We start from the raw sequence: 72089 nt of genomic DNA on the forward strand, positions 1-72089 counted from the left end.
TAACACATGCGATGTCACTATTTGATCTCCAAAATGTAATGCATAGTTATCGAATCTCGAACGACTCTCGATGCACCAATGGTTGTTGATTCGATCGGGATATATGGATGAAGGGACCGTACTGTATGCTAACCAAAATCTACTGGTTCTTGCAGGCACTATCAGTGATACCTAGGGAATCATGAGGCGATGTTTCTAGACGCTCTTACCATGATTCGTTGGGCAAGTCGGAAATTGTTGTTCCGAGTCACAAGGAGTTGTGAGCCCACGGCTAGCTGTATCCCTGAACCATTGAGGGCCACACAAGTAATGGATTACTAAACCCCGTTGAGATAGTTAAATTTAAAGAGTTAAATTTAATGAAAGAGAAGTTGGACTTCTTAAATAAAAGGAGTGGAATTTCCTAAAATGACATAGGGATGGGCATTTTTGGAAATCATTGAATTCGGATTTAGAAAAATTATCTTGACTTCAAAATATGCAGAAATGGTTTCTGTGCACATTGGTAAAATCAGTTTATCAATCGGAGTCACGATGAATTTTATATTAATTTCTATAATAACAGGCTTGGCTTGTTGGACTTAAGTTATGGATTGTGGGCCCTAAGCAGTTAGAGTCCTAATACAATTATAACTTAATCTAGTCTAGAAATTATCTATAAATACATGTGTAGTGTTCGAAAATCATAAGCTTTCAGTCTTGAAATTTTTGAATTACACACATATATTTCAAGAGGAATTTTCGAAAATCCTCTGCTCCTTTTTGAGATAATTCAGTCTGTAATTTTTGTGAAAAATTATATTCTGAAATGACAGATCAAATTTGTTTATTCTCTTCGATAAACATCTGATTGATTTCTAGTGCAATCAATCAGAGGGTTTTAGTTTTCTATTCGTGGACTTAATTCCGGAGGTTGATCGTGATAGTCATCGGTTCCCGGGATTTACAAGAAGAGCAGATTAAATTCTGTTGGAGTCCATAATCAAGCCTTTGCTTGAATAGGTAAAATATTTAACTGTGTTTATTATTTTACTTGCAACAATTTTAATCGTTGGGATTTGATACCCACGATATGGAATCGTTCCATATCGAAAAATAAAATTTTTAAACTTCCGCTGCTCCGGGTATCACATCCGTGTGATCAGAGAACGCATGTTCCAACAGCTTCGTCCTAGCATGATAAATAGCATTCTTTGCCAAATGAATAGCACTCTGACTGTCACAGTGTAATGTGCTATCCTCAAGCTTCTTACCCAATTCCTCAAGGAATGATCTCAACCAAATCATCTCCTTGCTCGCTTCTGTGACTGCAACGTACTCAGCTTCAGTAGTCGAAAGTGTAACAATCTTTTGCAACTTGGACACCCAACTTACTGCCGTACCACCCAATATGAACACATATCCAGTAGTACTCTTTCTGCCATCTAGGTCACCACCCAGGCATCGACATATCCTTGTAAGTCCTGATTAGCCCTCCTGAAGCATAGAGATAAACCAGCAGTACCTTTCAAGTATCTGAGAATCCACTTCAATGCTTCACAGTGTTGTTTTCCCGGATTGCTCATAAACCTGCTCACAACTCCCACTGCATGTGCTATGTCTGGTCTGGTGCACACCATTGCATACATGAGGCTTCCGACAGCAGAGGCATAAGGAATCTTATTCATATAAGCATGTTCCTGCTCCGTTGATGGTGATTGAGCTTTGGTTAGTTTAAAGTGACTAGCCAAAGGAGTACTCTCAGGTTTAGCTTCATCCATGTTGAATCTGCTAAGCACCTTTTTCACGTACTCTGCCTGAGATAACTTCAAGACTCCATTCACCCGATCTCTTGAGATCCTCATTCCAAGGATTTGCTTTGCAGCTCCCAAATCCTTCATTGCAAATTCTTTTGATAACTCTATCTTGAGTTTATCAATCTCCTCCAGACAAGATCTTGCTATCAACATTTCATCCACATATAGCAGTAGAATGATATAAGAACCATCAACCTTCTTCACATAACAACAGTGATCCGCCTGGCACCTCAGGAAACCGTTGTTATTCATGAATCCATCAAACTTCTTGTACCACTGTCTTGGAGATTTTTTGAGACCGTACAAGCTCTTCTGAAGTTTGCATACCATTTTCTCCTTCCCTCGTACTTCAAATCCCTGTGGCTGCTTCATATAAATTTCTCCATCCAAGTCACCATGAAAAAACGTCGTCTTTACATCCAACTGCTCCAGATGTAAGTCTTCCTTAGCCACTAGTCCAAGTACTGTTCTGATAGTGGTTAACTTAACCACTGGAGAGAAAATCTCGGTGTAATCAATGTCTTCTCTTTGTTGAAAGCCTTTTACAACAAGTCTTGCCTTGTACCGCTTGCTGCCATCAACTTCTTCTTTGATCCGGTACACCCACTTGTTGTGTAATGCCTTCTTCCCTTCCGGAAGTTCCGTCAACTTCCACGTTTGATTGGATGACAGTGAATCCGTTTTATCTTCCATGGCTAACTCCCACTTGATTGAATCATCATTTTGCATCGCTTCTTTGAAGATCTCCGGTTCACCTTTATTTGTCAGTAAAATATAATGAAGTGCAGGGGAGTACTTATCAGGTGGTCTAATTGTTCTCGAAGATCTCCTCAATTCAATCACCGGAGTTTGTGGATCAGCTTTTTGTGCTGTTTCTTCTTCCAGGTAACTATCCTCCGACTCATTCATAGGAATATCTATCAATGGCACTTCATTTGTCTTCTTAACTTCAGGACATTTATCTCCAGCTGGAATGTCTGATTTGTCCTTGTACAAAATTTTCTCATTGAAAATGACATCTCTGCTCCGAATGATCTTTCGATTTTGGTCATCCCAGAACCGATAACCAAAATCATTATCTTCATAACCAATAAAGAAACACTTTTTTGACTTTGGATCAAGTTTTGTTCTGCTGGCTGAATCGATGTGAACATATGAGAGACAACCAAACACTTTCAAAAACGAAAGGTTTACTCCTTTGCCGCTCCAGACCTCCTCTAGTATTCTGCAATCAAGTGGTACCGAAGGTCCTCTGTTGATCAGATACGCTGCAGTGTTAACTGCATCAGCCCAGAATGATTTTTGCAGTCCAGCGTGCAATCTCATGCTCTTGGCACGTTCATTCAGGTTCTGTTCATTCTTTCAGCCACACCATTCTGTTGAGGTGTACCAGGAATGGTTTTCTCCATCTTGATCTTGTTTTGTGCACAATACTTCTTGAACTCAAAATCTTCATATTCTCCTCCGTTATCAGACCGTAAGCACTTCACCTTCAAGTTGGTCTCATTCTCCACCATGACTTTCCACCTCTTAAAGGTTTCGTAAACATCAGATTTATTTTTCAAAAAATAAACCCAAACTTTTCTGCTCGAATCGTCGATGAATGTGACGTAGTATCTTGAGCCTCCAAGGGATGTCACAGGAGATGGTCCCCATACATCAGTATGAATCAACTTCAACTTTGCTGCTTTCGGTTCTCTACCGCCTTTCAAAAAACTCATCCTTTTCTGTTTTCCAAGAACAAAAATTTCACACAATTTGTGTTCGACAGTTTTTAACTCCGGTAGCTTCCCTTTGGATATTAGCATCTTCATTCCCTTCTCACTCATATGTCCAAGTCTACGGTGCCATAGACTTGAGTTAGCTCCAGCATCCACAACTGCTAACATATCTCTGCAACTGGAATCCATATACATGGTTCCAATTTTCGTTCCACGAGCAATAATCATGGCTCCTTTGCTCACTTTCCAAGAGTCATCACCAAATTTCACTTTATGGCCTTCGTCATCGAGCTGTCCTACTGAAATCAGATTTCGGGTCAATCTTAGTACATTCCTTACTTTGCTGAGTTTTCAGATAGATCTGTTTGACATTTTCAAACTGATATCACCCATACCAGCTATTTCCAAAGGTTTTCCATCAGCTAGGAAAACTTTTCCGTAATTACCAACAGTGTAATTACTGAATAGCTCACGATCGCCAGTGGTATGAAACGAAGCTCCCGAATCCATAACCCAAGAATCAACCGGGCTTTCCATGGATAGTACTAAGGCATCATGTACATTCTTAGTAACAACATTTGCATTATTCTTGGGTGATTTGCAGTCCTTTTTCATGTGACAAGTTTCACCACAGCTCCAGCACTTTAATTTCTTTTCGAATGTATTTTTGTTTTTTCCACTTCTTGATTTGGATCTGCCACGCCATCGGTTAGAACCTTTTTCGCTACTCCTTCCCCTACTTTTGTTTTCGAGATTTAGGGCAGATTTCGATGATGTTTCTTCTCCCGAATCCATCCTGCGAACTTCTTTACCAAGGATTCGATCTCTGACATCATTGAATTGTAACTTTCCTTTTCCAGCAGAATTGCTAACTGCTTCCCGCATCGGCTCCCAAACATTTGGTAAAGACAACAAAAGAATAAGTGCACGGATCTCATCATCAAACTTGATTTCCATCGATGTTAGCTGAGAAATAATCGTGTTGAATTCATTGATGTGTGCCGCCACCGAAGCACCTTCCTCCATCTTCAAGTTGAATAACTTTTTCATGAGGAACACTTTATTATTTGCTGATGGCTTCTCGTACATGTCCGACAAAATGGACATCATTTCTTCTGTGGTTTTTTCCTCCGCCACGTTGTGTGACATGTTCTTTGTTAGGGTCAATCGTATTACCCCTAACACCTGTCGATCAAGGAGCTCCCACTCATCATCCCACTCGTCATTTTCGGCCATCGCTTCTCCTGCCTTAATAAAATTTCAAAAAATCTTTTCTGATGTGGAAAATCAGACAAAGCTGCAACCACAGATCATACTCGGAATTTTAAGAAATTTTTCACTAAGGCTCCCGAACACCGTAACAGCTTTGATATCAGTTGTTATGGATTACCAAAGCGAACATGACGATAATAGAAATTGCGGAATAAAATAATCAACAAGAACACCAAAGATTTACGTGGTTCACCCAATATAGGCTACGTCCACGGAGCTGTTGCAAATCTTTATTACCGGAGAAATATTACAAGTGTATACAAAACACTATATCTCTCCACACCCAAGCCTCGAGTATTACCGAGAAAATATTTCTCTAACTCACACAAGAGATCACCGAAAAAAAATAACTCTTTTTTTTTCTCTTTATTTTCTTCTCTAATATCAATACAAAGGAGAGGAATGAGATACAATAACTGAAAGAAGATGACTCTATTTATAATGTTTCCTTCATTCTTCTTTCTTCAAACTTTCGATGTGGGATTCCTTAATATTATACTTAATGTGGGCTTCACCCCTAACAGTTCAATGTATTGTTCACCTTATGTAATCCAACTTTGAATTATGGGATTGGGCCCTTAGGGCACCAGATGTTTTGTAAAGGGGCAAGACGCTAATCGATGCAACAAACACACACGCGCGCGACCGGCCGGCCGGCTCGGCGCGGCGTGGCGAGGTCTTATGATCAATTATTCTTTTTGAATAAAATTTGGTTAAAGAAATAAATAAATAAAAAAAATTTTAGTGCGCTCGATCGGTAAGAAACTACCGACTGGGCGCAGCCCTCGTCTGTAAAATAGTAGGTTGGCCAAAAGTTGGGCGCTTGATCGGTGGAAATTTACCGACTGAGCGCAACATCGTTTGAGCGAAACAGAAAGTTGGCAAAATGTGGGGCGCTCGATCGGTTAAAAATTACTGAGCGTGCCTTCTACAGTTCGAAAACCTGCATCTCTTTCTGGGCTTTTTCTGTCATGGGTTGCATCCTTACGCCATAAAACGTGTTTTTGGAATCATAGTATATATATGACTGTTATAACGCAGAGGTACAATGAAACATCTGATAACGTATACATCATATTTCTGCAAAATCTCTCCCTCATTTTCTCAAAAGAAAATTTGAAACTTTTTTTCGTTCGCTGAAGTTCGTGATATTTGTAGTGCTGCTATATCACGATCGTTAGTCGTTGTATCTTAGGGACGATTGCCGTCAACGTTGAGCGCTGTTAACGGGCAATTTCGTCTTGCGGATAGAGAGATTCTCTCACTTCAACTAGTTGCTGTTTTTGTTGTTGTTGATGTACAATTTTTTTTCAGAATTCGGAGTACATCGAATTAACAGACTCACCAACCCCTCTCCAATTATAATAAATAAATGAATAAATAAATAAAAAGCGTGGGCAGCTAAAACAAAGATGGAGTTTTCTGAAATAAATATCTAAGATGTTTACAGCATAGTAAAAACAAAAAACAAATTAGAATCTCACAAGTTATGACTAGCAATATCAGCTTCTTTCAAGTCCCTCAAATAAGCCTAAAGTTAATAGCGTACCATCTACTTTCAATGCTCATCAAATGGTACAGAGATATTAATGTCGGGATACAGTTTCTGGTGATCGAAATTTGGCCCAGAACCGTTCCAACCCGGGGTACCAGCCGATGCAGAATTTGGGTTATCTGATAGTCCCTGAATCTGCATAGGCAGTTGTGCTGTTGGCATCGAGTAAGCATCATTCTTTGGTGCTGCTTGTGATATAGGTACCGCTGATGTAATGGTAGGCGAAGTGACCTGGACAGGAGGGGCGACTCGCTGTTCACTGTTATGCTTTGTTTTACGCATTTTCATGACATTTGGCACAAAACTTCCAACCACAACCTGATGGATTGAAGCAACTAATATGTAAATATGAATGTAATATGATTGTGTTACAAAATAAACAGAAGTTGATAAATTGTCGAGATAATGGGTGAAACGACTTTGTTTCGAGCTCTTAAAAGATAGCATCACAATATTTTACGCTTAAACCAATTACTCAGTCACAAGCAATTTGAATATCGGAAAACATGTGTTCAAAATTAATACCGAGCATGCCTATGTGCATTCTATCGAGTATCAGATTACGAACCCATAAAAGGCATTCAAGACCAACTTAATCAAAATATGAAGGGAGTACATCTGCAGATATCGAATATGTAATCTCCTGCTATACTTTTGTGTTGGTTACAATTATTTGGAATATTGAATTCATGAGAGGTAAACTAGTACAAATTTTGTACTGATTAACACGTACCTGGATTGGATTAGCTGCCATAAGTGAACCAGCCACACCGCCACCTATAACACGACCATCAGGGCTAGCCAGTGAAACACTTAATCCACCGGTCTGACTTTTCAATTTACCATTTTCGGCGATGGTGTATGAACCTGTTAGAGTCAAGATTTCGAAACGACCCTGTATGGATGGAAGTGTTAATCACAGAAAAATCAAACTGACGTTTCCTTTGTGATGCTTTCCAAATGAAAACACAAACAGAAGAGAAATTGTACTGTTGACACTTGACATGTAAGCATCATGAACAAGAAAATCACAGATTACCTTCAAGACTAACAAATCCTACAACTATGACAAAAACAAAACCAAGATTTATAAAAACTGTAGGACCGAAGCGAAATTAGACAGCAGAGAATAGACAAACGTTTGAGAAACAATGACAAGGAGCAAGAGCCACAGGACCATATCTTATACAAAAGTGACCAAAAGTTCTTGCAAAGTTAGCATACAAGTTTAAAAAGGAATGATCCGAGTCAAAATTATGGATAATAATTAATATGTAAAGACGTTTAGCACACTAGTGAAATATCCAAGACTTAGAGATCATGCCTCGTATGTCAACAGACCACCAGATGAACCAGGCTGGCGTATTGTAACGTTAGAAACAGATCCATTGGCAGAAAGAACACAAATCCCTCCAGGACCTCTCTGGGCAAACGTTAAGATCTTCCCTGCAACATCCTGCAAAATTACCAGAACTCAAGTACAATATCCATGTGAGATTCGAGAACCAAAAATAGTGTAGATATAGAGATAATTTAATATTTCCAAAAAAAAAAACCAAACTAGTTCCACAAAACAAGATAAACCGTTGGGAAGAACTTTCCACGCAAAACCCTACTAGTCATGGTTTCAATCTATAGATTGTTTGTTAGGAAACTGGACCATAGATTGAAGAGAAGAATCCAAATCTAACAGGCCATCTTATTTTCTTAAACAGTCTCTCCAACTTGATAACGATTCCACAGTTGTTTGCAAAACTGACATCGGACCATAGCGTTAGAAGCAAAAGACCAGTCCTAGGTGTGGTCCCGTTCAGGATAACTTTCAAACATTTTCAAGCATTTGGTACGCACCTCAATCCATCAGACAATATAAACCAAAATATCACATTAACAACATTGATCAAAGGATAAACCTTTCTCAGGCCAATGAATCGGCCTCAACCAGGACGCAGATGTTAGCCATTCGTCTAAGAGAGGAGCTCGAAAGAGTCTATCGTTAGCAGTGAGAGCTACTTTAAACATATTAATCATTCCGCTAAAACCCAAACATATCAGGGGATGATCCCATGTAGATATGACAAAGCTGCCATTTGTTGGCCGGGGTTTTGTTTGTTAGAGGATAGGAAAAGTACCACAATTCAATTATTTGGTGGGGAAAACATGTCGGGGAGATCCTATGCAAGTGAAGACAAAAATTGGCATTACCTCTCCTGTATACACAGTGACAACGTGCGGTGTAAAATCCCCTCCTGCCGTATTAGCGAACAACTCACCTGCACAATGGCAGAACTAGTTGAAAGACAGAATCTTGAAAGTTAACGAAAGCAACACCTCCTATAACTTACATGGTTGACTTGGTCAAAATCCCTCTTCCCCCAAACATCCCAAAAAAAAAAAAAGAGAAGAGGGGAAATGAATAAAAACTAGTTTTCTGAGATTAATATAGGTGGGTTAAACTTAATTAACCCAAAAAGTTTGAATCTTGTGGTATAATGCCTGAAAAACAAGAAGAAAAAAGCTCACCCAGTGAAGCAAGAATTTGCCAGTTCCCAGAGCCCAGAGCTTTGCCTCGCCCTCTTTTCGACCCGGAGGAGAACTCATAAGACGGCGGTGTTGATAGAGTGAATCCCGGCTGCAACGCTGGGGCCGTTGGGGATTTGATGTACGACGGCCGCAAGTTACCATTTTCGTCATACTTTCTTGGCCTACCTCTCTTCTTCTTCCCACTCGTCGTTAGTTCACCATTCCCACCACCACCCACAACACCGCCGCCGCCGAGAACCCCACTACCCGTCACTCCGCCGCCTCCTGCGACCACCCCACCACCCACTGCTACAGCAGATGTATTCATCACCCCTTCAGTTTTCTCCACTGCCATTCTCATCACTCCCGGAATCCCTCCTCCGCCAGCGCCGGCTCCATGGCCGACAAAAGCACCACCACTGGAAGGTGGCGACTCTGAATCCGAGTTACGACCCTGAGAACCAGACTCGGTGCTCTCTTTGTCTTCCATTTCCATGTCTCTTTTCTTGCTACCAGCTACAGATTTAGTGACTCAAAACAGATTCTTGTCCGCAAGAAAACAAAAACAAAACTTTTCAGAGGTTTTCGAGTGCACAAATCGCGCAAGAACTTTCAAGATCTACGACTCGTTGGGTTCAATATTTTGAGCTGTACCTTGAGTTGGGTGAATGTTTGTAAAGTTGAGTTCCCTCCATTAATGGATTTTGGAAAGAGGAACGGACTGCAAAGGAAGAGTAAAAATAATACTAATATTTGGCTTTTGTCTGGTGTTTGCAGTGGTAATTACTACAAGAAAGATAAGCGACCCCAATTGTTGATTAATTAATATCAAAATAATTCAAACATATCTATTTTTAATAAGAAAATACCATTATAGAATATATCAATTTAATTACACCAGTTTTATAAATTATAGATTGCATGCTACAATTGTGGCCCTTCTTTTAATTTATAATAATAATATAATTTTAGCCAATTAATCATTATTTCTTTTGAAGTAAAGCATACGTATCTAAAATTTATTGCGTTTGGATCTATCCTTTAAACTTAGGGTTTCAAAATATTTACATAAAACTTCGGAATTTTCAAACTATAACAAATCAAAAGCAGCCGGACAGCACTAATACGGGAATATTTCCACAATATATTTTTAAACAAAATTAGTTTTCCGTCCTACTAGGACATTTAAGCTTATGCGTGTGTGTGTTTTCATTAAAATAAAACAGTGTTTGAAAAAATAAATTTGTAAAACAATTTATTATTTTTTTCTCATATTTAATGAAAATTTAAATAAAATAAAATAATTATACAAATAGCTAATGATATTAATTTAATATGGATAAATTATTAAAAAACGTATATAAAATAACATTAAATATGAAAACTAGATTGCATAATTGAGACGTATGAAAAAATAAATATAATCTAAATGAGTGCATTGTTTTTTTTTATAAACACTCCAATTTATATATTTTGCGATCCCATGATGGGTGAAGCATAAATTCGATATCAAATAAAGCAAAAATCCCGACTATATCATAATAAAAAAATATATTTTTTAATTATTTTATATTGACAGCCAAAAAATAGTTATTACTTCTAAACCCAAACATATATATCAATAATTTAAAATGTTTGGATTTATCTTATAAATTTCACCTCAAAATTAGTTTTTTATCCTTTAATTTAAAAAATCTGATTGAAAATGATCGATATTGGACAATTGGAAATGATTTTTTTTTTTTGAGAAACTATTGAAAATGATATTGAGAGTACTATTGTTTGCCAATTTGGAAATATCATAAATACATAAAATTGGGTGTCTTTGTCAAGAGAGTCTTTGAATATAAAGCCATGAATAATATTTATTTACCTTTTTTTGTAAAAAAAAAAAAATTATTTTTAATATAATTTACTATTTTGATTAACTTTTGAAAATATCTTAAAAGAATAAAATTGTGGACTTTAGATTTTAAAAAAGTTTTATTGATACCTTGACCATGCTTTTTCTCCCTAATAAAAATATTAAATTATTATCTATTATATATAAGTATAGTTTTTGTTCAAAATACTCGAACCAACATAAAGCGATAAATTTATTTTTAAAGAAGATATGTGTTTTCTGTCCAAACCCATCCACAAATTGTATAATATTTTTAAATAAGATTTTCAAAGATAGTTGGCAGTGATTTCTTCTATATTTTATTATTAATATCCCAAGAAAGGCCGACTATTTTTATAATATCAAAATTTAATCATATAATTAAAGAAGTAAATCAATTCAAACTTTAGAGATCCATTTTCTTGATATGATATCACGTATTTGAAATGTCATTTTCTAAACAATAAATTAAAGCTCATCATCATAAGTCCCTTTCATTTTATTAATTTGGGTTAAATGTAATAATAGGTTTGAATACAACAATATTCATACAGTTTTCATCATTGAATTGACATTCGGTAAGAAGATTTTAGAAAACAATTTTGGTCAAACTTCATATAATTTTAATTTATAAATTTTAAATTATCTAAGATGTGTTTTGATTTGATTTGGTTTTATTTTTATTACGATGGAGATATAATAGGGGAAATTGGCTTTAAATCTTCATTAGCAAATTGAAGCTTTCCCTCCGTTTCTAGTTCAGAGTTTATTTGTTTCAACTCACTTACAAAAGCCTGTTATAACTTATTTGTGTAGTGACACATTCCGAAATCACTAATTAAGTTTTAAATATGCAAAATAACTTAAAAGCAATAATCAAAAAATCCAGCGGAAACTTAAATAATTCAACTTAAATCCATGGGCAGAATACAACCGGTCTAAAAGCGAATACTAAAATATTAAACAATCCTAGCGAAGATATAACTAAAATCCCATAACAATAAACCTGGAACAATATAATCCACCCTGCTGTAGCTCAACGACCGCTCCCACCGGTTCCATCCAACCTGAGTCCTGCCCCGTGGAATGGAGTGTCCAGAACAAAACCGAGGACGTGTGCATAACAAGCTCGGTACAAAATCATGAGTATACAAGTGCTATGAATGCTAATGCAAGTGAAAGGTATCGGAAACCTATAAAGAGTAATGCTCGGTCAAAGGTGACATGATATGTAGCACGCTGGGCCGTCGCATCAAGAGGTGGTTCCCATACCAAAAATCGTGGGCATAACCGGATCAAAAACCATGGTATTCATCCACAAAATATAATGGGGCTGAGCGACCTCTCTGCGGGTTATAACAATAATAAAGGCTCAACGTGTAATGCAGCATAAAATCTGTGACATAATCAATGCACATATACATATTGGCACATAAAACATGCAAACATAGAACAAGCATAGTCAACCAAGATATCTCGGATAGTACGTCTGGACATCAGAATAAGCAACCTAGTGATACTAACTCTCAAGTTCAAGCTTATAAACAAATAATCATCGTATCACTATTTATCTTCTAATAGCCTTAATTAGACAAATAGATACTCATTTAAGCTAATCTGAGTCTAGTAGTATACCTGCGTCCGTCGTTAGCGCACTGATGGTGACTGCCTCAAAACTTAATCACTACTGCACTGCAACTCCCGGAACGCCTCGCCAAAGTTCGACCCTCAGAATGATCGCCTAAAGACCCTAAAATCTAGTAGAAATCGAGAGAGAGAGAGAGAGAGAGAGAGAGAAGATGGAGTGAGCATTTGAAAATGAGCTCTCGGCCCTCTATATATAGACCATGGTCGAAACCATCGATCTCACATCGGAACATCCGATCGCACTTCAAAAATTTTGATCGTGCTTCCGAAATCTCTCGTCCGAACATGTGTCCTTTGATAACCATGGTTCGGGGGTTTAATGTTTTTAGTGTTGGATTATTCGGTTTGATTTTAGTATTTGTTTCTTGTTGATTGTCCAACTACTATGACTCATGGATTAAATGAGTAATCAGTTTGTAAGTACTCACCAAGTGATTAGTTCTAGGAATTTCCTTAGAATAATTGGGTAAGTTTTTGGTCTTGAGGATTGTTTCCTGGAATGACGAGTTTCAATAAGGGCATGATTTATACCAAGTGCTGTGGACTGTCATGGTTTTCGATTTAGATGTATGAGGAGGCACGACCATATGTTGGTGTTTGTTCTGGGAGCATTTTTCATGTTCCAGATAGGCTTACAGGGAAGGCTACCTCAGTCTTGATATGTTACGCAATCGCAGAAAGGGGTATGTTACCAGGAATAGTTTCAGGGATATCTAAATTCATCTGATTATAGTTAGTTTGGTACTAGGTTAGTACCAAGGGATTATAGTATATTCATCATCTGATTTTGTCAGAGATCCAGATTGAAGTTTCTTTTTACATTGATAATGGAGACAGAGGATTGTTACTTGACTAGAATAAGTTCATAACTAAGTATACACTACAAAATCTATAGATGATTGGACTGGACTTGTAGTGACCTGCACCGGACATGAGCGAACTATGCTCATTGAGTATGAGTTTATAAATACTATATGAACATGAATGCAAGTGTACGGGTACCAATACTTGAGGTCAAGAATTTCTTATCAAAATAGACTCGGCCCTAGTTATGTAGCACTTTGTGCCATCGCACCAGGAGGTGGATCACATACCCAAAAGTGGATATATGTGTCCTCATCAAGCATATATGTGTCCAACCATCTACTAACAAGATAGGGTAAAAACCCTACTATAGGATAATACAAGGATGCAGGATCAAGATGGTCATGCATGAACCATAATAGCGTGACATAATATATGTAGATAAAATCATGTCATATTAAAAATACAACACATAATACATGCATACTTAATCAAAGTATCTCGAACAATACTTTTACCTTAATAATTGTCCTAGATGTCCAACATCTACATTTCATCACTACAAGTCATGATAATCATGCATTACTCAAATTTCTTTAAAAGTTTTAACTAAGCTATTAAATACTCTCAAACTATTTATAGGATCTCGAGTATGCCTTCGTCCATCGTCAGCATGTTGATGTCAAATACCTCAGAACATGGGCACAACTCCGCTATGAGTGTCCTGACGCCTCGCTAAGACCCTCCCCAAGCCAAAGAAGGCTGGAAATCACCTAAATAGACTAAGAAATGAGAGGGAAAGTTGTGAATTGGCAAGCTAAAAGTGAGCCTCGGATACCCTATTTATATACAGAGTTTGGAAGCATCGAACTCCTCTTCGAAAGCTTTGAACTCGCATGAAGTCCATGTTGCAGAAAAACGCAAATATCGGAAGCTCCGATCCCTTTCTTCAGATGTTCTGATCTCCTGTGTGTCTGATCAAGTTGACACGTCGATAATATGCATGGCCTAACTGCATTCGGAAGCTCCGATCTTACTTCGGACGTTCCAATCTCTCCAAAGCTTCCAAACTCCTTTGCTCCTTTCGATCTCTTCGGATCATCCGATCACTACAAGGCTTTTGGGTTCGAACCTTCCGAACCACCCGAGCCCAAATAAGCCCATTAACCATTCTTAGACATTCTGGATCTGATTTCTTGGTCCGATTGATTAAGTTAAAATCTCTTAATTATGTTTTATTTAATCTAAACATATTTAAGCATATTAATCTTGTAAAATGGGATCGGGCTACTAAATTCTCCCCCACTTGAAAGATTTCGTCCTCGAAATCAATCTTAAGTAAGTAAACTCAATACTTGAGTAAAAACATCCTTTATTAAAACTGATGATTTTACAAGATACAACATGAAACCACAAAATACAATCAAAATAAATTCGGTTTTCATGCTCGCATACGGCTTCCTGATTTTCAAGTGGATTCCTTATTGACAATTAACTAAACACTGCTGGCCAAATCAATAATGATTTTCTTGAATTCGTAACAGATTCCCAATCCACTGTCATTTATCACAATAACCGTTATCTTGTTATTTGATATTCCTTTGATATCTAATCCATTTTATACCAACTATGGTTAGACATCGCCGTTTAGTAATATTTTTAGATAAAACAGATAGCCCTTTAAAGTACTCATTAATTATATCACTGGCTTGCACTAATATCCTTGAGTAAATCTTTTTTTTTACAAACAAATTACCACATCAAGTAGATAAAATTGGCTCAACCCCATTGTATTACTGATCTAGTCTGTTATACTCGATACTGATCTCTGTACCCCCAATGACAATCCAAAATTGACATTGTCTAAAATATATTGGCAAGCTATGCCAACGATTCCAATTCAATCATTACTAGAGGATAGAAATCAAAATTTCTCTTATCGTCAAAGGCTAAATCCTTATACCCAAAAGGATACCACTAATGTAAAAATGGTCAAGTCTCTGACACTCTCCCGTATTGTAATAACATCGTTGTCCACAATACTTGTTCCTCCAAAAACATTCAGAGTTATACTTAAGGACCAATTTCCAACCTGCTAAACACTCAAGTTGATTAATACCACTCTTGGTACTAATAATCTGGATTGAATAATTACATATGTCTCTCAGCGTACATTTTGGAATAATATTACCAAAATGTCAATCAAATGATATTGATTATCATCTCACTGATAGAAATAAACCTTCATCAATCCTGACTAACTGGTCTTGAGAAGCATAAACTGAGTCACTCGATAATTGCAAAGTCTTATAATTCTGCTTGAATCGACTCTATCTATCCAGTCACAACAATGATCTAGCACATCCAAAAGACACCCCGGGAAAACCGGTGACAATAATCCCGCCTGATCCGAAAACTATAGGTCTCAGCTATTGTCCTTTTCCCATGACTAATCACTTGATGCTATCCTGCTAGATCAAAACCTATCAATGATAATCTCAAAAAGAATGCAGAGATTCCTGAGTACTATGCTCTATATACCATTCCTTGAAACTGACATTCTATGATAAGCTCGTATCAACCCAGTAATCTAAGACTAGGTTTTATTCTATATTTTGAATAAATCATGATCAGTTTAATTCCAACAATTCTTGATCAATAGCTAAATTTATTTCTGTGAGTTTTTTTATTTTTCCCGACGACAGGTAATGACTTCAACAGTTTGTTCAAATGGGTGCAAAGTATGTACGATGAAAAGGTTATTGAAAGATCACGATGTTGCATACATGGTCTGCCGGGGTCTTTCTACAACAGATTATTTCCAAACAAGAGTCTTCACTTTGCTTATTCTTCATATAGCGTTCATTGGCTCTCTCAGGCATGCATGTTTTATACTTTGATTTTTCATCTAAATTTTTTGTGGCACAAACCATATATATATATATATATATATATATATATATATATCTTGAAAAAATATATATAATATTAAAAAATTAAAAAAATGTAGACCAAACATATATATTAGAATGATTATATTTTACTTGAGTTGATAAAATCGACTGCTGCTGCACACAACACAGGTCCCAAAAGGACTAGGTAAACAAAACAAAGAAAATATATACATGGCGACGATGAGTACTAGGGAGGTATTCGAAGCATATGGGAAGCAATATCAAAGAGATTTCTCCCAATTTCTAAGCTTGAGAGGTGAAGAGATGGTCTCCGATGGGCGCATGGTATTATTTAGCCTAGTATTATATTACTGGATTGACAACCTCTGATACCAAGCTAGGTACAAAATCGAGTCAACCTTTTTTGATAAGAAAATACTTACCTTTTCTGATAATGGTTTCCACTATCTGTGTCTAGCAACAGATTTTCCTAGAAACATATTCCGAATGAGTCACATTCATGGCTAATAAAAACAAAACTTTTTGACCTCAAAATTTCCGACCATACTGATATGTTCATCTTATTACTGACAATTTCCAGACTATAACAAACTAGGTTTAACATTGCCATGTTAACAAGAGTTGAATCTCAACTCTTCTCCTCAGGTAGAAGAAAATCTGAAATTTCTAGCATAAGCATTCTCAATAGTTTCCAGAGATCTAAGGGATTCCTAATATCAACAATCCATATGGATCTAAACATCATTTTGAGGTAACATCAACTGGCTAAGTCCCTAAGCACGAGAGGCTTACAGAACTATCATATTTACCTCAAGATCCACAATATCCCATTATCTAACTACAATTTTATACTCATCGGACTAAATGGTATCATATCCTGATATAGATCCATTGCGGCTCACTCTTATCCTAAAAGGATAATCAATTTAGGTAATCACTAATCAATTCTTGATCACTTAGAATTTACACTACTGATCAACAAATTCTGATCTTTGAGTTACCACTCCTAAAGAAGTCATCTAATCTCAAAACGCTTGAAATCGCAAAATTCCCAAATTCTGAGTTTAATTCATCTATCTCTGACGAATTCAGACGATAACCAATGACGATTACTGGCACCTATCTTGTACCAGTCTGAATATATTATCAAAGCTATTATTCTTCTATCTATCTAGGAATGAACACTTAAGTCATGCACTGAGTTTGGATTAATTTAAATCAAATAATCATTCACTATATTGGTCAATTATTCACAAGAATATATCATTCTATATTTCTGACGAAGTCAATCAATAATCTAAATGATTGCTGGGGTGAATCCGTCCATATACTAGATATATCCATCTAGTTAAATAACAAACACATAACTTATCCGTTCATAACGATCACTTGTCGAGGAATATCAATTCCCGAACTATTCTGACAGTAGAAAATCTCAAACTGTATCTCTGACGAAGTCAGACGATATCGATTACTTATTCCTTTGATATTAAATATGGTATCAACTCGTTTCTCTCCAAGAGAATTCGATTATCAAATAACTAAACACTTTTGTAACTTTTTCAAAAATCACTAGACTAAGGTAGCTTCCCCAAACACACCCTCCCTCTAAAACACAAAGGTTTCCAGAGTAATGCTGGCATAGGGTCACGCTTCCTTTTCATCTAGTTAAAAGTTCTCACAATCCACAATACTTTGCATAATCCTGCCCTGATGTAAACCCATCATCACTTGGAAACAACCTATAAAAGCCTAAACTAAATTAACTATTCTAGGGTGACTGTCCAGATCAATTCATACAAACTAGTATGAACCATGCCCCTGATAAAGCATGCCATCCCTTGTATAAACCTTAAAGTCAATAATTTACCGGCACAATCTAAGGTAAACACCCAAGACTATTGAATCGGCAACATGTATAACTCTAACCAGTTTATACAGAAAGTAATCTGTAGTTGAATACCAATCAACCACACACTGGAAAATGATTCCAAATATGAATTCATTTTAATCCCAAACCAAAATCAGTACGACTTACTACAGTCCCAAAATAACAAAACAGAACATCCAAACATAATAAGATAGCCCAAGTGCTATACAATTCTTATTACAAATCCAAGTAATCTAGATCCAAATCAAATGTCTGGAATACAAAATATCATTATTCAATACATAAACCAAAATAATTTTTACATCAAATCTTTGATACAAAACTTACAATCTGACTATATGCAAAAATCTTTCATTCCTTCTTTTGATCTTGAACGCGAGGTTCCCATCCGTCTTCAGTCAAAGGTCTCCATAGACTGTTTTCGGACCCTCTTCCTCACAAGATCTAAAAGATCTTTATAATCTACCGGATCTTTCCAATATTGTTGGGTTCTTTATCTGGTAAATGAGACAAGATCCTCATAATAATTTCTCCAACTACTAGTGGAGAGTCTTCAGGGGTGGCTTCCTTGGTCAAAGCTGAATGGGCCACAGTGTCCATGCGCTCCAACCAAACCCGAGAAGTGCCTGTAGTTCAAAACTAGATCTTCCTTTCCAGCTTAATCTTGATGGGATCCACATAAGGCGAGTCTCTAATGCAAATATTAGTGATGACGATCTTGAAAAAGCCTAAGTGTCTTGCTATTCCAATTTCTGTCAATGCTATCGTCATTGAATCTAATTCGTTATATAAAAGGATAACCCAAATGTCAATACTATACCCCAAGAATCCTATTGCATGTTCTGATACCATAAGTGTAGTGACACATACCGTGATCACCTACTAATCAAAAAAACTTAAGCAAGCAATTAAACTGTAAATAAAAATAATCAGAGAAACTACAGAATTAATTCAAAATACTGAACCGGTAGGATACAACTTGTAAATAAACTCAAATAAATACAACCGAATCGAATTAACATAATATAAGTAAGATAAAACCTAGTGGCTAACCCTGCAATCCTGCCTTGGTCATCACCTAATCTCCAAATCCCTGGGAAAACTACCTCCAACTGCCCCGTCAAATGGGGTGTCCAAGAAACACAGAAACATGGATGTGAGCGAACTACGCTCATTAAGAGAGTATGAGTTTATAACTACTATATGAGCATGAATGCAAGTGTACGGGTACCAATACTTGAGTTCAAGAATTTCTAATCAAAACAGACTCGAGCCCTAGTTATGTAGCACTCTATGCCGTCGCACCAGGAGGTGGCTCACATACCCAACAATGGATATAGGTGACCTCATCACGAATATATGTGTCCAACCATCCACTAACAAGATAGGGTAAAAATCCTACTATAGGATAATACAAGGATACATGCTCAAGATGATCATGCATGAAGCATAATAGCGTGACATAATATATGTAGATAAAATCATTCCATATAAATAATGCAACACATAATACATGCATACTAATTCAAGTTATCTCGAATAGTACTTTCGTACCTTAATAATTGTCATAGATGTCCAAGCATCTATAGTCCATCACTAAAAGTCATGATAATCATTCATTACTCAAATTGTTCTAAAAGCCCTAACTAAGCTATTCAATACTCCCAAACTATTTATAGGATCTCGAGTATACCTTCGTTTGTCTTCAGCCTGATGATGTCGACTATCCCCAGAACTTGGGCACAACTTCGCTACAACTTTTTGGACGCCTTGCTAAGACCCTCCAGCCAAACAAGGCTGGAAATCACCTAAATAGACTAAGAAATGGTAGGGAAAGTTGTGAATTGGAAAGCAAAAAGTGAGACTCGGATGCCCTATTTATAGAGAGAGTTCGGAAGCTCCGAACTCTCATGCAGTCCACGTTGTAGAAATGCAAAGATCGGAAGCTTCCAAACGAGACTAGGCGCAACGACTACGTCCTAGGCCAATCGACTATAGCTCCCAAACGTCTAACAAAAGGGCTGTTCTGCCCATCGAAACAATAGTGCTGGCTCAATATGAATGCATATGGGAACAAAAGGAACTTAACCATATAATTCATTCAAATAATCAACAAAATACAGGTTCCATAAACTAGAACCAGTATCGATGCAATATGTGATTTTAAGGGAAACTCGAGAACCAACTGTCCCGAGTATGCTATCCTGCTACGATGACTGCTTTTACCTTTCAATGCAGTAGTTCCAACTCTGGAAAAGCTACAACAAAAGATTGTATCAAAGACTATAAAATCTAAACAACAACTACGGTTCAAGGTAATTCTCTTTACCGTTCTTCGTCCAACTCTCGACGACCAAATGCTGCTAACACAAGGCTCGACAAACTCCAATGAATCTGTACGAAGATAAGAGATGATCAACAACAACGATTACTCATGAGCCAAAGCTTCAATCAATACAAAAACGATTCAAAAACCCAACACTCAAACCGACGGCATAACGGCTATAAACTTAACAAACCGGAAACGCAGACAGTAGTTCAATACTGATATAACCTCATATCAATGCCCAAAACAACAATAACAAAGCAAACCCATCAATCTCAAAATCCACATTTTCGAAAATGGCTTCCAAAAATCATAACAAATCCGAACGTCGCTCTAATTCAAAAACGACAGATAATAAACGATCAGAACTCCGCCAAGAACAATATACTAGAATCTAAATCGATTCTAACAACCTCCGAAAAACAAAACATATCCGATCGGAGAAATACTTACGGTATAACGGAGCTCTCGCTGCAGTGATCGCTAATCTGCCTTCAGAATTAATTTCTAACGGACGGATCGAGCTCGAACTGGATTTTGAAAGCTTGAAGAGGGTTTGAGGCGTCTCTAATGGTGGATATCGGTTTGGAGAGGAAGATGAAGACTTTTCCCAATCAATTCCAAGTGTAGATAATATATAAAATCCAATAATTGCGTTTTATTCCCTGAAAAATCCAATTTTTGCAAAAAAGACCCTGATCAAAATCAAGTCAGCTCGTGAACTCTGTAATCTCCTATTAACTCAAATAAACTCATTTAAGATAAAAACGGGGCGTTACACCTTGCTAATACCCTCCAGCCAAACAAGGCTGGAAATCACCTAAATAGACTAAGAAATGGCAGGGAAAGTTGTGAATTGGAAAGCTAAAAGTGAGACTCGGATGCCCTATTTATAGAGAGAGTTCGGAAGCTCCGAACTCTCATGCAGTCCACGTTGTAGAAATGCAAAGATCGGAAGCTTCGATCTCCCTCTTCGGACGTTCTGATCTCCTGCATGCCCGAGCAAATTGACACGTCGATAATATGCATGGCCTAACTACGTTCGAAAGATCCGATCATAATTTGGACGTCCGATCTCCCCAGAGCTTCCGAACTCCTTCGCTCCTTCCGATCTCTTTGGACGGTCCGATCTCTACAAGGCGTTTGGTTTCGGACCTTTCAAACCACCCGAGCCCAAATAAGCCCATTAACCATTCTTGGACATTATGAATCTGATTTCTTGGTTTGATTATTCAAATTAAAATCCATTAATTATGTTTTATTTAATCTAAATATATTTAAGTAGATTGATATTTTAAAATGGGACCAGACTACTATAGGACTAGTTTTGCTAAACAGATTCATTCTGGTGCTGGGTTAGTGCCAGTGGATACTTGCAGTTATCATCTGAATTTTTCAGAAATAGGAAAGGTAAATCTTTGGTATAATATTTATGTGATCACAACATTCTGTTGAATGTTAATTTCTTGATTAGGTCGTGATTCCATGAATTGATTAAAGAGAACTCTAAGTTCAGAGTATGTTGATCAATAGTGTTAGGTTCCAATAGGAATCAAGGACTGGAAGAGGTGGGCAAAACTTGATCGGGATTGTGAGGCTGAGCATAAGCCATATTCATTTGATAAACAATAGATGATATATTTATGTTAGTAAATGATGACTAGCAATTCTTTTGTAAAAGAATGTAAACCCTAACAATGATGGGAAGAGTTCTGGGAGCCGGTTGTGCTGTAGGACTTAGAAAGGGAATATTATCCTTGGGAGATCATTAACACATACCATTATAGTGTTTACACTCCGGAGATTTTGAGTTGCTCGTAAAGGATTTCAGGATGTGAATATCCGTATAACAAATAGATGATAAGATATTTGATAGATGGGATCTAAGTAAGATCAGATACAAGATCTAAGTTGAATTATGTTTAGAGTACTTTGTGAGTTTCACTAGCATCAGTTGTTTTTGTAGGGATTCAGATTAGTACACTGATGAGTGAGCTGAGTCTTTTGAAGACTAGCAATGTAAGATTTATTAGTTCACTCAAGGAATGATTAACTCTGTCGTGTTAGGAAGTTCTTGCAGTCTCTTCATGAGATTTGGAGCTACGGTATTGTAAGAACAAGCGTAATTGTTTTCAATGGGTTTTAGAAAGATGGAAACAATGCTCGGACATGGGATACGACAGTAGCTGAGGCCTACAGTTTTTTGGGTATGGCGGGATTATTGTAACTGACTTTCAAATTTATTTTGATGTGGTAGACCATTGACATGTTTGTTTTGACAGATTCGATTCGGGAGTAACCTAGATTGCGACATAGTTTGTAGTAGCCTGACTCCTAATTGAGCTAATATATTGCTTAAGCATGATTAAGGGATACTAATTTGAGCTTAAGGAGTTGATAATCGGATTCAGAACGATTAAAAAATGGTTTCTAAGGCTTTGAATATTTGGGACAGATCGGAAGTTCCGAACATGTTCTGAAGCTGGCATTGTTGATTGAAAGCTATGAGCAGTTCGGAAGCTCCGAACGTGAGATCGGTAATTCCGATCGTGTGACAGTCGGACAGGACATGGGCTTTGATTGGGTAATTAGACAAGGGGAAGTTTGGTAGCTCCAAACTAGGATCGATAGTTTCAAACTACTGTCGGCAGTCGAGTGGTCAAATCGAAAACATGTGGTTGGTGGAGGTCGATCGTAAGCACGATCGGAAGCTGGTAGCACTAAGTCATGTCACACCCAAATTACCCAACTCAAATCAGATAACAAAATATGAAGTAGTGTGAGTAGGGATCATTCCCATGAGGAAAGTGAAATTTAAATAGTGTTCTTAAAATACTGAAAATAATAAAAGGGGTTTTTTGGATTTTACTAACTACTATGCAAGAATTAAAATAATAAAGATCAATAAACTAACGAGACTTGATATCGGTCGACTACAACCTTGAAATTATTCATTCGATCATCGATTCCCTAAAAATAATTAATCCACATTGAATATTCATCATTGGAAATTTAATTCATGTTTCACCTTAATTTTAGTTAACTAGACATTAGCGTTCTAAGTTAGCCCTTATCCCATAAATTAACCCAATACCAGCGATTAGATTTAAATCCACGGCAGCATTCAAATGAGTAAAAATGATGAATCTAGACAACACAAATACCAGCGATTGTATTTAATCTAGTTAATTGTTGTTCCTACAATTTAACAAATTCACGAGCGGAAAATATTAATCATAGTTGATTCAAAAATCAGATGATTCAAATAATTACGTATTTGAATTCAAATTTAGCAATAGATTGTATAGCAAAATCCTAGAGTGATCCATCATAAAATCTCACATACAAGCATGGCAATAAATCAAAACAACTTTTGATACGCAATTTTGAATTAAACAATAGAAAACTGAATCTCACATATAAAATAACTCAAGGGTTCGTCTTCCTCAACCAAGTACTAAAACTTAGCCAACAATATTCATGAATTCTACAAAAAAATTCATGAAAGAAAAATTAAATCTAAGAAAAGATAGAAGAAACCTAGCCACCAACGTGTTTCTCACGTTCCAAGCCGTCTAAGTCTGATCAAATCCCCCCTAATTTTTGAGTTATAGGAGTATTTAAAGACTAGAGTACTAAAAAAATAAGTTTCCTAATTTAAAAGGATTTATCGGAAAAGTCCGTCGTGATCGAGCGCGCGAGTTCAGAGGATCGAGCGCCCCAAATTATGTCAAATTTCTGTCCAGCTTTTCTTTCTGCTCCCGCTCGATCGGTTGAATTGGAGGGATCGAACGCACAGCTTTTTTTTCCAGCGAGCAGTGATTTTGAAATATTCATATCCTGAGATCTAGCCGTCGGATTGAGATGAAATTTGGACAGCTGCTTTAAAACATCTGGAACTTCATTCTGAACAGTGGAGATAGAATTTAGATTTCCCAAAAATCAAAAATTATTTTTTGACCATTGCTGCTTCGTAATTCTTCTCTTATCTCGGCTCTTTCCTTCCATCTTTAGCTCCATTTATTCTCTTTTCCTATATCAAATCACATACAATGATTAGGAACTATAACATGAATTTATCCAATCAAAATGCACCTAATCATCACAATTTAATCCAAGTAAACATAGGAAAATATCGACATATCAAACTCTCCCATACTTAAACCTTGCTTGCCCTCGAGCAACACAAAACCAAAAATAAGTTCGAACTCATAATCCATAAACAAAATAACCATGATCTTCACATTTGTGCCTCAGAAATAAACTCAATGCATGATCAAGAAGAGCGCTAAAATGCTAACAACGGAACAAGTTCAATATCAAGACATTTCAACTCGAGATATATCCCCAAACGTGTGTGTGTGTGTATGGTCATTAGCAGTGTCATGCACACTTCACAGATTCATTCAATGTAAAACCCCACAATATCTCAAGTTGCACACGAATAAATCAAATTAAACCATTGAGAAGTTTTATAGTCTTTTCACTTGTTCGAGTAATTGCAACCGATTATCCTCAACTCCGTACATTCTCCTCCATATTTAGCTCTTGAAATTTATAGGACTAGAATTTCAATCCTCATTACAATGCCTCCCCTCACCTTACTAACTCCATTATTTTCTTTTTCTTTTTCTTTTCGATTAAGCTCAAAAGGGAGGTTGATAGGCTAGCAACTTCCTAAGACTATCACAAAGCTCACACGACCTTCACTATGTCATATACAATTCACAAGCCATGACTCATGCGTGCTTAAAAAATATTCAACAACCATATCAAAGTCTAATTTTCATTGGATATAAAAGTGTTCCAAAGTTAGCAAATCATATATTTTCAAAAGCATGCACGTCATCAATTAGATATCATCATGGGCTAGTGATTTTCAATAGTTAAATTCATCACAAACTATGAGTTCTAAATTTTTTTTTAAAAAAAAATCGGCTAAATTCTCTCTATGACTGGCTAAGTCCTCTCCCCCATACTTAAAATCTTACATTGTCCCCAATGTAAGTAAAAATGCAAAACAAAAATAAATAAAAACTAAGAATGAAAGAAAATACTCCCCTTGGGTTGCCTCCCAAGCAGCGCCTCTGTTTACAGTCGTCGGCCCGACTGCAAGCTTCAGTTGCTCATGGTGGTTCGTATCTATTTTTTCTAACCACCTTCACCCACTTACGCTGTTTTGCAATAATTTTTGGTCTTTGCTTCTTCTGCTTCGATTTCCTGGGTATCTGCATCCTTGCATATTGTTGGTATTTTTATTTGAATTACGACAGAAACCTGTTCTCCCAATTCAACTCTCTAACATCCCTTCAGTTTTTGTTTTCTCTCTCGGTGCTTATTGAATTATTTTATTCCCCTTCATTTTGGATTCCTCCACCTCTTCCTTCTTTACCGTGTTTGTACCTCCTACTCATGGACCTTAAACTCTCTTCCACTCCTCAAGGTGATTGCACTCACATTCTCCTTTGGATTCACCACTGTCTGTGAAGGTAGGCTGCTAGAATTTTGTGCCTCCAACCTATTTATTGTTGTTTCCAACTGCCCCACCTGAGTGTTCAAGTGTTGGATACTTGCTTGAGTTTCCTGTTGAAAAGTTACAGTATTAGTAGCAAGATCCTTAACAATGTTTTCTAGAAACTCACCAGGCGTTGGAACTTGAGGACGCTGTGGCTGTGGAGTATAAGGTGGCCTATAAGCTTGATGGTGCGGTGGTGCTTGAGGCCCAGGTTGATTTGCCTGCGAGTTTTTGTATATTAAATTTGGATGATCCTTCCAACCAAGATTGTATGTGTTGGAATACGGATCATAGTTGCGCTGTGGTGGTCCAGGAAATCCTCCTGCTGCATTGACTTGCTCAGCAGATCCCTCTTGAAGAGTGGGACACATGTTAGTTGCATGTCCCACTTTAGCACAAACTCCACATTCTATTACAGTTTTTCCATTCCCTACTGCCATTTGACGCACAAAATTTGTCAGTTCAATCAATTTTTGTTCAAGGGAAGAGACATTTACCTCATTGTTTTTACTTGGCGCATGATCATTCCTGTTGGTGCCAAATTGTTGAGAATTGATAGCCATATTTTCTTTCAGATTCCTCGCTTGAACTGGAGTTTTATCCACAAAAACTCCTCCACTGGCCGAATCTAATATACTCTTGTCATGAGGAAACAAACCTTCATAGAAAAATTGAACTAATTGGTTTTCACTTATCTGATGTTGCGGACAGCTAGCACAAAGCTTTTTGAACCGCTCCCAATTCTCATGATGTGATTCCCCTGCAAATTTCTTTATCCCATAGATCTCTTTTCTGATATTTGCTGCTCTTGAAGCTGGAAAGTACTTCTCTACGAAGATCCTCTTCATCTTTGTCCAGGTGGTAATGGATCTAGAAGGTAGGTAGTATAGCCAATCCTTAGCAGCATTATTTAAACAAAAAGGAAAGGCTCTCAGCTGGATTTGCTCATCTATCACTCCATGTGGTTTCATGCTTGTGCACACTACATGAAATTCCATTAAGTGCTTGTGCGGATCCTCACCTGCAAGACCATGGAATGAAGGTAATAAGTGAATTAACCCAGATTTTAACTCAAAAGTAGCATTAACTTCTAAAGTAGAAAAAGTAATGCATAAGAGCTTATGGTTCAGATCGGGGTTCCAAGTTGTCTCGGACTCAGATTTGCGTTTTCAGCCATTGCTCCTCTAAGATCCTCAACCACACGCTCGTCTTTTTCTTGTCTCCTACGAGATTCTCTCCTTCGTCTATACAAAGTTCTCTCTATCTCCAGGTCATATGGAAATTCTTCTTCCGAAGAGTCGCCTGAAAGTATGAACAAACCCGATAAGCACTGGGGAAAGAATAAAAAATTAAAAGTAAAAACAAGAAAACAAATAAATTAAACACCGTTCCCCGGCAATGGCGCCAAAATTTGTTAGCGCTAAGTCGTGTCATGCCCAATTTACCCAACTCAAACCAGATAACAAAATATGTAGTAGTGTGAGTAGGGATCGTTCCCACGAGGAAAGCGAAATTTAAATAGTGTTCTTAAAATACTGAAAATAATAAAAGGTGTTTTTGGATTTTACTAACTACTATGTAAGAATTAAAATAAGAAAGATCAATAAACTAACGAGACTTGGTATCAGTCGACTATACCCTTGAAATTATTCATTCGATCATCGATTCCCTAAAAATAATTAATCCATATTGAATATTCATCATTGGAAATTTAATTGATGTTTCACCTTAATTTTAGTTAACTAGACACCAGCGTTCTAAGTTAACCCTTGCCCCCATAAATTAACCCAATACCAGCGATTAGATTTAAATTCACGGTAGCATTCAAATGAGTAAAACTGATGAATCTAGACAACATAAATACCAACGATTGTATTTAATCTACTCAATTGTTGTTCCTACAATTTAACAAATTCACCAACGAAAAATATTAATCATAGTTGCTTCAAAAATCAGATGATTCAAACAATTACGGATTTGAATTCTAATTTAGCAATAGATTGTATAGCAAAATCCTAAGGTGATCAATCCTAAAATCTCACATACAAGCATGACAACCAATCCAAAACAACTTTTGATACACAATTTGTAATTAAACATTAGAAAACTGAATCTCACAAATAAAATAACTCAAGGGTTCATCTTTCTCAACTAAGTACTAAAACTTAGCCAACAATATTCATGAGTTTGGAGGTTCCGAACGAGGTCTATAAATAGGGGGCCGAGAACTCATTTTTAGTTGCCAATTCCCTTCCCTTACCTCTACTTTCTAGCTAGATTTTAGAGTCTTTTAGGCGTTCTTCTTGAGATCCAAGAGGCGACGGAGTGCTGCTGGAGTTATATAGAAGATGTGCCTGAGATTTGGGACTATTGCTATCAGTGGGCTAACGACGGACGCAGACTTGGACTAGAGGACTTGTATCGCTAGGTTGCTTAATTTGAGGTACGAACGTACTATCCGAGATACCATGTTTGAGTATGCATTTTCTATGATTGCATGTTTTATGTGGAATTGATTATATGTGCATTTATTATGTTACAGATATTATGTTGCATGCATTGACACGTTGAGCCTATATTTAATTATACTACCAGTAGATGGGTCGCTCAGCCCCATGATTATTTTGTGGATGGATGCCATGGTTTTGTATCCAGATAGTCCGTGATTTTATGGTATGAGAGCTACCTCCTGATTCGACATCCCAGCGTGCTACATACCATGGAGCCTTTGACTGAGCAGTGTTCTATATATGATACGTTTCCGTTACCCTTCACTTGCATTAGCATTCATAGAACTTGTATACTCATGCTTTCGCATTGAGATTTTTATGCTCTCGTCCTTGGTTTTGTTCTGGAAACCCCATTCCACGGAGAAATACTCAGGTTGGACGGACCCGGTGGTAGAGGTCGTTGAGCTATAGCATGGTGGATTTGTAGTGTATCAGGTTTCTGTTGTATTTGGGATTTTAGCTTTACCTTCGATGAGGTTGTATATTAGTATTGTTTGTTATAGTATTTGTTTGGACCGGTTGTATTGTGCCGGTAGACTTTAGTTGTTTTAATTAAGTTTCCGTTGAACTTTCTGATTACCGCTTTTAAGCTGATTTGCATGCTTTAAACTTTGGTTAATTAGTGATTCTGGATTGGGTCACTACATAGTTTGAGAGCCTTGCAATATCTGATTTCCCTGTTTGTGCTCACTTAGGTGAGTGAGTCAGGATTCAATAAGACTTGTGTTTGCCAATAAGTAAATAAAATATATTCACCTTTTGAATACTGGGACTATTGTATAAAGTCGTGAGACAGATGAATCATTCGACTCAGTTCATTAGTACCAGGAGTTGTACTAACTGACACAAAAATCCAGCATTCTTTCGAGATTGTACTGATCATAGTGATAAACTCGAATATTTATGTTATTTAAGATAGGTAAATTGTGGACAATGAGTTGTCATAGCGTAGGTTAATTGGCGAAGACTTTGACATTTTCGGAATAGTAATATCCTTTCGGGTAGATTGACTCAGCCTGCAGTGTCAAGAGTAACTCAGTTTTGTTTTCTAAGAAATGATTTATGTTCCGCAATTTCTTGCTCGCAAGTGCACGTAGTCAAGTTTAATATAGAATGAGTAAATTTTAGTTTCCAAGAGGAGTATGTGTTGAAAATTATATTAATTCTTGTAATTAAAATAGACTTGAATTTATTTAAAAAAATTAATAATGAGATTTTTTTTCAAACATAAATAAATCAAACAAGAAAATAATAATAAAATAACACAATGAAGAAAATATCAATGAGAGAAAATATCTAGAAGATTTATTTCACTTAGTTTCAACAACAAATATTTTTAATTAATTTATGCTCATGAATTCCACTTGTTAAATATCCAAGAACACTTATTTATTTTTATTTCCCTTTCCCAAGTAAAAAATTGAATGTACCAATTATGTTTTGATTCCAATATCCCTAATAAAAACCTAAACTTAATGATATGTGAAAACGATATTCATACTCAAGTTTTGCTGACGTTATAGGCCTCCCGAATTATATAAATATTCCACAATGTATTTTATAATGGTCCTATTCAAAATCTCCTCTCTGAGTGCCGGATTTCAAATAAATATAACAATTCAACTAGTGATCAGGTAATTGAACGCAATCAAATCTAGAAAACACAATCAAACTTAAGGAATTCAATCAAATAAATCAAAAAGTCATAGAAGTTGTCTTAACTAAGCTACATCATCCCTCTAGAATAAAAAACTTAGTTCATTATGCAAAATAAACAAAAACTAATCATGTTTATGAGTTTAGACATCAATTTTTAGAATTTAATAGGGAAAGGTTAATAAGAACGAATCTAAAGTAGCGTCTCTGTCCCCAGATTGCACCGTCGTCTTCGTCTTTGATCCTTGCTCGAATTCTTATCCTTGTGCGTAGCTTTCTCTATCGTTCTCTCTTGTTCTATTCGTGTGTTGTTTGCCCTCTTCTAATTTTGATTACTCCCTCTTATATGTCCTTGAATTACGTCGATTAAAGACCGACAAATCAAGTTTCAAAATTATGCATCTCTTTTTTTTCGCGCAAGAAACACCTTGGTGCTGCAGATCAAGTCCTAGGCATTTTTTTTTTCAAACATACAGACTTAGCGCCTAGGCGCTGCACTATTTTTAAAACAGCGCAGAGGCTCTTGGAATGGGGCGCAACTGCTCTAGTTCTTCTGATTTCCTTTGTTGAATAGCGTGGGGCACCGTTTTGATGGTGCGGGTGCACCGGTGCTTCTGTTTTCTTTTTTATTTTACTTCCATTTTTCTTTCATTTCACTTTCTAGCACCTTCTACTCCATACATTCTCATTTTTATCAGTTATCATTTTCTGTTCAGTTCTACAATTAGAAATCAATTGACTTGGTTTATTTTGAAAATTTCAAATGTCCTCTAATTGACTTCCACACGTTCCATGACAAGGAAAATTCAAATCATCAAAGTACATATGTACCAAATTCCACACACTTCATCTTTTTCACCAAATTCAAAGCTCTCTCTGCCAAAATTCATATTCTTGTAACCCTAAGAAATCACTTTCTTTCTCATTCTCTTTCAAAAAAATATATATTGAATCATCATCGCAACCTGCTTATCGTATAAATTCCATCTTTATGGACTTTGAGTCCATCTATGACATGGAGGATCAAGCTCAAGTTGGGGTTTTCCAACTACTGAAAGCTGCAGTATTGATGAAATTCTTATCTATTGAGAATCTAGACTACTATGAAGCGGAAGTGTTGAAGCTGTACCGCAACTTGCTCAGTTAAAAATGATGGAGAGCTGGTTCTTCATATCCGAGGAAATCCCTTGGTGGTTATAGAGATGTAATTTGCTTGTTTTTTCTCTCTACCTTGAGTTCCAACTCCAATTGTTGATGAAATTAAGACTCTGTTTTCCGCAACGTAATAGGTGCTCCAATCATTCTTTTGGACGCCAAGAAGGAGTTAAAACTGGATTTTCAGGTGCTGGCTGATATGGGGGCCAAGGGGCTGTTGGCCAAAGCTGGTTCGTTCGAAACCATGACTGCACAAAAGTTCCATGCCATGACTGCTATAGTCAAGGGCATTTCAATTAACTAGGGACATGTCTTATACAACATTTTCAAAGCTATGACGTTCCCAAGAGAACAGTCACTTGGTTTCCTCCTGCAGATCAGTAGAATGATTGAGGACTCTGGAATTATGGTGCCTGAAGTAAATCACCTGGAAAAATACAAGATACTGACTGATGGAAATATTGTGTCTCTCAAGACCAAGGGCCAACCATCTGCCTCAACTGAGGAGGCCATGACTGAAGTCGTTAAATAAACTGTTTCAAAAGATTCCAAGACCAAAAAGGCTAGTCCTATTGCACCGAAGCCGAGGACCCGCTCAAGAACTATCATGCATGAGAGTGAGGATGAACAGATTGAGGATTTGACCATTCAGCCACTTCGAAAGAAATCAAGAACAACTCGAACCAAGCCCACTTTTGAGACTTCTAAACTTATTCCTTTGGGTAAGGAATTGATGATTGTTGACACAAGTCATGAAAAAGAAGTAACTACTTCAGTCACAATACCATCCAATTTTAGGGATTCTAAGACAAGTTCTAAAGAAAATCCCAAGAGGCGTAATATAGCATCCAAGGCTCCACTTCAAGTTGTTAATCCACCAGTCACTCTACCAGCTCCATGTCCAATTGGTCCAGTCACGAGGGATGCAATCGAGTATACTGTAGTGACCCATCTCGAAATCACTAACTAAGCAACACTTAAGTATTCAAAATAACTTAAAACACAATAATAAAATAAACAATCAGAAAATTAATTCAATGAAAACTACAGGCAAGAATACAACTGGCCCCAAAGAAATTATCGATACATTTTTATACAACCCAATAGAAGGTGATACTAATTCCACAATGAAAACCTGGTACAATACAATCCATCCTGCAGCAGCTTAACGAACGATACCTTCCGGTCCGTCCAACCTAAGTCTTGCCCCGTATAATGGGGTGTTCAGAACCAAAATTGAGGACGTGAGCTTACAATTCTCAGTACGAAATTATGAGTATACACATGCTATGGATGTTAAATGCAAATGAACGGGTATCGAAAAACTATTACGGTAGAAACTATTTCTCAACAAAGTGGCGCCATGGTATGTAGCACAATAGACCATCGCATTAGGAGGTACTCTCATACCATAAGAAATATGTGGAATATCCGGATCCAAATCCATAGAATCCATCCACAAAATATTGGGGTTGAGAAACCTCTCTACTGGTAATATCAAGGTATAGGATCAACGTATTAATTCATAGAGCATAATAATCGTGACATAATAAATTCACATAAGTCATGCCATATAAATCATGCAAACATAGAACATGCATGCATACTCAACCAGGGTATATCGGATAGTACGTCCGTACCTCATAATAATCAACCTAGCGATATGGGCTCTCTAGTCCAAGCCTATAAGCAGACAATCATTGTATCACTAAAAGCCTTGACTAGACTAATAGTTACTCATTGAAGCTAATCAGAGTCTAGAGATATACCTGCGTACATATTTAGCCCTTTGATGATGATTGCCCTAAACTCAAGGCACAACACTACCACGATCGTGGTAGCGCTTTGTCACTGCCTAGCCCTCGAATACGATGCCCAAAAGTAGTAAAAAATAGCTAGAACGAGAGAGAATTCTGAGAAATGAGTGAAAAAAGTGAAGATCTCTACCCCCTATATATATACCTCGATTTGAACGTTCGATCCCTCGTTCGGAGCTTCCAAACATACTTCAGAACTTCCGATCTTCCTTTCGAACTCCCTCTACCAAATGCATGTCTCTGATTGGACAACACACTACTGCCGACATAGTTCGGATCTTTCAAACTCTATTTAGGAGCTTCCGAACTCTCTTAAGTATAATCACCCAATCAAAACCCAAACCCTGTCTGATTGACCCGAGATCGGAGCTTCCTGTTGGAACACGTTTTCAGATCATAGATCTGATACCCGGTGCAGCGGAAGTTTAAAAATTTTTATATGGAACGATTACATATCATGGGTATCAAATCCTAACGATTAAATTATGCAAGTAAAATAATAATAAAAATTAATATTTTACCTCTTCAAGCTATGGCTTGATTATGGACTCCAACAGTTTAAATCTGCTCTTGTTGTAAATCCCAGGAACCGATGACTCGCTCGATCAATCTCCGGAATTAGGTCCACGAACAGAAAACTAAAACCCTCTGATTGATTGCACTAGAAATCAATCAGATGTTTATCGAAGAGATTAAACAGATTTGATCTGTCAATTCAGAATGTAATTTTTCATAAAAATCACAGACTGAATTCGCTCAAAAAGGGGACAGGATTTTCGAAAAACCCTTTAGAATATATTATATGATTTTCGAAAATTGCAAGACTTGAATTGTGTTATTTTCGAAAATTACATACATATATATATATAATTTCTAGACTGGATTAAGTTATATGTCGATTAGGACACTAACTCCTTAGGGCCCATAATCCATAACTTAAGCCCAACAAGCCAAGCCTGTTATTATAGAAATTAATATAAAATTCATCATGACTCCGATTGATAAACTGATTTCACCAATGTGCACAGAAACCATTTCTGCACCTTTTAAAGTCAAGATAATTTTTCTGAATCCGAATTCAGTGATTTCCAAAAATGCCCATCCCTATGTCATTTTAGGAAATTCCACTCCCTTTAGTTTTGAAGTCCAACTTCTCTTTCATTAAATTTAACTCTTTAAATTCAACTATCTCAACGGGGATTAGTAATCCATTACTTGTGTAACCCTCAATAGTTCAGAGATACAGCTAGCCATGGGCTCACATCTCCTGGTGACTTGGAACAACAATTTCCGACTTACCCATCGAATCATGGTAAGAGCGTCTAGAAACATCGCCCCATGATTCCCTAGGTATCACTGATAGTACCTGCAAGAACCAGTAAATTTTGGTTAGCGTACAGTACGGTCCATTCATCCAAATATCCCGATCGAATCAACAACCATTGGTACATCGAGAGTCGTTCGAGATTCGATAACTATGCAATGCATCTTGAAGATCAAATAGTGACATCACATGTGCTACTAGGAAACCAAGTAACCTAAAGCACATCATGTACTCTGGCCAGAGATTTGTCATACTAATATCTTCTCAGATCGCATAGGATATCCACACTCGCAAGCATGTGGTGAATCCTTGACAACAAAGCATTGACTCCTATATGTGTCGTAACTGTACCCAATCCCGACACCTGATGACCCCAATAGAGTCGGTAAACGAGTCAAAGTACAGTACTAGCATACAGAGTCTCCATGATGTTTCAAGTAATAAGGACTAATGGTGTACAACCAAAACCGAGGACTTATCCACTCAAATAATGATAACCACTTGGAAAGTACGAATAGGGTAGTTCGATCATTCATCATATGAATATCCATTTGCATGCTTTGAACATCTCTATGTTCCATAGCAATGAAACTTGGTACTCGACATCGCAAATGCTAGTCTCAATCTCGAGCGATCCTTATCCTTATTTGCGGACAGCTCAATTGACTAGGAACTATTTAGAATATACAGTGCTTATAAGATGTGTCTCATGATAGTGATCTCTCTTTATTCACCATCTCATCTTACTTACACTATAGTATATTCAAGGTCTTTATCAAAACAACAATAGTATATCACAATATAACATTATGAAGAAAGATAAAGAAAATGCCATTAATGAATGTAAATTATATTAAACAAAGATTGTTTATACATAGAGTCATAAAAGCCCTTAGCCACAAGTTGGCTAACCGGGCACCCACTCTTTCAATCTCCCACTTGCCCTAAAGCCAACTAGTCATACTACGTAGTCCCATTGCTTCGCGATGTTTGTCAAACAATGGTCCTGGTAAGGGCTTAGTAAGTGGATCAACGATATTGTCTGCAGAGGCCACTCTCTCGACAGTGATGTCTCCTCTTTCCACGATCTCCTGGATGATGTGGTATTTCCTCAGTATGTGTTTGGATATTTGATGAGACCTTGGTTCCTTTGCCTGATCAATGGCACCAGTGTTATCACAGTACACCGGGACTGGACCAACAGCTTCAGGAATTACGCCCAACTCTTGGACGAAATTCCTCATCCAAATGGCCTCTTTAGCAGCAGCTGATGCTGCAATGTATTCTGCCTCAGTGGTGGAATCCACTGTGATGTCCTGCTTGGAACTCTTCCAAGAGGCAGCACCGCCATTGAGCATGAATACAAATCCAGAGGTTGATTTTGAGTCATCCATGTCACTTTGGAAGCTAGAGTCGGTATAGCCTTCCAATTTCAATTCTCTTCCTCCATAAACCATGAATATATTCTTAGTCCTTCTCAAGTAATTTAGAATATCCTTCACAGCTTTCCAATGCATTAGACCGGGATTGGCCTGATATCTGCTCGTGACACTCAGAGCAAAGGCTACATCCGGTCTGGTAGATATCATTCCATACATGATACTACCTATGGCTGATGCATATGGTATGTGTGTCATTTTCTCTATCTCTTCGTCAGTCTTGGGAGACATAGACTTGGATAGAGAAACTCCATGACACATAGGTAGATGTCCTCTCTTGGACTCATCCATAGAGAACCTCTTCAATATAGTGTCGATGTAGGTAGCTTGAGTGAGTCCTATCATTCTCTTAGATCTATCTCTATAGATCTGTATTCCTAGAATATAGGACGCCTCACCCAAATCCTTCATCGAGAATCTATCTGATAACCATATCTTTGTTGACTGCAACATCCCTACATCATTCCCAATGAGTAGGATGTCATCAACATAAAGTACTAAGAATGTCACAGCATCCTTTACTACTTTTTTTGTACACGCATGGTTCCTCCGGGTTCTTGATGAAACCAAAATCCTTTATTGTTTCATCAAATTTCTTGTTCCAACTTCTTGATGCCTGTTTGAGACCATAAATTGATCTCTGTAGCTTGCATACCTTATGCTCTCTTCCCATGGATGTGAATCCCTCGGGCTGCATCATATAGATTTCTTCCTTAATGTTTCCATTAAGAAATGCAGTCTTCACATCCATTTGCCATATCTTATAGTCATACCAAGCTGCTATGGCAATAAGGATTCTTATGGACTTGAAAATTGCGACTGGTGAAAAGGTTTCATCATAGTCAACTCCTTGTCTTTGAGTATAACCTTTTGCTACCAATCGTGCCTTGTAGGTCAGTATCTTACCATCAGGCCCAAGTTTTCTCTTGTAGATCCATTTACACCCTATTGGAACAATTCCATCGGGAGGATCTACTAAAGACCAAACTTGGTTTGTATACATCGAGTCTATTTCCGACTGCATAGCTTCAAGCCATAAATTTGAATCCGCATCAGAAATTGCTTCATTGAAGTTTCTTGGATCACATCCAATGTCGGGTTCACTTTGATCCCCTTCAAGAAGTAAACCATATCGAATAGGAGGTCTAGAAGTCCTCTCGGATCTTCTAGAAAGAGGCGTGTCGTTTAATGGTTCCTGAGGTGTGGGATCGTTATTTTGTATCTCGGGTTCTTCTTGAATTTCTTCAAGTTTCATCATCTTGCCTTTATTATCAAGTAAGAACTCATTCTCCATGAAGGTGGCATTTTTCGAAACAAACACTTTTGTTTCAGTAGGATGATAGAAATAATATCCGATTGAATTCTTCGGATACCCTACAAAATAACATAACGTGGATCGACTATCCAACTTATCTCCTACTGTCTGCTTCACATAAGCAGGACATCCCCAAATCCTTAAGTACGAATACTTAGGAGCTTTGCCATTCCATAACTCGTATTGAATTTTATCCACTGCTTTAGTGTGGACATTGTTCAACAACAATACCGCCGTTTCAAGCGCATAGCTCCAAAAAGAAGGTGGGAGCTCAGTGAAGCTCATCATGGATCGAACCATATCCAACAAAGTTCGATTGCGACGCTCCGAAACACCATTAAGCTGAGGTGTCATAGGAGGAGTCCACTGAGAGAGAATCCCATTCTATTTTAGATAGTCCAAAAACTCGGTACTTAAATATTCTCCACCTCGATCCGATCGAAGTGCTTTAATATTCTTACCTAGTTTGTTTTCTACTTCAGCTTTGAATTCTTTGAACTTTTCAAATGCTTCAGACTTATATTTCATCAAATATAAATACCCATACCTAGAATAATCATCAGTAAAGGTAATAAAGTAGGTGTGACCAAATTTAGTACCAATACTAAATGGACCGCAAACATCTGTATGGATCAAATCCAACAGATTTTGACTACGCTCAGGTTTTCCTTTGAAAGGAGATTTATTCATTTTTTCTTTTAGGCAGGACTCACAAGTAGGTAGAGAGTTAATATCAGACATATCAAACATGCCCTCTCCCACTAGCTTGTTCATCCTCCTTGAGGAAATATGACCTAGCCTAGCATGCCAAAGGTTTGCCGGGTTTTGACTATCGTTTTTCCTTTTATTTGTTGTTACCGGTTTATCAACATAATTAATTGGAACGTCTTTTAATTTTAAGTTATATAGATCGTTTTCAAGTTGTCCATTTCCAATCAAACATTCATTCTTGTAAATATTGCAAATCTCATTCACAAAACTGCAAGAAAAACCATCTCTATCAAGCATAGAAACAGAAATAATGTTTTTAACTAAATCTGGCACAAATAAAACATCTCTAAAAAATAACTTAAAATCGTTCTGCAAAACTAAATAAACGTCTCCCACAGCTTTGGCTTCAACTCTAGAACCATTTTCGAGCCTTAGCTGGGTCTCACCCATCCTAAGCTTACGACTTCTTGTCATCACCTGCAAATCATTGCAAATGTGAGATCCACATCCGGTATCCAATACCCAAGAAGTATTATTAAGTGAAACATTTATTTCAATGTAAAACATACCCTTTGCAGTTTGCAACTGCTCGAGATATACTTTGCAGTTACGTTTTCAATGACCGGGTTTCTTGCAGTAATGGCAAACGTCTTCAGATCCGTTCCCATTTGAAGCCTTTGTCTTGCTCTTCTTCTTTGGTACAATTTTCTTGGGTGGGGCAGAACGTTTCTTACCCTTTCCACTTGGCCCTTTCTTAGAATTAGAAGTGGAATCAACCAAGAGTACCGGTTTATCCTTCTTTAATGTGGCCTCATAAGTCACAAGCATATTGACCATCTCTTCAAGGGTGGCCTCTATCTTGTTCATATTGAAGTTCATCACAAAGCCGTCAAACGACGAAGGAAGAAAAAAAAGTAACAAGTCCGCGTTTAGTTCATGCTCCAATGTCAAGTCGAGTGTTACCAACTTTTCAATGAGCCCAATCATGTGTACCCCATGCTCACGGACCGAAGTCCCATCTCGCATGCAACATGTCATGAGATCTTTGACGGTGGCATACCTCTCCGATCTTGACTGAGCTCCAAAAAGTTCCTTGAGGTTCTTGTGAATGTCAGCAGAATTCACGGCATCCTCAAATCGCCTCTGAAGTTCATCAGACATCGAAGCCTGCATGTAGAATTTGGCCTTGATATCATGGTCCCACCATAGATCAAGTTTGGCCAACTCTTCTGGACTTGTATTAGCCGGAGCTTCCTTCGAAGAAGGCTTTTCTAACACGTAGAAAGCCTTTTCCGAACTAAGAATAATCTTTAACTTGCGGAACCATTCCGTGTAGTTTGCGCCAGTCAGTTTGTTTTGTTCGAAAATCGAGAATAGTGGATTGCGCGAATTCATTGTAATGAAATACTAAAAAGAAACAGACAATAATCAGTGATTGCTTAATTAATTTACTAAGATATAAAATATGACGAGATTTAATTTTATGAATTTCACTCCCACTATTTTAATGATTTCACTACCCTCTAGTGAAAACGAGAAACCGATTTCCTTAGTGGGAACATGAAGTCCAATTGACAAATCATAGTCCCGAATAATATCAGCCAACCATAATTTTCAAAAGGTAGAGCCCAATTGCTTCCAAAGCAACCCCCATGTTTTTTACCTCATGTCCAATAAGAGCCCAATAATATGACGCCATTTATTGTGACATGTCAAGATGACCCATCAATATTAAGTTGTGATGGACGGTCGCCATGTGGATCCCCAATAATATGAGCCAATCCCATGGAAGTTCCACCCAACTTACAACATGTGTCGATCCAATGTACAACTTTCCGACGAACGGGCCCCCCAAATAATATGAGCCGGACCGTGCGCGCTGGTAGCATCTCATACATTGATCGTTGGTGAAAGGTAGGAACATTTAAACAATATTTAAATTCCCCTTTGTTTATCTTGATATCAATTTTAAATCATATTTAAAATGAGAGATTTTTAATTTTGAAAAATTGTCTCATCATATCATTTTTGTATGCTTGCGGGATTCATGCAATTTAATCTAAACATGCATACAACATGTGAGACCTCGATTCTAATCATCTAATCTCAGAATAAACAATAATTACGCATACAAGATCTAAGATTAAAAGAAAAGTTTTTTTTTTTTTTTTTTACACAGGGTGACGCGCGGGCGCGCCACCCGAGGCGCGGGCGCGCATACAGCCCTGCCCGGGCCTCCGAGAAAGGGAGCAGAACGCGCGGGCGCTCCTCACCAGGCGCGGGCGCGCATGGCCTGCTGTTTTAGCTCAAAATAAGGCTCCAAAAGTGAAATCCAACACCCGGAAAGGTTTCGACATGATCCAACTAACACTTTTCCAACAACGAAGTATTCAATTACAAGAAAGAGTAGAACATGCATCAATTCTAAGTTCCAAAATCCAAAATACAAATCGAGTTCGAATACAATCTAAGTTCGGTTTCAAATTCGACTTATACAATAACAAGGTCTCACTCTATCAACTCATCCACCTAGCCATGCGATCTCTGACTCGGTCCTGCCCCACCTGTTGCCAAGCACACATACAAAGACAAGACAACAGCCGGATAATCTGGTGAGAATAATATTCCCAGTAAAAGAGACAAACATGCAATATCATAAAAACATCTCAAACGAAATGCATCATCTTCTAGATATTCATAAAACAACCATGAAATTCCACAAGAATGTCTAAAACTCAATTCATATGCATAAATGCAATGCATGTCTTTAAAATCTGGGATTATCAAGTCGGATAATCAAAACATTTCTGCTTTTGCTTTTGGGATCCCGAGGACGAGATCACGTAAACGACTCACCGACTCTCCCGCTCGAGGTGGTGCTACGTATCTCCATCCTCTAGACTTTGGTGCGACTATAAGGAGTATGCTAGCACTAGGTGAAATGGCTACACCCAGGCCACTCACAATATAATCCCCAAAACGTTTATCATCGACACGGTTCCAACACGAACTCTGTTCTCCAAACTACTCCTACAAGTCTGTCAATCAAAAGTCGACTCCTTCTCTACAGAAAATCCTCCTAAGCTCAGTCACAATCGAATCATCTTCGGTTTCAACTCAAGGCATAACATCCAAAGTTCGACTCGTCTAATCTGGCTGTCCGTCGTTCTGAGGATATCGAACTGAAAAAGTTGAAATCAGGCAACAAAATCTCATCGAAGTCCTTGCCGAAAGAATGAGCGCATCAAGGATCTCTGTCTAAACTAACCGACTTCGGCCAAACATGACATCTGACGACCTCTGACAAGATCTCAATCCTCTAATCTTGAATGAAAGTCATTCTGTACGGAAAACGGTAGCAGATTCCAACAATCGGTCAATCAAATCAGATAGTAGATAAAATAAGAATAGCTCAAAACATCGGTTGCTGCATACAATTCCTCAGATAAAATTCGCAGTAAGAAATCTCATACAATCTAATCCTCTTCTCTGCTTTCAAATCAGTTCCGTCTGCTAAAATAATTACTCCAACTCTTAAAATTAGAACAGATCACGAGAATTTCCGCATAAGACAAATAGAAGAACAGGTCTTCAAATCAATAAGATCGCTACGAGCTCAAATTCCAGATTCAGACATTGAGTCTCGAGCATCTTCAACTGTCTCGACGTCTAGACTATAGCGCAATTCCACTTAATAAGAATACATCTCCAAAATCTCGATAAGAAAAGATCGCTGATCGGCATAAATTCCATCATCAAATCATACAATCGAAGAAGACCATTCGATCCAAAAGAATTCAGACATCGAAGAAAAACATACAACTGCTCGGCACAATCATCTGCTATACGATTCTCAAAAGCTCCGAAAGATCAGTACGATTCTCATTCCAAAAAGATAAGCAATCAACGATAAAAATTCCTAGTCTTAACTAATTCTTCTAAAATATCCGGTTAACAGAAGTTAACAACACTACTGGAGTATTCATCAATTCGAACGATTCAACAATTTAAAAGAGGCACGTTAAACATATACAGATTCTTCAGTAAGAAGGCAAGAGATTCGCCAGTATCTAACAGTCCAATAAGAATAGGAAACTCAATATCGAACGTTACCTGATCTGTCATTATCGGGTGCAGCCTGAGTCTGCGGATCCTCAGACAGAGCAAAAACTCGTGCCTGCTGTCTGGGAGGCTGGCTTGCATACTGATTACCTTCCTGAACATTCTGTTGCTGAGGTTGGAAAGAGTGGACAGTAGGTGCTTGCTGCTGAGGCTGAGCTGTCTGTCTCGGGAAAATTCCACTCTGAGCTTGCTGAGAAACACGCTGAGGACACGTTCTCGCAAAATGCCCCGCCTGGTTACAAATATGACAGCTTCCAAAAATACCTCTACACTGATCACTGGAGTGACGACCTCCGCAGTTGGCACAAGACATGCCTGACTGTCCCGAACTCTGTCCCGATCCATACTGCCTCGAACCACTCGAGCTCGAAGAACTGGTTCCGTGCTTCTTAAACTGCTTCCCCTTTGGGAGATAGTAATCCTTCCTATTACCTCCACTGCTACCACCCTCAGAACTCGGTGGTTGGTTCTGAAACTGAAAGGATTGATTCTGGTAATGGAACGGTTGGTTTTGGTATTGAGAAGATTGTGCCTGAAACTGTCCTTGCTGCTGCTGAGGCACAAACTGATTTCCTCTCTGTCTCCACAAACCTGCTTCTGCTCCCTTTGCATGATTCATGGCATCCGCAAAGTTGTTATGCCTGTTGGTATTTACCAACGTAAAGACGTCGGGGTTCAAACCATTGATGAACTGATCTGCCTTAGCTTCTTCATCTCCGGCAATTAGCGGTGCAAAACGCAACAGACTATCGAACTTAGCCACGTACTCTTCAATGTTCAGATTCCCTTGCCTCAGGTTGGCAAACTCTGCTCCCTTATCTTTGCGATACGAGATAGGGAAAAACCGCTTATAAAATTCCGATTTGAAAAGAGTCCAAGTAACTTCCGTACCTCTATTCTCCATTGCTTTCTTCGTCATGATCCACCAACTCTTAGCAACCCCACGAAGCTGATGAATGACTAACCTGATTCGACGGTCATCTGTGTAATCGATGGAATCGAACAACTGATCGATATCATCCAACCAACTCTCACAGTCAACTGGATTTTCTGAACCCATCAACAATGGCGGATTGAACGACTGAAACCTTTTCAGCAAGGTTTCCATAGGCGTCGCTGAAGCATCCATCTCTACCGTTTCAGTACTAGCTTGCTCGGTTGTAGGAATAACTGGCGGTGGATTCCTATTAATAACTCGTCGAGGACCCATCTGATAATCAAAGGTTAGGACACAAGATATCTCAATCGCTGCAATTCGGTGCCCTTGCAACCTCTCAGAATTCCGGATACAGGTGAAATACAGTTCATATCTCAAATAATTCATGCTTCATATTTCAAATCACAAAATCATGTAAATCAAGTAATTCTCAACAACAAAGCATGCTCGCATGGTATTTAAATAAATCAATTTAAATAACTAAACCACATGCGAGAATCAATTCATGCGGACTCGATCTACCCCGCTCACTTCTAAATTCAGTCCAAGAATCTTATCGCTCTGATACCACTTAATGTGAGACCTCGATTCTAATCATCTAATCTCAGAATAAACAATAATTACGCATACAAGATCTAAGATTAAAAGCAAAGTTTTTTTTTTTTTTTTTTTACACATGGTGACGCGCGGGCGCGCATACAGCCCTGCCCGGGCCTCCGAGAAAGGGATCAGAACGCGCGGGCGCTCCTTACCAGGCGCGGGCGCACATGGCCTGCTGTTTTAGCTCAAAATAAGGCTCCAAAAGTGCAATCCAACACCCGGAAAGGCTTCGACATGATCCAACTAACACTTTTCCAACAACGAAGTATTCAATTACAAGAAAGAGTAGAACATGCATCAATTCTAAGTTCCAAAATTCCACCTAGCCATGCGATCTCTGACTCGGTCCTGCCCCACCTGTTGCCAAGCACACATACAAAGACAAGACAACAGCCGGATAATCCGGTGAGAATAATATTCCCAGTAAAAGAGACAAACATGCAATATCATAAAAACATCTCAAACGAAATGCATCATCTTCTAGATATTCATAAAACAACCATGAAATTCCACAAGAATGTCTAAAACTCAATTCATATGCATAAATGCAATGCATGTCTTTAAAATCTGGTATTATCAAGTCGGATAATCAAAACATTTCTGCTTTTGCTTTTGGGATCCCGAGGACGAGATCACGTAAACGACTCACCGACTCTCCCGCTCGAGGTGGTGCTACGTATCTCCATCCTCTAGACTTTGGTGCGACTATAAGGAGTATGCTAGCACTAGGTGAAATGGCTACACCCAGGCCACTCACAATATAATCCCCAAAACGTCTATCATCAAAAGGGCCGTCCTGCCCGCTACTCAAATCAAGGATTCATGTTCAAGATGAATGAAATTCAAAACATAACTCAAATAATTCAAATAATCAAATAACATGCAAGTATGTGATTCTTCGGAACACTCGAATCGAGTCGGATTCGAGTCACACGTTCCATTCCAATCTAAGTCATCTTATACCTCTTTTCAACAACTTCGATGCTCCAAACCTGGAAACAACAACGATTCCTCAATCAAGATTCAATCAAACTACTTCAATCGATAATAAGAAATCGATACTATACCGGCTACAATCTCCAAGTCGAACAAAGCTGAAATCTCGCAACTCCACTGGCCTCAAATCAATCTGTGCAAGAAGTAATAAAGGCTCGAGATTAACATACAACTCAAACAAAGGCTTGGCTCAACAATTCGAACCGATAAACAATCCAAAACTCAAACCGACGGCATAACGGCTATAATCTGATCAAATCGGAAATGCAGACAACAGTTCAATAACGATATAACCTCATATCAATGCCCAAAACAACAATAACAAGGCAACCCATCAATCTCAAAATCCAAGTTTACGAAAATGGCTTCCAAAAATCATAACAAATCCGAACGTCGCTCTAATTCAAAACTGACAGATAATAAACGATCAGAACTCCGCCAAGAACAACATACTAGAATCTAAATCGATTCTAACAACCTCCGAAAAACAAAACATATCCGATCGGAGAAATACTTACGGTAGAACGAAGCTCTCGCAGCCGTGATCGCTAATCTGCCTTCAGAAATAAATTCTAACGGACGGATCGTGCTCGGGGTAAAATCTGGGAGCTCAAGGAGACGTCCATGGCGTCTAGAGAGGGAGGAGGCGTGTTGGGGAAGGGGATGAAGTGAAAAGGTAAGTCAACTCAAGATTAAATATCTAACAATCTCAATATTTGCACTTTAGTCCCTGAAAAATCCGAAATTTGCAAAAAGGACCCTGATCAAAATCAAGTCGGCTCTTGAACTCTGAAATCTCCGATTATCTCAAATAAAGTCGATTAAGATAAAATCGGGGCGTTACAATTCTCCCCCACTAAGAAAATATTTCGTCCTCGAAATCGACACGGTTCCAACACGAACTCTGTTCTCCAAACTACTCCTACAAGTCTGTCAATCAAAAGTCGACTCCTTCTCTACAGAAAATCCTCCTAAGCTCAGTCACAATCGAATCATCTTCGGTTTCAACTCAAGGCATAACATCCAAAGTTCGACTCGTCTAATCTGGCTGTCCGTCGTTCTGAGGATATCGAACTGAAAAAGTTGAAATCAGGCAACAAAATCTCATCGAAGTCCTTGCCGAAAGAATGAGCGCATCAAGGATCTCTGTCTAAACTAACCGACTTCGGCCAAACATGACATCTGACGACCTCTGACAAGATCTCAATCCTCTAATCTTGAATGAAAGTCATTCTGTACGGAAAACGGTAGCAGATTCCAACAATCGGTCAATCAAATCAGATAGTAGATAAAATAAGAATAGCTCAAAACATCGGTTGCTGCATACAATTCCTCAGATAAAATTCGCAGTAAGAAATCTCATACAATCTAATCCTCTTCTCTGCTTTCAAATCAGTTCCGTCTGCTAAAATAATTACTCCAACTCTTAAAATTAGAACAGATCACGAGAATTTCCGCATAAGACAAATAGAAGAACAGGTCTTCAAATCAATAAGATCGCTACGAGCTCAAATTCCAGATTCAGACATTGAGTCTCGAGCATCTTCAACTGTCTCGACGTCTAGACTATAGCGCAATTCCACTTAATAAGAATACATCTCCAAAATCTCGATAAGAAAAGATCGCTGATCGGCATAAATTCCATCATCAAATCATACAATCGAAGAAGACCATTCGATCCAAAAGAATTCAGACATCGAAGAAAAACATACAACTGCTCGGCACAATCATCTGCTATACGATTCTCAAAAGCTCCGAAAGATCAGTACGATTCTCATTCCAAAAAGATAAGCAATCAACGATAAAAATTCCTAGTCTTAACTAATTCTTCTAAAATATCCGGTTAACAGAAGTTAACAACACTACTGGAGTATTCATCAATTCGAACGATTCAACAATTTAAAAGAGGCACGTTAAACATATACAGATTCTTCAGTAAGAAGGCAAGAGATTTGCCAGTATCTAACAGTCCAATAAGAATAGGAAACTCAATATCGAACGTTACCTGATCTGTCATTATCGGGTGCAGCCTGAGTCTGCGGATCCTCAGACAGAGCAAAAACTCGTGCCTGCTGTCTGGGAGGCTGGCTTGCATACTGATTACCTTCCTGAACATTCTGTTGCTGAGGTTGGAAAGAGTGGACAGTAGGTGCTTGCTACTGAGGCTGAGCTGTCTGTCTCGGGAAAATTCCACTCTGAGCTTGCTGAGAAACACGCTGAGGACACGTTCTCGCAAAATGCCCCGCCTGGTTACAAATATGACAGCTTCCAAAAATACCTCTACACTGATCACTGGAGTGACGACCTCCGCAGTTGGCACAAGACATGTCTGACTGTCCCGAACTCTGTCCCGATCCATACTGCCTCGAACCACTCGAGCTCGAAGAACTGGTTCCGTGCTTCTTAAACTGCTTCCCCTTCGGGAGATAGTAATCCTTCCTATTACCTCCACTGCTACCACCCTCAGAACTCGGTGGTTGGTTCTGAAACTGAAAGGATTGATTCTGGTAATGGAACGGTTGGTTTTGGTATTGAGAAGATTGTGCCTGAAACTGTCCTTGCTGCTGCTGAGGCACAAACTGATTTCCTCTCTGTCTCCACAAACCTGCTTCTGCTCCCTTTGCGTGATTCATGGCATCCGCAAAGTTGTTATGCCTGTTGGTATTTACGAACGTGAAGACGTCGGGGTTCAAACCATTGATGAACTGATCTGCCTTAGCTTATTCATCTCCGGCAATTAGCGGTGCAAAACGCAACAGACTATCAAACTTAGCCACGTACTCTTCAATGTTCAGATTCCCTTGCCTCAGGTTGGCAAACTCTGCTCCCTTATCTTTGCGATACGAGATAGGGAAAAACCGCTTATAAAATTCCGATTTGAAAAGAGTCCAAGTAACTTCCGTACCTCTATTCTCCATTGCTTTCTTCGTCATGATCCACCAACTCTTAGCAACCCCACGAAGCTGATGAATGACTAACCTGATTCGACGGTCATCTGTGTAATCGATGAAATCGAACAACTGATCGATATCATCCAACCAACTCTCACAGTCAACTGGATTTTCTGAACCCATCAACAATGGCGGATTGAACGACTGAAACCTTTTCAGCAAGGTTTCCATAGGCGTCGCTGAAGCATCCATCTCTACCGTTTCAGTACTAGCTTGCTCGGTTGTAGGAATAACTGGCGGTGGATTCCTATTAATAACTCGTCGAGGACCCATCTGATAATCAAAGGTTAGGACACAAGATATCTCAATCGCTGCAATTCGGTGCCCTTGCAACCTCTCAGAATTCCGGATACAGGTGAAATACAGTTCATATCTCAAATAATTCATGCTTCATATTTCAAATCACAAAATCATGTAAATCAAGTAATTCTCAACAACAAAGCATGCTCGCATGGTATTTAAATAAATCAATTTAAATAACTCAACCACATGCGAGAATCAATTCATGCGGACTCGATCTACCCCGCTCACTTCTAAATTCAGTCCAAGAATCTTATCGCTCTGATACCACTTAATGTGAGACCTCGATTCTAATCATCTAATCTCAGAATAAACAATAATTACGCATACAAGATCTAAGATTAAAAGCAAAGTTTTTTTTTTTTTTTTTTTTACACATGGTGACGCGCGGGCGCGCATACAGCCCTGCCCGGGCCTCCGAGAAAGGGATCAGAACGCGCGGGCGCTCCTTACCAGGCGCGGGCGCACATGGCCTGCTGTTTTAGCTCAAAATAAGGCTCCAAAAGTGCAATCCAACACCCGGAAAGGCTTCGACATGATCCAACTAACACTTTTCCAACAACGAAGTATTCAATTACAAGAAAGAGTAGAACATGCATCAATTCTAAGTTCCAAAATTCCACCTAGCCATGCGATCTCTGACTCGGTCCTGCCCCACCTGTTGCCAAGCACACATACAAAGACAAGACAACAGCCGGATAATCCGGTGAGAATAATATTCCCAGTAAAAGAGACAAACATGCAATATCATAAAAACATCTCAAACGAAATGCATCATCTTCTAGATATTCATAAAACAACCATGAAATTCCACAAGAATGTCTAAAACTCAATTCATATGCATAAATGCAATGCATGTCTTTAAAATCTGGTATTATCAAGTCGGATAATCAAAACATTTCTGCTTTTGCTTTTGGGATCCCGAGGACGAGATCACGTAAACGACTCACCGACTCTCCCGCTCGAGGTGGTGCTACGTATCTCCATCCTCTAGACTTTGGTGCGACTATAAGGAGTATGCTAGCACTAGGTGAAATGGCTACACCCAGGCCACTCACAATATAATCCCCAAAACGTCTATCATCAAAAGGGCCGTCCTGCCCGCTACTCAAATCAAGGATTCATGTTCAAGATGAATGAAATTCAAAACATAACTCAAATAATTCAAATAATCAAATAACATGCAAGTATGTGATTCTTCGGAACACTCGAATCGAGTCGGATTCGAGTCACACGTTCCATTCCAATCTAAGTCATCTTATACCTCTTTTCAACAACTTCGATGCTCCAAACCTGGAAACAACAACGATTCCTCAATCAAGATTCAATCAAACTACTTCAATCGATAATAAGAAATCGATACTATACCGGCTACAATCTCCAAGTCGAACAAAGCTGAAATCTCGCAACTCCACTGGCCTCAAATCAATCTGTGCAAGAAGTAATAAAGGCTCGAGATTAACATACAACTCAAACAAAGGCTTGGCTCAACAATTCGAACCGATAAACAATCCAAAACTCAAACCGACGGCATAACGGCTATAATCTGATCAAACCGGAAATGCAGACAGCAGTTCAATAACGATATAACCTCATATCAATGCCCAAAACAACAATAACAAGGCAACCCATCAATCTCAAAATCCAAGTTTTCGAAAATGGCTTCCAAAAATCATAACAAATCCGAACGTCACTCTAATTCAAAACTGACAGATAATAAACGATCAGAACTCCGCCAAGAACAACATACTAGAATCTAAATCGATTCTAACAACCTTCGAAAAACAAAACATATCCGATCGGAGAAATACTTACGGTAAAACGAAGCTCTCGCAGCCGTGATCGCTAATCTGCCTTCAGAAATAAATTCTAACGGACGGATCGTGCTCGGGGTGAAATCTGGGAGCTCAAGGAGACGTCCATGGCGTCTAGAGAGGGAGGAGGCGTGTTGGGGAAGGGGATGAAGTGAAAAGGTAAGTCAACTCAAGCTTAAATATCTAACAATCTCAATATTTGCACTTTAGTCCCTGAAAAATCCGAAATTTGCAAAAAGGACCCTGATCAAAATCAAGTCGGCTCTTGAACTCTGAAATCTCCGATTATCTCAAATAAAGTCGATTAAGATAAAATCGGGGCGTTACACAACAATAATATCATATATTATATTTAGGATGATCGACCCCAAAACTAATCGACCCGTGGTTGCCAATCACGAGTCTAAATCTAATCCTAGGTGATATACAAGTTTGCAATGCAATCCTATTACATTGAGCTTCCAATTTACATTTCTTCGGTCTTTATTGTCTGCTGGGCCCACCTTTGTCTTCAAATTTTTATATCCCACTAATTCTAATAAATTTACAATAAATTTCGATGACAAGTAGGGGATACATATTTAAGGGTGGGAACGGGCCATAAACCAGACCCACTTTTTATTACAAATGACAAATCAAATTGGGTCATAAACCAAACCCATTAATAAAACCCAACAACAATAACAAAAACCAAATGTAAATTTCCTAACATACACCTACAAAATTGGTCATGACAATCGATCATCCTTTATCCAATATTTAATTCAATAATTAAATCATTGGATAACATGCAATGACAACATAATTAAAATATAAAATCAAATTTTATCCAATATATACATAAGATCATATCTTATCATCAATTGTACCAAAATAATTAATTTTATAAAATCTAATTTAACGGATAATATTTATAAATTTTCCAAAAAATCAAATTTATCCAAAAATCATTTTTAAAAATTTCGGACCCAAACAATTTGACCCGATGCCTCGTGGACCAATCAAAAACAATTTTCGATCGGACCAAAAACTAAAATTTCAAAAAATTTAAAATTCTAATTAAAAAATCAAATTTTAATTTTCTGGGCTGCCCGGGACGTTCCCGGGCAGCCCCGCCCCCACGTGGGGCATGGGGTCGGGCAGCCCGTCACTGCCTTTGGGCAGCGCCGATCGCTGCCGTGGGCAGCAACCAGCGCTGCCCTGGGAAGCGATGGGCTCGCTGCCCTGGGCAGCGATCAAAGCAGCGCCCAGCGCTGCCCCGGTTTGCCCATCAAATTTAATTTTAAAATTTTTTTTTTCGTTTCTAAAACCCGAGGCTAAAAAATTTTGTACAATTGATTAATTTAATCGTTTGATCTGAGAGCAACCTGGCTTTGATACCACTGTTGGGACACGTTTTCAGATCATAGATCTGATACCCGGTGCAGTGGAAGTTTAAAAATTTTTATATGGAACGATTCCATATCATGGGTATCAAATTTTAACGATTAAATTATGCAAGTAAAATAATAATAACAATTAATATTTTACCTCTTCAAGCTATGGCTTGATTATGGACTCCAACAGATTAAATCTGCTCTTGTTGTAAATCCCAGAAACCGATTACTCGCTCGATCAATCTCCGGAATTAGGTCCACGAACAGAAAACTAAAACCCTCTGATTGATTGCACTAGAAATCAATCAGATGTTTATCGAAGAGATTAAACAGATTTGATCTGTCAATTAAGAATGTAATTTTTCATAAAAATCACAGACTGAATTCTCTCAAAAAGGGGACAGGATTTTCGAAAAACCCTTTAGAATATATTATATGATTTTCGAAAATTGCAAGACATGAATTGTGTTATTTTCGAAAATTATATACATATATATATATATATATATATATTTTCTAGACTGGATTAAGTTATATGTCTATTAGAATGCTAACTCCTTAGGGCCCATAATCCATAACTTAAGCCTAACAAGCCAAGCTTGTTATTATAGAAATTAATATAAAATTCATCATGACTCCGATTGATAAACTGATTTCACCAATGTGCACAGAAACCATTTCTGCACCTTTTAAAGTCAAGATAATTTTTCTGAATCCGAATTCAGTGATTTCCAAAAATGCCCATCCCTATGTCATTTTAGGAAATTCCACTCCCTTTAGTTTTGAAGTTCAACTTCTCTTTCATTAAATTTAACTTTTTAAATTTAACTATCTCAATGGGGATTAGTAATCCATTACTTGTGTAACCCTCAATGGTTCAGGGATACAGCTAGCCGTGGGATCACAACTCTTTGTGTCTCGAAACAATTTCCGACTTACCCATCGAATCATGGTAAGAGAGTCTAGCAACATCGCCCCATGATTCCCTAGGTATCACTGATAGTGCCTGCAAGAATCAATAGATTTTGGTTAGCGTACAGTACGGTCCCTTCATCCAGATATCCCGATCGAATCAACAACCATTGGTACATTGAGAGTCGTTCGAGATTCGATAACTATGCAATGCATCTTGAAGATCAAATAGTGACATCGCATGTGCTACTAGAAAACCAAGTAACCTAAAGCACATCATGTACTCTGGCCAGATATTTGTCACACTAATATCTCCTCAGATCGCATAGGATATCCACACTCGCAAGCGTGTGGTGAATCCTTGACAACAAAGCATTGACTCCTATATGTGTCGTAACTGTACCCAATCCCGACACCTGATGACCCCAATAGAGTCGGTAAATGATTCAAAGTACAGTACTAGCATACAGAGTCTCCTTGATGTTTCAAGTAATAAGGACTAATGGTGTACAACCAAAACCGCGGACTTATCCACTCAAATAATGATAACCACTTGGAAAGTCCGAATAGGGTAGTTCGATCATTCATCATATGAATATCCATTTGCTTGCTTTGAACATCTCTATGTTCCATACCAATGAAACGTGGTACTCGACATCGCAAATGCTAGTCTCATTCTCAAGCGATCCTTATCCTTATTTACGGACGGCTCAATTGACTAGGAACTGTTTAGAATATACAATGCTTATAAGATGTGTCTCATGATAGTGATCTCTCTTTATTCACTATCCCATCTTACTTACACTATAGTATATTCAAGGTCTTTATCAAAACAACAATAGTATATCACAATATAACATTATGAAGAAATATAAAGAAAATGCCATTAATGAATGTAAATTATATTAAACAAAGATTGTTTATACATAGAGTCATAAAATCCCTTAGCCATAAGTTGGCTAACCGGGCACCCACTCTTTCACTTCCGATCCGCAGTTCGGTGCTTCTGAACTACTTGGTACTTTCGATCACCAACTCTGGCTTTCAAACTTCTCTTTGGAGCTTTCAAACTATACCAACACTAGAATCCCTCGGAACCAATATTGATCGTTCTGAAACTGATTTCCAACTCCTTAAACCCAAATGAGAGTCCCTTCATCATGTTTAGGCAATATATTAGCTTAATTAGGATTCGGGCTACTACATACTACGTCTGCATTATTAACAGTTGATGAAGAAAATAGAAATCTATCAGCCGTGCAAACACAGACTGATCTTCTTGAAAAAGAGGTCAATGAGTATGCATAGAATCACCTTGAGAACTACGATGAATGAAATAACTTCAGGAAATAGTTGTTTGATTGCAAGATCAAAAACTGAACCAGATTGAAGAAGTTTATTGCAGTTGAACAGATGGTCTTAACTGAAGTTAAATTATTGAGAATCAGTCTTTCCTTGGAACGACATGAGTACTTTAGCAATCGCATGAAAGGTCAGGAAGCTCACTCAGATCTGTTATGAATGTCAAAACAATTATGATCGGACAAGTCCAACTGCTTTCGATGATATGGATGTTTTTGCACAACTGAATTCAAATTTACTCACTTTACAAATGAGGATTAAATTTTTGGAACAGGACCAGGAGATTTTCACTCTAGTTTTGAACAAAAGTTCCAAGAATCAGAAGAGGCCTAACCTTAGTTCACTGTTGATCCAATTATTGAGACATATGAAGAAAAATACATGAAAAGTAAACCAGTCAGGGAGATAGTGACTGAGGCTATTCCTATTTCTACTGTTGGTCCAAGCTCAGTCGTGCCCAAGTTTGTAAATAATCCAAAGCAAACTGACTTCTCCAGATGAGCCAGTATCTCTTCTCAACATCAATTCTATTTTAAAGACTTTTCCCAAAGACATTGGGAAGATTGCAACAGCTGAAAGTAGTCAAGTATTTTAAATTGAAGTGGAAGAAGGACCTTCCATGTTCAAGGAACGGATGCTAGTGTTTGAATTGACTAATGAGCAAGAAGCCACTTCTAAGGAACTGATAGATTTGACTTCCAAATTACATCAGTCAATCATTGAGCCCAAACCTGGATATTTGGAAGAAATTGGTACTGAACAAGTTGAGGAAATAGAAACTGAAACCAAGCAAGATAAATAATCAGAAGAAGTTGAGGTACCTAAAGAACCAGAGATAACTGGTAATCAAATCAAAAATTCTGAAAAGGAACAAAAACAGGAACAGAGACAAGAAACTATAACTAAACAAGGTGTGGATGAAACCAAGAATCAAAAAGCTATTACTATCCAAGATAAATAAAAGCCAATAAATGACCGAGAACAAGCAACTGAGCCACACAAAAAAACTGAGACTAAGAAGAAAATATAAGAACACCAAGAACAGGAGATTGAAACAACTATTGAACAGACTTCGACGGAACCAGAGATTGAGAAGTTTTGTGTAGAAGTATAAAATTATGAAATTCTTCTACAAAAAGGCAAACAAATAAGCTCAAGGAAGCCCAGACCATAAGGAACCACTGAAAATCACTCTAATGAAGAGATGCCTGAGGGCAACTAATCTCCTGACTTAGATGCTATTCTATATAACATTGAAGTTACTCTTTCAGCTTTTACTAACAATATTTCAGCCACAGAACAAAGCAATATATGAATAATCTTCATGTTGGTAATCTACGAGATTTCATGACCAATGATATGGGTAAGCTACACCTTCAGTTAACTAGAATCTGTAAAGACATACACAGCTAATGCGACAACATCCTCAATACCTCAACTACTTTAAGCTCAGCAACAAACTAACCGTAAAGTTTATATGTTGGGTGCTGACTTCAAAGACTTCAAAAATACAATGGAAGATAACTTTATCTCCCTCACTACTCAGATCAAAGCAGTTTCCAACAAATTCTTGTTAATACACCAGTACCTACGATGGTTCAATCTAGAGGTGACATTCAGGGAAATCAAGGGAGAGGCTCTTAGTCAAGTTTTGGCCATCAGGGACAAAGCTCTCTGAGATGACATTACAGAAGATAGATGACTGCTTCTCTTATATCTACAATCTTCAGTTGTTTTCTTGTATCTATCGCCAGACTCTTATTTTTATGAAATACAGTTCACTTATTTTATCTACTAGCATCAGTTCTATTTGACAAAAATGGATAAATATTATATTAGGAAAACTTAATACAAACAATTCAGTCACGAAATATTACTTCAAGTCTTAAGAAATTGAACTCGAATAATAAATTTTTCCTAAGACAACTAAGTTAAGTTTTGTTAAACACCAAAAATAGAGAAATTGTTAAGAAATAAATTATCAATGTTTTAGTGTTAAATAAACGTTAATTAAAAATTAAGTGACTAAGTGAAGTAAATAAACTGGATGATGCTGGATAACCGAACTTAAATTACTTAACTAGACCATTAAGTTGACATCAAGGAATAGTCATAAGCTTAACTGAATATTTATATGACTATATTAAGACGACTAAAGTTATCGGAAGATTGAAAGTTTGAACATAGCAGAGTATTTGAAGACTAAAGGAGGCAAGTTAACTCACAACCTTGACTGAACCTTAATTGGAAGTATCTCGATCAGTCAAGGGTACTAAAAGCATATTCAAGAACGTCAGTTCAAGGCTATGAACATTTCTCAAACTATTAGAGTCCGATTATTTGAAATAATTACATTTATGAAAAAAAATACAAAACACTCTAACATATGCTACAACGGTGGTAGTGTGCAGAGTTGTACTATCTGCAATCCAAGACTTCAAACTCAAGGCAACATAAATTTAATGTGAGGAACGAATATATTTTTAAGTAATTATGAACGTTGAAAATTGATTCCTATAAATAGACTTGAAAATCAGTTGTGGTAGTCTCTCTGGAAATTCTCACGCATTCAAAGCTATTTGTGATAAAGCATTCAATCGAGTTATCAAAAATATCAAGTTCACACAATACAAAAAGCACACTCATTCTAGAATCATATTCGATCTGTAAGGATCACTTTGTGCTAAGTTTATTAGTATTTCATTCATACATGTAATATCCGTCGAGTACTGAATTGGGTATGGAGTTTAGGAGTTTCAGTTAAGACAGTATTAGGTCTTTGCTGAATTGGGGTTGTACAAGTAGTTGTAATATTGCTCAAATATTCTAGTTAAACCTTCTTAGAGAAAGAAAGGGTGACGTAGGAGTTTTCATCTCCGATCATATCCATAAGCAACAGTTGTGTTAATATTTTCAGTCTACCTCTTATTCAGTGTTCAATATAGTTATTGACATTTTTTTGCAAATATCTTTGTTGATCAACTGATATCGACAGTCAAGGAAAAAAGAAGTCGTTCACTTGTAACCACAACTAAACTCAATCATCAAATTCAAAGAAAAGTGCAAGTGGTGTATTCAACTCTCTCTCACCAATCACAACAAAAACTTTTAAAATCTAAAAAAAATCAAGTGTTTAATAATTAAAAAGAAATATAGTTTCCCATGATCAAATATAATGCTTTCAATTAAAAATAGGTCTCTTATAAGAAGACAATCTCACATGTTTTTTCAATTAAAAATAGGTCTCTTATAAGAAGACAATCTCACATGTTTTTATCATTGAGATAGGTCAACCTAATCTATATTTGCAACGAAAAGTAATATTTTTGTTATAAAAGTGATACTTTTCCATATATTTGGTAGGATCGAGTCGATAATATGTATCTCAAAATTGGTATGTGAGATGGTCAATGAGATGTTTTTATGTTTAGGTAATTACATGTCAAAAATCTAAAATTCAGATGGAATAATGCTAATGGTAAAATCAAAATATCGTACATGCATGATATGTACAAAAAAATATATCATAAGTTTTGTTATATATTGTGATATTTTTTATTCAATGTATAATGAGATTTGATAAATAAAATTATTGTAATGATTTTTTTATAGTGAAAGAATTGTTGTACGTATAAGTTTCATAGTACCTGTAGCATTATTCAAAATAAGCATTTTTAAAATAAAATATAATAATTAGCATATACGTATAAAATAATAAACATTATTATATTTGCATATATATATATATACACACATATATATATATATATACACACATATATATATATATATATATATATATATATATATATCCTAACGAAAATATGATTGTAGAAAAACCAAAAACCAGTGTAACAATTTACAATATATTCAGTGCTCGATTATAGTATGTTTCACAGCAATGATGTCGGGAAAAAATACAAAACAATAATATTTTGAGAGGAAGGGCAAGTGATTTAACGTATTAATTAAAAGAAGGGTATTTGAGACCATTTCTTGGTATACTCCTCTCCCAAATCAAATTAAATGAATCATTTTGTTCTATTTTAAAAATTTAATATTACTGTAAGAATTCCAAGGTATGCATTGCGTGCTCGTACAATCTATTTTTATTTACGAAAAAAAAACAATTTGTAAAATTTAAAAAATAAAAAAAATATAGCGTTTTTTTAAACAAATAGTCGCAAAAACGAAATAGATATACCAATATTACAAAACGAGTAGCATTTTAGGAAATACAAACAAAAAATTAATTGTAAAACTTTAAAAATACCAAAAAAAACATTTTTCTAAACAAATATTCATAAAAACTCAATAGATATACCGATTTTACAAAAAATTAATGGCATATCCGTGGATAAAAAATATCAAATGACATAAAGTGATTGACATTTTAGTAAATAAAAAAATATCTCATAGCTAAAAAAAGGGAAACCATATAAAATTAATAATTTTTCTAATAATTTTGGTTTTGTTGAAACATTTTTTCTTTGCGTGATTTTATTGAAAACTAAGTTATGATATAGTGATAATTTAAAATAAAGTTTCACAAATCAATTGAAATTTAGTTAATTAGAGAGTCTCTACATTGATAATATAGTAAGATATAAAATGCAAAAAAATATATTAGTTATTCTTAAATCGGTAGAATTTAAACAGAATCCTAAAATAATATAATATCAATATTTGAGAATAAAAATAAAATACATTTGTTTTTTTAAAAAAACTGGGATATAATAAACTGAAAAAGAATTGTGTATCGTTTTCAAAAATAAATATAGATTCAGTTTTCAAAAAAATAAAAAATTGTGTATCATTTAAATAATTCGTTTTTCACATAAAAAATAATTGGATGTTGAAAAATAAGGGATTCAATTTCAGAAAACGTATAAAATGTTTTACCTCTCAAAATTGGGATAATGGCATATACTAACCTCACACAAAAAATTTTATATTAAATATGTGACTTTTCACCACTGTGTTTAAAAAAAAACAACAGCATAAAATATATTATTAGAATTCCGTTCCAAGTTGTGTGTGGACCACAAATGGTATTTATGACTTTTTTTTAAAAAAATAAAAATAAAAATTGTATCATATAACAAAACAGAGTTTTTGAACGATAAACAAATAAAAGCAGCGTTATGATAATTAAAGCAGTAACTAAGAAAGATAAAGCCTCATTGGGCATATCATCCCATGTGATTTGATTCCTTGAATTATCACGCGCATCAATTAAAATAAAAAATTCTTTATAAATATTTTTTTTCACAATTAATGATGAAATATTGTTAGTCAGACAAATTAATCAACCCAAGTGTAGAATCTCGGAGCACGCAAGAAACAAATGACACACACACCGATTCCAGATACTTTTGTTTCCCACGAATACTCAATTACTCATCAACAGAAAACAAGAACAAATGCAGAAGAATAAGATGAACTCAAGAGATTTACTTGGTTCGGATTGTGATCAATCCTACATCTAAGGATTTGGGCATCAACCCAAAGAATTCTGCCCAACCCAAAGAATTCACTAACAATCAACGAGAATCAGTACAATACAACCCGAGTATCACAAATAACCAACGATCAACAAAACAGAGAAAGATGGCTAACGCATTAAAGATACAGCAAGGACTTGATCTCAAAAGTTCCAGCTCAATCAGGAGCAATTCGATCTTCAATCTTCAAAACCAGAAGAAGTCCCTTTGATAATCTTTAACCGATTGTAAGTCTCGATGAAGAAGTGTGAATCATAATAATTAGGAGCTGATCTATCGATTAATATATATCATTTATATATTAATCCAGGCTTAGTTAACTAACTTAGCTAATTAACAGTTACAACTAACTAACTTAATCTAAGCCCTTGGACAAGATCTTTGACTATAATTGACTAATCAGAGCCGTAGATCACAACTAATGCTCTTGTCAATAAGCCACACCAAGATAAGATGAAAATCCTGCATTACATCCTATAAAATACGCTTATGTAGATTTTCTGTGCTTTAAGTAAATTTTAGTAATTTTATTTTCATTTTTATCCGTTTCTCGTCGATGTTTTAGGAACCTATAGGGTTTCTCACTAACAAATATTCATACAAAAATAATTTATTAAAAAAGTTGTGATCTAGAATTTTGTTTGCATCTATAAAATTAATCAATTGTTTTGGTATAATTTTACGTTTTTGTAACGTTGGAGATGATACACGTGGAGCCTAATTATTTGTGTAGTAACCCTAATAGTCCGAGATGTTCGAAGTCCCGAGTAGTTCGGATGCATCAGAAGTGGTTCGGAAGAAGGGTCTGTAGTGACCCGCTCCTGGATAACCTACTTAACAATAATAGTGCAATAAGAATTAATAATAGCAAAAAATAAACCTTACAACAAATCTACCGGCAGAATACAACCGGCCGTAAAATCCAAGGTGAAATATATTGTTTTTACAAACCCTATCGAAAACATTACTGAAAATACTCTCAACCTATTGGAACATTCATAGTTTCGGTATTGATCACAAAACAAACTTAGGCAAAATCATGTTGAGTACAAAACTTGTTCAGAATCCACGATTGAACCTGTAGTAACCCGAACCCCATTTTACGAGCTTAATGGTTAAACATGATTAAGAGAGTACAATCTAAATTAACCAAGTGATTTTTCGGATCATAAATGTGGAATTAGAACATCGGAACCACCGAACAGATCGGAACTTTTGAAGTGTGTTCGGAAGCACCGAACCTTAGCAGCTGAAGATCGGAATCAAAGGGTGAGTTCGGACCTTACGAACGTGAGATCAGAGCTTCCGAAGTTAGACCATGTGCACTTAGTAAGGTGTCAACAATGTTTAGACATGCAATCTCATGCATGAGATCGGAACGTCCGAACATAGTATCAGAGCTTCTGAGCAAGACAGTATATCAGCGTGGCTAGCATGCGAAGATCGGAGATTCCGAACTGGGGATTAGAGATTCCGATCATCGCCTATAAATAGGGCATTCGAGATTCAGATTTTTTTGCTCATTCACACTTATTCACTCTCTTGTCTTGAGTTCTTTGGGGTGTTTCCAGCCATATAGGCGAGGCACAGGTGGAAGCGAGGCGCTTTCGAAGTTGCAGTGGAGCCGTGCCCAGGAGTTAGGGCCTTTGACAGCGGATGAAGGTATAACCTTTGATCCCTAATAATATAATAGATTATATACTAGCTTATTTAAGACTTTTAGATCAGAAATAGTGATATGGTAAATATTGACTTGTAGGCTTGGACCCTGCACTTGTGCTACTAGGACTACCTTAGTGAGGTACATAAGTTTATACTAAGATAGTCATCAAGTATGCATGCCTATGTGTTGCATTTTATGTGCCGATACATGTTTTAATGCTTTGGTATATTATATTGCATGTGCATATTCATGTTAAGATGAGTCTCCTTCGATATAACATTTGTCGTAGGGCCTCTCAATCCTATATTTCTTATTATATTGTCTAACACTGGGAGACATCGTGATGACAGGGATTTACACTACGGTGATCTTGATAAGTGTGTGGATGTACGCACTGGAATTGACCCCAGATGATACTACATACTCAATGACTCCTTGACTGAGCAAGACTTGTGATAACCAGTGCCCAGTCATTTGCATGCATCATACTAGGTTTGTACACTCATTCTTTTCGTATTGAGCGTAGTCCCTCACGTCCAGTGTTTTGTTTCTTGGACACCCTATTTGACGAGGCAGGTCTCAGGTTGACGATGTCAGTGTGTTGAGAGCTGCAGATGTGATTGCAGTGAGTTTCATTAGTTCAATGGTGTTGATGATGATTTTCTATTTGGTTGTATAAACATTTTATCACATTCAGTTTTAGTTACAGGTTCTATTCCACCGGTTTGGTTAGTAAACTTAGCTTTAGTTTTCGCTGTTTAATTTACTTTATCACTTTTCTTAAGTTAACTTGATTGAACTTTTTAAGTCAAGTAGTAGGTCATCGGAGTAGGGTCACTACATTTATGGTATCAGAGCATTCATAGGATTTTTGGTACTTAGATTTTGCTTTTTGAGTGTTGATGTTCATTAATCCTTTTATATGGACGGTAGAAACGACGATAGCCATGGTAGCGTAGGTCATTGTGGTGACGAAGATGCTCCGACGTCCCCATTCACACCGCCATCATTGCGAGGGTAGACGCCGTTTCAAGATGCGCAGGTTCCTTCAGGTGGGTCCTAAGCCTTTAACGGAAGGTGAGACTCTGGAAGCAGTCGAGGATTGGGTAGAGCCCATGGAGAGTTGTTTCCATGATTTTGATTGCTCGGAGGAGCAGAAGATGGAGGCCGCTACTTTTATCTTGGAAGGTCATTCCCGCAAGTGGTGGAGATCCACGTCAGCATAGTTGCCCAGGAGCAGGGTCATATTATATGGACCGATTTCCATAGTTGTTCTCGCAGTTGAACTTTCCTCTAGCCCTCCCCCAGGCAAAGGTTGTCGAGTTTCTCAGTCTAAATCATGGATCCATGACCGTCAATGAATAACAGCATAAGTTCATCGATATTTTACCGTTTTCTCGCACCTTGGCGCCAGCTTTGAGACGAAGTATGTCCAATTTTTTCAGGGTCTGAATCATGAGATCTTCAACCGGGTCACTTTATGTGATGACTCCACTTCTTATGAGGGTTTATTGAACCATTTCCGATAGGCGGGGATCAGTGTGAGCCGTGCGAAGCTATTGCATACTTCTCTCCATCCTAGTTCTTTGGTTTCGCGTGCTCAATCATTCAAAAAGCATGATCTGCATCATATTCTTTTGGCTCTAGTGGTGACTTTCATTTTGGAAAGAAGAATAAGGAGGGCCATTGTGAGCATTGTGGGAGGAAACACCCGTCTGATGAGTGCCACCATTTTTTCGGGACTTGTATCTTATGCAGAGAAATGGGCCATACGAAGAAGGATTGTCCTAACCATTGTGGGTCGGGTAGTGTTTCTCAGTCTACCATTCAGCAGCGCCCTAAGGCTTCATCCCATGGTCCGTCCACCTTGCACCCAAATGTTCAGGGGAAAGTATTTGCACTCAACCAGAAATAGGCACATGCCGAGAGTGATCGCATGATTTCAGATGCCTTATCTTATGTGGTATACCTTCTTACGTTTTGATTGACACCGATGTGTTAGGAAATTTAGATTGCCCTACATTTCCTTAGATTTTATCTTAGTCGTATCGACTCTGATGGGTCAGGGAGTTTTAGCTTGCATCTAGTTGTTGGTTGTACTCTTGAGTTCGAGGGTAATAAGTTGTGCACTAATCTGATGGTCTTAGCAATGGATGATTTGATTGCATCATTGGGATTGATCTTTTGACTGCCTATCGAGCTACAGTGGACTCCTACTAGAGGTTTGTCCATTTTCGTCCATAGGATGGTGATGTGTGGTACTTTTATGGTGAGGGAGTGTGACCCCAATGCCGATTGTATCTACTCTGAGATCTTGTCATGCCTTAGAGTCTGGCGGAGAAGGCTACCTTATCTATGTCATTGACACATACTCTGAGAATTCGGATATTCAATATATACAAATGGTCCGAGAGTTTCCGGATGTATTTCTTGATGAAATTCCGGGATTACCTCCTGTACGTGAGGTAGAGTTTGGGATTGAGTTGATGCCAGGGACAACACCAATTTCTTGAATGCCTTATCTTCTGGCACCGTCAGATATGAGAGAGTTGAAACATCAGTTGCAGGATATTATTGACAAGTGTTATATCCGACCGAGTGTATCACCTTGGGGAGCCCCATTTCCATTTTCAAGAAGAAAGATGGTTTGATGCATCTTTCATTGACCACATGCAGCTGAATTAGGTGACAGTCAAGAACATGTATCATCTACCATGCATAGATGATCCGTTTGACCAGCTTCAGGGTAATTCTGTGTACTCCAAGATTGATCCGAGGTCCAGATATCATTAGTTGCGAGTTAGAGATGAGGATATTCAAAAGACAACTTTTCGTACAATGTATGGTCACTATAAGTTTTTAGTGATGCCTTTTGGACTGACGAGTGATTCTGCAGTCTTCATGGATTTTATGAACATGGTTTTCCGAAACTATTTGGATAATTTTGTGGTCGTTTTCATTGAAAACATCCTGATCTAGTCACACAGCACTGACGAGCACGTTTATCACCTTGGGATATCCTATATATTTTGTGGGAAAGGCAGTTGTACGCCAAACACAGCAATTGTGAGTTCTGGATTGACCGAGTTGTCTTTATTGGTTATGTGATCACTAGAGATGGAGAATTAGTTGATCTTAGCAAGAAAAAGGCAATTTTGAATTGATAGCGGCCGACGACGGCCTTCGTGACTTGTAGCTTCATGGGCTTAGCAGGTTACTACCGTTGTTTCATCGAGAATTTCTCACAAATATCTAGACCATTGACTCAGCTGACGAGGAAAGATGTTCCTTTCATCTGGTCTACACAATGTGAGGAAAGTTTCCACGAGTTGCGATGCCATTTGATGACAGCTCCTGTGTTAACTTTCTCGTCTAGTTTTGGTGGCTTTATAGTCTACATCGATGCATCTCTTCAGGGCTTAGGGTGTATGTTGACTCATAATGGACAGTGATTGCCCAAACCTCTAGACAACTGAAGAACCTCGAGGAGAATTGTCCCGTACATGATCTAGATCTCACAATCATTGTGTTTGCTCTGAAGATTTGGCGACCTTATCTACAAGGTGAGCGGTTTAAGATCCTCTTGGGTCACAAATGTTTGAAATATCTATTCACTTAGGCAGAGTTGAACATAAAACAACACCGATGGATGGATCTGTTGAAGGATTACAATTATTAGATGAAGTACCTTCCTGTTTGTTCAAATTCGGCTGCTGATGCACTTAGTCGCAAAGTGTATGTGAGTTTCCTTCGTACTAGTGCCGTTTCTCGAGTGGTATAGGTGTGTTGTTCCTTGGGATTTACTTTCCACCATAAGAAGAAACAGTAGGGGATTCGAGTTTCTTCAGTGCTTGTTGAGCCAGCCTTGTACACTCGCATCAGGGAAGAACAATGCTTAGATCCAAAGTGTAGTGACCCTTACCTGGATCACCTACTAAACAGAACTTAGTCATGCAATTAACTTAATTAAATGGATATCAAAATAAAACTGCGGAAACCATAAACAATATACAATCCCAAGGCAAGGAATCTATAAATACCCAAATATTATACAACCAGATCGAACAGCTGTATCAATCCAAATAACAACAGAATAAAACCTAGGCGAAGCTCCAGCTGGCCAACCACTGCCTAACCCCTCTTGGATCCACCCGCCTCATCCAATCGCAAACCTGCCCCATGGAATAGGGTGTCCAGAAACACAAACTACGAGATGTGAGCATAAAACGCTCAGTACGAGAGTATGAGTATACATGCATGCAAAGTGAACTCCCTATAACTCGAGGTCAAGGATCAGATACAAAGACAGACCGGGCCCTGGTATGTAGTACACTGTGCCGTCGCTTTAGGAGGTGGCTCCCATACCATAATACCAGTGGATTTACCGGACCCAAAGCCATGGAAGTCCATCCACTAACAGGATAGGGTACAACCCTACTAATAGACATCTCGAAGGAGATAGCTCAGTATGCAAATGGATGCAACATAAATCAATGAAATATAAACCATGCAGTCACATAATACATGCATACTCAGTCAGGATATCTCGAACAGTACTTTCCTACCTCAAATCAGTGCAAGCTCTACCAACTCTAGGTTCACGCCTATAGTCTGCTCTACACTGCCCAATGATACTACTATCATTAAAGTGCTCTAAAAGCCTTAACTAAGCTATTGCATACTCCTAAATATTGCACAACTCCACTAAGACTCCCGAATGCCTCGCCGACCTCCGGGCCAAGCCTAAGAAGACTACAACAACTCGAAAACATCTAAAAGGAGAGGGAATTCTCGGAATTGGCAAATCAAAATGATGCCTCGGCCTTCTATTTATAGACCACGATCGGAACCTCCGATCCTGCCATCGGAGCTTCCAAACATCGTTATCTGTCACGTGTCAAACTATCACTGGTTGACTTCGGATATGGGTGATCGGAGCTTCCGATCCTGATCGGAGCTTCCGATCCTGCCATACGTCATGTCTGACATAATTTGATCGGACCTTCCGATCGCTCATCGGAGCTTCCGATCTGTCCGATACCCAATTTGTTTAATTAGCATTGATTAATCCCTTAATCACTGATTTCGGGTACGGGCTACTACACAAAGACTCAGAAGTTAGTCCGGTTAGCTCAGGGAGACAGTACATCTAGTTTTCGTCTTCAGGCAGATGTTCTGTTGTGTCTTTCGGGTCGTGTGGTAGTTTCTGATGATTCAATGTTGAGAGACGAGTTCTCATCTCAGGCTCATCTTAGTAGATTCTCTATACACCCAGGCAATATGAAGATATACAAGGATCTGGGAACGAGGTTTTGCTGAAAAGGTATGAAGCACAACATTTACCAGTTTGTGTCACGATGCCTTGTTTGTCAGCAAGTCAAGGCAGAGTTCATATGACCCTTAGGGTTGCTTCAGAGCTTGGATATTACTGATTGGAAATGAGAGCACATGACAATATAATTAATCACCCACTTGTCGTTGTCTTTCAGGAACAGTGATGCGATTTCGGTTGTTTTAGACCGGTTGTATAAGTCTACACATTTTCTTCTGTATAACCGAGACTTTAATTTTGATCAGATGACACGACTGTATGTTCAGGAGATCATACACCTTCATGGAATTTATTTTAGTATCTTCAGTGATAGATATACGAGATTTACCTCCAAACTTTGGGGTAGTTTCCAGCATGCCTTGGGTACCTCTCTGAGTTTAAGTACAAATTATCATCCGGAGATTGATGGTCAGTTAGAGCGGAAGATTAGCACCCTCAAGGACATGCTCAGAGCTTATGTGATTGATTTTGGGCCAGCCTAGCAGGATCATTTGCCCTTAGTTGAGTTTGTGTAGAATGACAACTACCATCGTAGTATTGGCATGACAAACTTCGAAGCCTTGTATGGACGCCATTGTCACGCACCGTTGTTTTGGGACGAGGTTGGCAAGCATTAGGTTGAGTGACCAGAGTTAGTCTAGTAGATCGCTGGCAAAGTAGAGTTGATAAGACGAATAGTTAGAGATGCTCAGGATCGACAAGCAAATATTGCCAACACGTAGAGTAGACCTCTATAGTTTCATCCTAGTGAGCACGTTATCTTGAGAGTTTAACTTTTCCGAAAGGTGACGAGGTTAGAATTAAAGGGTAAGTTATCGGGAATTTTATAGGGCTGTTTGAGATTCTCGAGAAGGTTGGGGATGTATCCTACCATTTTTCTTTGCCACCATATCTTTCAAGCATTCACGATGTGTTCCACGTATCCTTGCTGAGACAGTACGTCATAGATGAGTCTCATGCATTGCATCGATGGAGATTCAGTTAGAATAGGATCTGTCGTACATGGAGATACCCCTCCGGATCATTGGCAGGAAAAATAAAGTACTTCGAAACAAGAGCATTGATATTCGTGTTTGTGTTGCATATTTTAACATCATTTTGTTGTTTTTTTTTTGCATGCATTTATGTGTTTTAATGTGGTATTATGTTCATATTTCATATATTGTGTCTAAATTACATGTTCCTTGGTTTATTTTTGTATGATGTGGCATTTTAAAGAACATATGGACAGAACTTTGGTCGCTTGATCCGTCAAACTTTACCGATCGAGCGAGGGAGTTGAAGCAAGGAACATAAGGACAGAACTTTGGCCGCTCGATCCTCCAACTTCAACCGATCGAGTGGTCGGAAGGAAAATTGCGGACAAATTCGAGACAGAGTTTTGCTCGTTCGATCAATCAACTTCTATCGATCGAGCGAGCCGGGCTGTTCGGGAAAGAATTTGTAATTTTGGGAACTCTATTTTTAAGGATTCTAGTCTTTTATTTGGTCATTAGTCCATTTTTCTGAGTTTTAATTATCAGACTTTGGGAGATAAAACACCAAGTATTCCTTGGCGGCTAGGTTTTATTCCAACTTTTCTTAAATTTCTTCTCTTATTTTGAGTTTTATTTCGTTTTTCATGAATCATTGTTGCTAGTTTCTAGAACTTCATTAGGAAGACAAGCCCTTGATTTTATTTGTTTGAAAGATTCGAATTTTCAGTGTTTAATTATTATTGAGTATCAAAAGTTGTTTTGGATTATTTCATTCTTGTATGTGAGATTTTTGGATTGATCACCCTATGATTTTGCTATACAATCTACTGCTAAAGTAGAATTCAAATCCGTAATTGTTTGAATCAACTAATTTGCGAAGCAACTACGATTGATATTTTCCACTTGTCCAGCTTCTAGAGCAGCAAATATTAGAAATAAAATATATGGGATCAAGCAATTTACAGGGAAATCACTTCATGAATTCTGGGAGCGGTTCAAAAAGATGTGTGCTAGTTGTCCGCAACATCAGATAAGTGAAAACTTGTTAATTCAATATTGCTATGAAGGTTTGTTACCTCATGACAGGAGTATGTTAGATGTGGTAAGTGGAGGAGTTTTTGTGGACAAAACTCTAGTACAAGCAAGGAACTTGATCGAGAATATGTCTGCCAATTCTTGGTAATTTGGAACCAACAGGAGAGATCATGCACCTAAGAAGATTAATGAGGCAAATGTCTCTTCTCTTGAGCAACAATTGATTGAATTGACGTCTCTTGTGCGTCAAATGGCTGTAGGGAATGGACAAACTGCAAAGGCATGTGGAATTTGCGCTACAATGGGACATGCTACTGACATGTGTCCCATACTTCAAGAGGATTCAGTGGAACAGATGAATGCTACTAGCGGATTTCCTGGACCTCCACAGCGGAAGTATGATCCATATTCCAACACATAAAATCCTAGTTGGAAGGATCATCCAAATCTTAGATACGAAAAATCCTCAAGAAAATCAACCTGGACCTCAGGCACAACCGCATAATCAAGCTTATAGGCTACCGTATCCTCCACAACAGCAGCGTCCTCAGATTCCAGCGCCAGGTGAGTTTCTTGAAAATATAGTGAAGGATCTTGCAACTAATACTCTGAATTTCCAACAGGAAACCAGAGCAAGCATCCAGAACATGAATAATCAGATGGGACAGCTTGCCACTGTAATCAACAAATTGAAAGCACAACATTCCAATGCTTTACCTTTTCAAACAATTCCGAACCCAAGGGAGAACGCAAGTGCCATTACTCTAAGGAATGAGAATAAATTGAAAGTAAAGGAGAAGGAAATTGATGCTTCGTCCAAGAAGGAGCAAAATGAAGAGCCAAAAGTGGATGATAAAGAAACAACTCAGGATGAAGTGCCACAAGGTAAGTTTCCACCTCTCTCTGAATATAAGCATGTTGCCCCTTTTCCCTTACCACTTAAGGAATGTAGAAAATATGAAGGGATTAAGGAACTCTATGAATCTTTTCTTAGATGTGAGGTAAACATTCCATTGCTAGATGCTATTAAGCAGGTGCCTCGATATGCAAAGTTTTTGAAGGAATTGTGCACAGCAAAAAGGAAGCAAACATTGAAGGGTTGTCAGAAAGTGGAGTTAGGTGAAAATGTATCGGCTGTGATCCAACGAAAATTGACTGCCAAATGCAAGGATCCAGGTATGTTCTCTATCCCATGCACTATAGGGAATGTTAGACTAGAGAAGTCCATGTTAGATCTAAGAGCATCGATCAATGTTATGCCATATTCTATTTATGCGCCCTTGAAACTTGGTCCTTTGAATAAAACTGGAATTGTCATACAATTAGCAGATAGGTCTAATGCATACCCTAGGGTAATACTGGAAGATGTGTTAGTACAAGTGAATAATTTAGTCTTTCCTGCTGATTTTTATGTGCTCGACATGGAAAATGGTGATCATAATAGTCCAATTCTGTTAGGCAGACCATTTTTGAAAACGTCGATGACTAAAATTGATGTTCACAGTGGCACACTTACTATGGAATTTGATGGTGAGGTTGCAAAATTTAATATTTATGATGCCATGAAATTTCCCGACAGTGATGATTGTGTTTATTCTATTGATATTGTGGATTACTTGGCACAAGAGCATTGTGAGCATGCAGGAAAAAATGAGCTAGAGGTGTCTATTATAGCACCCATTCAGCAGGATGATGATGATGGGATTTGTTACAATGGAGAAGTGAAAGAAATTGTGAACACTCGGAACAGTGCCCCTGAGCTACCTCAATCAGGTAATCTTTCTTATCTCTCTTTAAAAATTTCTAATACTCGGCGTCTTTCATCTGTTTTGCAGGCACCAGTTATTGAACTGAAAACGCTACCCAAACATCTGAAGTATGTTTTCCTTGGATAAGGAGAAACATTGCAATTTATCATCTCCAACAGTTTGAAGGCCGAACAGGAAGAGAAACTCGTCGTGGTTCTAAAGGAGCACAAGATTGATATTGGGTGGACCATAGCAGATATCAAGGGAATCAGCACTTCTATGTGCATGCATAGGATCTTGATGGAGGAATGAGCAAACCCCTCGCGTCAGCTGCAAAGAAAGTTGAACCTACCTATGATGGAGGTGGTGAAGGCTGAAATTCTCAAACTCCTTGAAGTTGAAGTAATTTATCCAATCTCTGATAGTCAGTGGGTTAGTCTTGTCCAAGTGGTCCCCAAGAAAACCGGTATTACTGTCATGAAAAACAAGGACGACGAATTGGTTCCCACCCGAATTCAAAATGGGTGGAGGGTTTGTATAGACTATCGGAATTTAAATGATGTAACCCGAAAGGACCTTTTACTTTGCCGTTTATTGATCAAATGATTGAAAGGTTAACATGTCATTCTTATTATTGTTTTTTTGATGAATATTCTGGTTATTTTCAGATTGCGATTGCACCAGAATTTCAGGAGAAGGCGACATTCACTTGCCCGTTCGGCATCTTTGCATATCGACGTATGCCCTTTGGACTCTGCAATGCACCGGCCACATTCCAATGGTGTATGGTTAGTATTTTTTTTGATTTTATTGAGCATATCTTAGAGGTTTTTATGGATGATTTTACTGTCTATGGTGATTCATTCAAAAAATTCTTGTCTAACCTAGTTTTAGTCCTTAAGAGGTGTGTCGAAACCAACCTAGTTTTAAATTCTAAAAAATGTCATTTTATGGTTGGGCAAGGTATTGTCTGAGTCATGTCGTCTCATCTAAGGGTATAGAGGTAGACAAAGCAAAAATTGATATTATTCAGTCTTTACCTTATCCCACTTGTGTGCGGGAAGTGCGTTCTTTTCTTGGCCATGCAGATTTTTACAGGAGATATATTCAGGACTTTGCCAAAATTACATCTTCCATGTGCAAACTATTGCAGAAAGATGTCCCGTTTGAGTTTGATGAGCCATGCAAAATGTCGTTTGACAAACTTAAGGACTCATTGAATTCAGCACCAATAATCCAAATACCGGACTGGAGCAAACCATTTGAAATCATGTGTGACGCCAGCGACTACGTGGCAGGAGCGATATTGGGACAAAAAGTTGGGAAAGCATCGCATGCTATCTACTAATCCTTGCGTATTCTTAACGATGCCCAACAGAATTATTCTACCACTGAGAAGGAGCTCTTGGCTGTAGTTTTTGCTTTAGAAAAATTTCTTTCTTATTTACTCGGTGCTAAAGTTGTTGTTTATTCTGATCATGCAGCTCTTCATTTTCTGATGGCGAAGAAGGAGGCGAAGCCAAGATTGATAAGATGGATACTAATCTTGAGCGAATTTGATGTGGAAATCAAAGATAAAAGAGGAACAGAGAATCGAGTAGCTGAATGGTGTCTCGGAGCGTCGCAATCAAACTTTGTTGGACATGGTTCGATCTATGATGAGCTTCACTGAGCTCCCTCCTTCGTTTTGGGGCTATGCACTTGAAACGGCGGTATTGTTGTTGAACAATGTTCACACCAAAGCAGTGAATAAAACTCCATACGAGTTATGGAATGGCAAAGCTCCTAAGTATTCGTCCTTGAGGATTTGGGGATGTCCTGCTTACGTGAAGCAGACAGTGGGAGATAAGTTGGATAGTCGATCCACCTTATGTTATTTTGTAGGATATCCGAAGAATTCAATCGGATATTATTTCTATCATCCTACTGAAACAAAAGTGTTTGTTTCGAGGAATGCCACCTTCATGGACAAGGAGTTCTTATTAGATAAGAAAAGCAAGATGATGGAACTCGAAGAAATTTGAGAAGAACTAGAGATACAAAATAACGATCCCACACCTCAAGAACCTTCAGTGGACACGCCTACACCTAGGAGATCTGAGAGGACTTCTAGACCTCCTATTCGATATGGTCTTTTTCTTGAAGGGGATCAAAGTGAACCCGACATTGGATGTGATCCAAGAAACTTCAAGGAAGCAATTTCTGATGCGGATTCGAATTTATGGCTTGAAGCTATGCAGTCGGAAATAGACTCGATGCACACAAACCAAGTTTGGTCTTTAGTAGATCCTCCCGATGGAATTGTTCCAATAGGGTGTAAATGGATCTACAAGAGAAAACTTGGGCCTGATGGTAAGGTATTGACGTACAAGGCACGATTGGTCGCAAAAGGTTATACTCAAAGACAAGGAGTTGACTATGATGAAACCTTTTCACCAGTTGCAATGTTCAAGTCCATAAGAATCCTTTTTTCCATAGCAGCTTGGTATGACTATGAGATATGGCAAATGGATGTGAAGACTGCATTCCTTAATGGAAACATTAAGGAAGAGATCTATATGATGCAGCCTGAGGGATTCACATCTATGGGAATCGAGCATAAGGTATGCAATCTTCAGAGATCAATATATGGTCTAAAACAAGCTCGTATCAAGAAGTTGGAACCAGAAATTTGATGAAACAATAA

General features: G+C 37.8%; 3 protein-coding genes across 3 annotated transcripts; 1 reads left to right on the plus strand and 2 right to left on the minus strand.

Annotated features, from left to right (window-relative positions):
* Positions 1 to 6191: 6191 nt before the first annotated feature.
* LOC140891830 (AT-hook motif nuclear-localized protein 1-like) lies at positions 6192 to 9624 on the minus strand. Its single transcript, XM_073300490.1, has 5 exons — positions 8868 to 9624; positions 8550 to 8617; positions 7669 to 7800; positions 7078 to 7239; positions 6192 to 6662 (listed from the first exon to the last, which is right to left on the minus strand). The coding sequence occupies exons 1-5, from the start codon at positions 9361 to 9363 to the stop codon at positions 6348 to 6350; spliced, it is 1173 nt and encodes a 390-aa protein (XP_073156591.1). The 5' UTR covers positions 9364 to 9624; the 3' UTR covers positions 6192 to 6347.
* Positions 9625 to 25738: 16114 nt separating this feature from the next.
* LOC140889079 (uncharacterized) lies at positions 25739 to 28548 on the minus strand. Its single transcript, XM_073296783.1, has 6 exons — positions 28534 to 28548; positions 27003 to 27177; positions 26580 to 26868; positions 26133 to 26465; positions 25975 to 26068; positions 25739 to 25915 (listed from the first exon to the last, which is right to left on the minus strand). The coding sequence occupies exons 1-6, from the start codon at positions 28546 to 28548 to the stop codon at positions 25739 to 25741; spliced, it is 1083 nt and encodes a 360-aa protein (XP_073152884.1).
* A 41212-nt stretch (positions 28549 to 69760) lies between these two features.
* On the plus strand, positions 69761 to 70751 carry LOC140889080 (uncharacterized). The gene is made up of 3 exons (XM_073296784.1): positions 69761 to 69934; positions 70072 to 70141; positions 70492 to 70751. Exons 1-3 carry the CDS (start codon positions 69761 to 69763, stop codon positions 70749 to 70751), a joined length of 504 nt encoding a protein of 167 aa, XP_073152885.1.
* The last annotated feature ends 1338 nt before the right edge of the window (positions 70752 to 72089 follow it).

This window comes from Henckelia pumila, chromosome 3, assembly GCF_033568475.1.
Source record: "Henckelia pumila isolate YLH828 chromosome 3, ASM3356847v2, whole genome shotgun sequence".
Classification (NCBI taxonomy): Eukaryota; Viridiplantae; Streptophyta; class Magnoliopsida; order Lamiales; family Gesneriaceae; genus Henckelia; species Henckelia pumila.

Coding starts and splice junctions, on each gene's coding strand:
- LOC140891830 (XM_073300490.1), bottom strand. CDS start 9,363: ATGGAAATGGAAGACAAAGAGAGCACCGAGTCTGGTTCTCAGGGTCGT. Junction 8,618..8,867: donor GCAAATTCTTGCTTCACTGG/GTGAGCTTTTTT, acceptor GCCATTGTGCAG/GTGAGTTGTTCGCTAATACG. Junction 7,240..7,668: donor GTGGTCTGTTGACATACGAG/GCATGATCTCTA, acceptor CCATCCATACAG/GGTCGTTTCGAAATCTTGAC.
- LOC140889079 (XM_073296783.1), bottom strand. Junction 26,069..26,132: donor CCACAGCGCAACTATGATCC/GTATTCCAACAC, acceptor AAAAACTCGCAG/GCAAATCAACCTGGGCCTCA. Junction 25,916..25,974: donor TCCTCAAGTTCCAACGCCTG/GTGAGTTTCTAG, acceptor ACTTTTCAACAG/GAAACTCAAGCAAGTATCCA.
- LOC140889080 (XM_073296784.1), top strand. CDS start 69,761: ATGGAGGTGGTGAAGGCTGAAATTCTCAAACTCCTTGAAGTTGAAGTA. Junction 69,935..70,071: donor GAATTCAAAATGGGTGGAGG/GTTTGTATAGAC, acceptor GGTTATTTTCAG/ATTGCGATTGCACCAGAATT. Junction 70,142..70,491: donor CGGCATCTTTGCATATCGAC/GTATGCCCTTTG, acceptor TTGGCCATGCAG/ATTTTTACAGGAGATATATT.